The sequence below is a fragment of the Catharus ustulatus genome, chromosome 20, assembly GCF_009819885.2.
Source record: "Catharus ustulatus isolate bCatUst1 chromosome 20, bCatUst1.pri.v2, whole genome shotgun sequence".
Lineage (NCBI taxonomy): Eukaryota > Metazoa > Chordata > Aves > Passeriformes > Turdidae > Catharus > Catharus ustulatus.
Window position 1 is genome coordinate 2039103 of NC_046240.1, and position 57451 is coordinate 2096553.

Consider the following 57451-nt stretch of genomic DNA (forward strand, 5'->3'; position numbering starts at 1 on the left):
TAGGTGGGGTGGGGGGAAGTGTACTGCCTACCAGGGCAGGGCCTGACCTGCCCTTCCCACACACACATCCATCCCAAAATATCTCAGGACATTGATCTTTCCAGTCTCTCACACCTGGTTATAGGAAAGTCCTGGCTAGCCAGGACTGATGATAAATCTTGAAGAGTGGCTGGGCAAATTCTTCCCTTCTTCTCAGTGGCCTCAGGTGAATCCTGTCTGGCCGAACAGACTTGTGAATGTCTAAACTCAGCTGGTCACTGACTAATTCCTCCTGGATTGCAGGGAGTCCATTCTGCTCCCCTACCTGACTAAGAGCTTAAGGGGCTGGTTGCCCTGAGGATAACCATTCTTTCTGTTGATGACTGAGGCAAAGAAGGTATTAAGTACCTCAGCCTAAATCTGACAGCATTTAAATCAGCTCACATGACTGTGTTCTATTCCTAAAACAAGACCTGTCTCTCTCCATCACTACCAGTAAATCCCCTTCCCCTCTCTCCATCAGCGTTGTCCAGGCATGTCTGCCACCCCCAGTGCTCTGGTATACCCGTGGTGTTTCAGACTAAGTGTGCAAGATATTTGTAATGAAATGGAAGTGCTGGACTGAGGATGTATCAGGTAGAGAACATGTGGGAATGCATGCTGACATGATGTGTTTGTGCATACATCACATTATTTTTATAGGTGTTATTGAAAAGAGGAGGTTTCTACCATTTGTAAGTAGGTGTGCTGGTTTCAATTGGAAGGCATTTAAAATCACTTATTCTTCCTAGGGTTACAGGCATTAATTAAGGATAAATTAAGTTGCCAGAAAAAGCAAGGAGCATCTTGCTCACTGGCACTAACCTGCAGATCAGAAGTCTCAGCGGGTATAACCCATCACAGGGTTCACAAGAACAGTTTTCAGGGAATCTCCCACTTATTTGCAATCTGAAGTGTATGCAAAAAGGCACACAGGCACATGCCTCTGTGTGTATGTGTGTGTGTGCACTCTTCCTGATACCCCTAAAGCTGCCTCACATCTGGCAGAGCCATCAACTTAAAAGCCCAGGTAGAAGCCAACTTCTTCCTGCTGCAGTGTCTGGCTGACCACCCTGCTGTGCCTGTCACCCTCCTAACCTCTTATACATCTGCATTTCTGCTTTCAAGGTTAAACGAACAGAACTGCCAGCAGGTTTTAATAATGCTAATTTATCTTTTAACATCCTGTTTTATCTATTGTACAACTGAGGTAGCTGCAGCACAGACATACCAAGCAATCCATCCCAGGTTGTGCAATGAGTCGGTGGGAAAGCCAGCAATAAAATCCATAAGTCCTGAATCCAAGTTCTTTAAGTGCTTTGACTAGTCCAGATTCTCTCCTTAACACCCTTGGAAGATTGTTTATAGGAGATGTATTCATATAGCCACTAAGACATCAAAATTTTCTAATTATATCTAGTCATGTCAAATGACAATTATGCCCTTAGTTCAGTTTGCCAGACAATGCTTTACCAAAGAGGGTTTGCCAAAATATTTTTGACCGAAGAAAGAGTAGGCATCTGTAGCATCTGCAGGCGAGATCGTATAAAACGTCCCTGCACCACGTCTGCCCTGGCTCCACAGAAAGCTCCAAGGTAAGAGGATGGGGTCTGCAGGCTGGCAGGAAGGGGATGGCAGCCTCATGTGCCACCACATTCCTGCTGCCTCCCGTGCTCCTGTCCAGGAGGGGACTCCATTATAAATCTGTTTTCAAGGCACCTGCATGTTTTCACTTTTGATTTCTGTGCAGCAGCAATTTGGGAACTGCCATTTCTGTTTTACAGTTCTGACCAGCTGCCAGCCCACAAGCCCCACAACTGGTGTCACGAGAGGTAAGAAGCTGATTTATTAATTCTTAGGGGCAGAGACAGATCCTTTGGGGTGGGGTGTCAGGAAGGTTCACTGGTTCACCCTATATGCAAACCTGGTGGGATTGCAGTAGAAAGTGGTAAGGATGTCCAAGGCTGTGTTTAAAGCTTCTGGGCACTGATGACAGAACAGAAAATCCCCAAGGGGAAATTCCTCACTTCTGCTTAACCGACCTTACATAAATCAAGATGTGCTGCCTTCCCATCTTTGCTATGGCAGGAGGAGAATGGGACCAGATAAGCACAGCAGGAAAAAATATAAAATCCTGTATTCTGCTTAAGAAAATATTCATTATTAAATCATCTGACCATACAGACCTTCTAACCAGCTTCGCAGAGTGTCAGAATTCTCAGCTTTCTTAGATATCCATTTTCTTATTCCAGATAAAAATATATTTATTACCTGAAGAAGAAAGCTGAATTCTCAGCTTTCTTAGATATCCTTTTTCTTCTTCCAGACAAAAAAATATATTTATTACCTAAGGAATAAAGAGGGAATAAATTTTACTAAAGTAGCTAAAGGATTTTCAAGTGCAGTTGGCTAAATATAGGTACCTAGATGTTTAATAAGTCACTTGAAGAAATACTTTTTTAAAAAACTTTTGAGAACTCATGTATTCCTAGATTTTTTCAGTAAGTTATTTGAGATCTTAGTATAGTCCTGGAAATTGTAATTTCAATGATTGAATTTTATTTAAACCAAGTCAGAACTTTGGGGCTGACATTATTTAGGTATTGTAGTGAAGGAGGACAAATGCATAGAGAAAATTAATAAATTAATTGTGGCATAAAATTAAAAGGTCACAAAGCCTGCACTTTTTTTTTTTGTGTGTGTGGAGAATTTTATTAGCAAAATTTATTAATTACCCTCTACCTTTCCATTACCATTAAATAGGTAAATGTCCCATAGGTGTCCCAAGACTGTAGGTCACCTACACTACAGTTTTTCAGAAGTTTTCTTTCACTGTTAATCCTTTTAACAATTTCTTCTATTTTCATTCCTAATAGTGATGTCTTAGTAAATCTTGTTTAACAAATTTACTCTTTTCTTACAGTATTCTTAATACACCAAATCCACAGTTTTGAAAAGTTCATCAATGAACATTTGAAGATCTAGACTACATCCATGAAATCCTCTTATTTTGACATAAAATTAAGTTTTTTGTTATCCTGTGTTAAAATACCCTGAAGTATGAAGAGACACCAAGGCACAGGATAAAATTTTCCAAATCTTACAGGATAAATAATCAATACCATATTTTTTCTCCTCAGAGTCAACTGCTGAGTCATCCTCAGTAAAGTGCAAACATGGCCTCTGGAGACGCCGAGATGGCTGTTTTTGGGGAGGCAGCTCCTTACCTCCGAAAATCGGAAAAGGAGAGAATTGCAGCCCAGAACAAACCTTTTGATGCCAAATCATCTGTCTTTGTGGTTCATCCCAAAGAATCTTTTGTGAAAGGGACAATCACGAGCAGGGAATCAGGCAAAGTCACTGTCAAGACTGAAGGGGGAGAGGTGAGTCAAAAACAGTTCTGAAGGAAAACATTTGCTTCCCTCACTGGGTTCTTAGCTGGTATATGAGGATCTTTTGTTTCCTTGGCAGACCCTGACCGTGAAAGAAGATCAAATCTTCTCCATGAACCCTCCCAAGTATGACAAAATCGAGGACATGGCCATGATGACCCACCTCCACGAACCCGCTGTGCTGTACAACCTCAAAGAGCGTTACGCAGCCTGGATGATCTACGTAAGTGGCAGCAGCAGCAGCTTCCTCTGGGCAGCCTCAGGAGCTGCTGGGCCAGGCTCAGGGGAAGCCAACGTGCTGTGTCCCTTCCTCACAGACCTACTCGGGTCTCTTCTGCGTCACTGTCAACCCCTACAAGTGGCTGCCGGTGTACAACCCTGAGGTGGTGTTGGCCTACCGAGGCAAGAAGCGCCAGGAGGCCCCTCCACACATCTTCTCCATCTCTGACAACGCCTATCAGTTCATGCTGACTGGTGAGTGTTTGACCACCCTCACAGCAATCTAACCAAAAAAGCCTTGCTGGTCTCACTGGATCATATGACAAGCCAGCTGGAGCCACCAGAGAGCATGACTATGAATTTGTTCGATCTCTGTGGCAAACAATTTCAGGTGAAACTGACCCAGGAGCACATGAACTTACCATAGTGAATTATTTGTACTTTATGGTACAAAATTCTACACTCTCCTACTGCAGAAATAGTACTTGACTCTGTTTTCTGCATTTTTACTGATAAGAAAGAAAAAGTTATTTTTTCCTGTGTTTTGAACTTGGGTAGGTACTTTAGTTTCATTTCTTCTGGAAAACTGTGTGAAGGGCAAGGCAAGTGATACACATCTTGTCTCAGGTCCAGATGCCTCTGCCTGTTCAGTATATACATTTGGGCTTATGCTTAATAGTGCTAGGACATAGACAGCAATTGGGTAGTCTTGGACTTTCTGAAGAATCCCCAACTTTGGTTTGCAGTTTTACTTCTCATTCAGCTCAGCATTATCCAGGTCAGCTGCTAACACATCTTTCATTGTTCCACTTTCGCAGATCGGGAGAACCAGTCCATCCTGATCACGTACGTACACCCCCTGCGCGGGTCCCTGCAGGGCTGCCCGGTGCCAGGGCACCTCCTGCCTGACCATGCACCCTCTGCTTCTCTCTTGGCTTTGGCAGCGGAGAATCCGGGGCCGGGAAGACTGTGAACACAAAGCGTGTCATCCAGTACTTTGCAACAATTGCAGCCAGTGGAGAGAAGAAGAAGGAGGAGAAGTCATCAGGCAAAATGCAGGTGAGTCAGGAAGAATAGACTGAATGCTTGGCATGTCCTTGCCCTGTCAACTAAACACAGTCACTGAATAATTCCCCTGCAGGGAACGCTTGAGGATCAAATCATCAGTGCCAACCCACTGCTGGAGGCCTTTGGAAACGCCAAGACCGTGAGGAACGACAACTCCTCACGCTTTGTAAGTTCTTGCTTTGCATAAAATCTCTCCCCGTCATGGCCTCACAAATGATGCCTGAGCAGTTCTTCATGCAAAGGAGACATCAGCAGAACATATTCAGGCTGACTTGCTGCTGCTTCTGCTTAACAGGGCAAATTCATCAGAATCCACTTTGGGGCCACAGGCAAACTGGCTTCTGCTGACATTGAAACTTGTAAGACATTCTCCTGGACTGCTTCCATCCTTTCCAAAATTCCCACATCCATGTACATTCCCACAAGTGCCTAACTCTTTCAATCTCCCTGGGCAGATCTGCTGGAGAAGTCCAGAGTCACTTTCCAGCTCAAGGCGGAAAGGAGCTACCACATCTTTTATCAGATCATGTCCAACAAGAAGCCGGAGCTAATTGGTAGGAGACATCACTGAGCTTTTGAGAGGAAAATCCCTGAACAATGTTTAACTGATTTACAAGATTAATTAAATTTAACCCATGAACACCTTTGTTTTTAGAAATGCTCCTCATTACCACCAACCCATTTGACTACCCTTTTGTGAGTCAAGGTGAGATCACTGTTCCCAGCATTGATGACAAGGAGGAGTTGATGGCAACAGACGTAAGTAATGCACAGAACTGGTGAAGAGGCACAGGTCATACATCAGGTAACATACAAATATTTCACTTCGCTCATTGTATTATCAGAGTGCCATTGACATCCTGGGCTTCACTGCAGATGAGAAAACAGCCATCTACAAGCTGACAGGGGCTGTCATGCACTATGGGAACCTGAAGTTCAAGCAGAAACCAAGAGAGGAGCAGGCTGAGCCTGAAGGCACGGAAGGTATTAAACTCAATAATTAACCCTCTACGTATGTGGAAGACAGCAAAAGTTGTTCACTGTTCACTGACTTTAGATCCCAAGGAAAACAATTATCCAGGAAAAAGCAGCTGTCCCTTGTCCTCAGTACATGGAGTTCCTGATCTCAGGATCTATATAACTTACACTGTCAACAATTAATACTTTAAACTACTTTGAGTCTTTATATTCTCAAGAAGTCAGGAGTTATGGATGTTCCTTAATCCTACCTTTGCTGGAATATTGCTTGCAATTGTGAAACAGCCCAGTGATTCAGATCTAACATGATAGGAAACCATGTTCCCATGCACATTCACCTATCAGGTGCTCAGGAAAGTCAGCTGTGAGAGGTGTTATTTCATTCCTTTCCTTTGCTGGCACAGGACCTACAACTCCTGTCCTCAGTTCTGTGAGCAATGCCTCCTCTTGTTAGGGCAGGTGGGGAGCACCACTGGTAGCAGGATGAAGCCAAACAAGTTTTATTGAATATCAGAAACAAAAGCTCAGAAAAGGCTGTAGGCTATGGATCTGGAGGAGAACAGACATGTTCTCTCTGTGTTCCACTCTAACTGTTTTGTGGTTGTGGTCACCTGAATGTAGATCAGTACCAGACTGTTGTCACTGCAGCTCCTGAGCTGTGTGTGTACTGCACACATTTGAATAGCAAGCTTCAGTTTTCAGTTTTGTGCCAGGATATTTTTGAAAACTTCATTACTTTCTGCATGCTGAAGTGAAGAATTTAAAACAGAAATTCTTTTAGGAAAGCCCAATATGCATAATGGCAAGTGTGATGTTACAAAGATTCCCTCTACGAGAGTCTATCAAAGGTTTTCAAAGAACAGAAATCTGAACCTTTCAGCCTTTAGGGAATGCCCCAGAATTCAAAGCCTATTGAACATAAATATTTCCTTTTTCCTCTGACTTTTCAGTTGCTGACAAGGCTGCCTACCTGATGGGTTTGAACTCAGCTGACATGCTCAAGGCCCTCTGCTACCCCCGAGTCAAGGTGGGGAATGAATACGTGACCAAGGGCCAAACAGCACAGCAGGTAAGAAACATGTAACCTGTAACCATGTGTAGACTGAATATCCTTTTGATTCTCCTCTGCCCTGTATTGTAACTCCAGATTTTTGGGTTTTTTTTCCTGTAGGTGCACAATGCTGTGGGTGCCCTGGCAAAGGCACTCTATGAGAGAATGTTCCTGTGGATGGTTGTTCGCATCAATGAACAGCTGGATACGAAGCAGCCCAGGCAGTACTTCATTGGTGTCCTGGATATTGCTGGCTTTGAGATCTTTGATGTAAGTAAGATTTGGTAAAAGCTATTTGGAAGTGACAACTGAATGTTCATAATACATTTTTAAAGAAAATATATCATCACATGATTATTCCTATTTGTCTTTTTTAAGTAAAAAATGACCTTTCAAAGAACTTGTACTATTTTAAGATGTTCAAAATCAAAGGTACAAAATGGTCAAATCAAAAAAGTTCATTGTTCATATCATCAGGGACAAGACAGTATAAAAATATGCAATTATGATAGGTTTTTCTCCCTGTAACTTGGTCTCATTTTAAACAGGATATATAATTTATCTTTGGATTTTGTCAACTAAAAATTTTTCCTTGTGGACGATTAATTTGATAATTTTCTCTTTTTCATAATGTCATAAAACAGACTGAAAAAATGCATGAGAAGTCAAGTTAACTGCATTCTTTAATTTCAAATATGAGGTCTTGCAATAATTGCTGCATCTTTAAATATGCATCTTTCTTATTTTATTTTCAGTTTAACAGCTTTGAGCAGCTGTGCATCAACTTCACCAATGAGAAACTGCAACAGTTCTTCAACCATCACATGTTCGTGCTGGAGCAGGAGGAGTACAAGAAGGAGGGGATTGAATGGACATTCATTGATTTTGGGATGGACCTGGCTGCCTGCATTGAGCTCATTGAGAAGGTATCCTTCCTGTTCAAATCAGTTACGTGCATGGAATCACTGTAATTACTTGGTCTCATTTTCCAAAGAGATCTTCTATGTTAATGTTTTTCTTGTGCTGGGTAGCCAAGAGCTGGAGCAGCACTCCAGATGTTTCTTCTCAGAGCTGAGTAGAGGGAAAATATCAACTCCTTTGAGCTGTTAGCAGCACAGTGTAGCTGGGGATGAGATGGTGGTTTTGCTGCAATAATGTACTGTTGGCTCCTGTTCAACTTGTCCAACATATCTGTGTGTGCTCTGAGTTCCACTGAATAAGAAGGTAGTGCTTCGATTTTACAAAGCACATTGGCAACACAAACAAAATTAATTTCTATTTCTTTAATGAGTAATTTTGTGTTAAAAAAATGTAAGTATCAATGTGATCAATCACACTTTCTAGAAGAAAATGGAATTAAATAATAGTGTTTTCTGATTTGTATCTCAGTCTGTGTTCCATTACTGTGCCTAGGTGAAGGTCATTATTGCCCTGAAAATAAATTACCATCAGTCTCCCTTGTGATTTCTCTCAGCCCATGGGCATCTTCTCCATCCTGGAAGAGGAGTGCATGTTCCCCAAGGCAACTGACACCTCTTTCAAGAACAAGCTCTATGACCAGCACCTGGGCAAATCCAGCAACTTCCAGAAGCCAAAACCTACCAAAGGCAAGGTTGAGGCCCACTTCTCCCTGGTGCATTATGCTGGCACAGTGGACTACAACATCACTGGCTGGCTGGAGAAGAACAAGGACCCTCTGAATGAAACTGTCATTGGGCTGTACCAGAAGTCATCTGTGAAGACCCTGGCTTTACTCTTTGCCAACTATGGTGGAGCAGATGCAGGTTGGTTCTTTGAATTCCATGTTTTCGCTGATGTACAGCTTGCAAAAAGGAATCAAAGAAGGCAAAAAAAATTAAAAAATAAAATCTGTTTTATTTATTTTCTACTTAGCCGAGGCGAGTGGTGGTGGTGGTGGCAAGAAAGGTGCCAAGAAGAAGGGTTCTTCCTTCCAGACTGTCTCAGCTCTGTTTCGGGTACAGTAGAGAAGTCACTATTTCTTCCTAAGACGAGGAGTAAACCCACCAATTACTATGGCTAGTCTTGTTTCAGCTTGGTTCTGTTAAAAGATTATTAAGTTCTTGGGCCACATTCTGCTAGGAATAAATCCAATTAATCTACTCATACTTCATGTATGCACAGTTTTTCCATTTGTTTAAGTCTGCGATTCATCTCACCTTATCCTACAAAATAAATGTATAATCTAGACATTGAAAACTCTGCTTGTTGGTTTAGTCCCTTTTGCTTTCAGCAGGCAAAACTCAAAGGTTCTATGTAGTGTGCTCCATTTCACCCAGCCTAAATGCCTACTGCAGAATGCTTCCCAGTACCTCTTAGGGGTACTACTTTATCTGTCTGGGTGCATCCAATGGAAGATGGATATCCTTTCAAATGAAGGCATTCCACTAGAGTCAGTGAAGTGTATTAAAACTGTATGTTTTAGAGTATAGTCTTTCCTACACATTACTCAGAAGAACTTTATACACTAAGTTAATTACAGCAAAGATCTGTGGAAAGTCAGAAAAACTGGTGCAGAGAGCTTGAGTTCAGGGTTCTGCTAATTTTTGTACATTATCTCATTTCAGAGGACTTGCTTCTTACAGCAGAAATTACATTTGCTAATATCAGATTTTCTTAATGACTCTCCAGGAGAATTTAAACAAGCTGATGACCAACCTGAGAAGCACCCACCCCCATTTTGTACGGTGCATCATTCCAAATGAAACTAAAACACCTGGTAAGAGACTTACATATATATTGAAGGTTTTTCAGTACGGTGCAGCTCTTCCCCACTGTATTACAGAACATGGCATGTATTTGTGCTCTGCATTGCCAGGTGCCATGGAGCATGAGCTGGTGCTGCATCAGCTGCGCTGTAACGGTGTGCTGGAAGGGATCAGGATTTGCAGGAAAGGATTTCCCAACAGAGTCCTGTATGCAGATTTTAAACAGAGGTCAGACTTCATCCTCTTACTGGATCACCTTGTCCATTTTAAATAGCTTTTGAAATCCAACCTTCCCCTCCTGAGCCTAAAACCTTCTCTAAAATTTCAGTTTAACAAGTGCTGTTTGTTCTCAACAGTTCTTAAGACTCTTTCTTGCCATGTACCTGCCAGATGGTCTCAACAACAGACCTCTTCATATTCAGAGAATCACTTAGGTTGGAAAAGACCCTTAGCATTCTGGAGTTGAAAGCAAGTCCTTCCATTTTCTTCCTCAGATACAAAGTATTAAATGCCAGTGCTATCCCAGAGGGACAGTTCATTGACAGCAAGAAGGCTTGTGAGAAATTACTTGGATCGATTGATATAGACCATACTCAATACAAATTTGGTCACACTAAGGTAAAAGATCTGTTTACTTCAAGTGCCATGTGGTTTTGGTTTGCATGGCTTGATACTGACACCCAGATGCTCCAGATAGTACATGAAATGATCCAATAGAGTATAAGAAATAGTGTAAAATAAATCAACCAGATTCTTGATTACTCAACCCATGAATAAACTGAAATTCATGGCCATAGGATGATTTAATTAAGGGTTAATCAAGTTCCTAATTTAGGACAAACTTGTAGAATAAAAGAATCAAGAGTGAATACAAATAAAAGAAAAATGTCTGGCTATTATAGTTCCTCAACTGCAAGTAACGAGAAGCTTGGAGTTACAAAAGAGTGTCTGCCACTACATATATTCTTTGTGGTTTTGCTCTTAACTTCCACAGAGTTTGTCATGGGGGACAGGATATCAGGTCACATTAAACAAGTACAGACAAAGCACCTGTTTTCATGTTCTTACCTAAGGTGTTCTTCAAAGCTGGGCTGGTGGGCCTCTTGGAAGAGATGAGGGATGAGAAGCTGGCACAGCTCATCACCCGCACCCAGGCCAGATGCAGGGGCTTCCTGATGAGAGTGGAGTACCAGAGAATGGTGGAGAGGAGGTAGATTTCTTCAAATAAGGTTCACTGTACTTGGCTTATTCTGTCATCATGGTGAAAATATTGAATATTATTTCTACTTATCTTTCAGGGAATCCATCTTCTGCATCCAGTACAACATTCGTGCATTCATGAATGTCAAACACTGGCCATGGATGAAGCTGTTCTTCAAGATCAAGCCTTTGCTGAAGAGTGCAGAGTCTGAGAAGGAAATGGCCAACATGAAACAAGAGTTTGAGAAAACCAAGGAGGAGCTTGCCAAGTCTGAGGCAAAGCGGAAGGAACTGGAGGAGAAAATGGTGAAACTGGTGCAGGAGAAAAATGACCTGCAGCTGCAGGTTCAGTCTGTGAGTACCACCAGTGGGCTTTATCCTAATTCTACTGTGACTACCAGGTTGATATTTACAAGTAGATTTTCAAGCCGAATAGAAATCTGATTTTAGTTCAGTATAATTGCAATTCTTTCAATGGTGCTCTCAATGGTATAACTAGCTTCAGAAAGGACTGTGAGGTATCTGTAGTCAAAATATTACTTGGGAGACACTTTTCTATGATGTATGCTTAGATATTCTTATGATTATGCACTTTGATCCAATGTTTGATATTATGAGATAATATTGGATTCTATATCCTGTACAAATATATAAATACTCATGTCTTCAGGGAGATTGAAAAAGATTTAACTTGGTTTTAGCTTTTAAAACTCGCTGTATCAAAACTAATATAAAATCAATTCTATATTATGTGTCATTCTGTTGGAACATGAATCAAATTTTAAACTACAAAACTGCTATCCAAGACCCTGCACTATGAGGGTTAAGTATTTCAATATTCCCTCAAAAAGGAATATCCCTAAAAATGTCACTTCCTACCAGGAAGCTGATGCTTTGGCTGATGCTGAGGAAAGGTGTGACCAGCTCATCAAAACCAAAATCCAGCTGGAAGCCAAAGTTAAGGAAGTGACTGAAAGGGCTGAGGATGAAGAGGAAATTAATGCTGAGCTGACAGCCAAGAAGAGGAAACTGGAGGATGAATGTTCAGAGCTGAAGAAAGACATTGATGACCTTGAGCTAACACTGGCCAAGGTGGAGAAGGAAAAACATGCCACAGAAAACAAGGTATGAGGTAGAACTTGTCACTTGCACTCTGGAAAAGATTTGTCTTGTTATGAAGATTTTAACACCATTTTCTCTCTGTGCTTGCTCTTTTCTTCTCAAAGGTGAAAAACCTGACTGAGGAGATGGCAGCCCTAGATGAGACCATTGTGAAGCTGACAAAAGAGAAGAAAGCCCTCCAAGAGGCCCATCAGCAGACCCTGGATGATCTGCAGGCAGAGGAGGACAAAGTCAATACTCTGACCAAAGCCAAGATTAAGCTGGAACAGCAAGTGGATGATGTAAGCACACAGACCAAGAGCAGGAACAGGACAGGTATGGAGTCCAACCTGGCTGGCAGAGCACTGATGGTCTTGTTGTGTTTAGCTGGAAGGGTCCCTGGAGCAAGAGAAGAAACTGCGCATGGACCTGGAGAGAGCAAAGAGGAAACTGGAAGGAGACCTGAAGCTGGCCCAGGACAGCATCATGGATTTGGAGAATGATAAGCAGCAGCTGGATGAGAAACTGAAGAAGTAAGTGTGGCTCTGGGGCACCTGAGTGCTGGCCTGCAGCACTTGTCTTTTTTCTTTGAGCTCTAACATGGTTAATTTTGCCCAAAGGAAAGACTTTGAAATCAGCCAGATCCAGAGCAAGATCGAGGATGAGCAACTTCTAGGCATGCAATTTCAGAAGAAGATCAAGGAGTTGCAGGCAAGTGTCTGTTCCTTCCCCAGCCTTGCTCAGGCTCAGCTCAGGCAGGAGGAGGGCACAGGTGTGAAGGGTCCCTGCTGTTCTGCAGGCGCGTATTGAGGAGCTGGAGGAGGAAATTGAGGCAGAGCGAACCTCTCGCGCTAAAGCAGAGAAGCATCGGGCTGACCTGTCCAGGGAGCTGGAGGCAATCAGTGAGCGCCTGGAAGAAGCAGGAGGGGCCACAGCAGCTCAGATTGAGATGAACAAGAAGCGTGAGGCAGAATTCCAGAAGATGCGCCGTGACCTGGAAGAGGCCACACTGCAGCATGAAGCCACGGCTGCCGCCCTGCGCAAGAAGCACGCGGACAGCACAGCTGAGCTGGGGGAGCAGATCGACAACCTGCAACGTGTGAAGCAGAAGCTGGAGAAGGAGAAGAGTGAGATGAAGATGGAGATTGATGACTTGGCCAGCAACATAGAGTCTGTGTCTAAAGCCAAGGTACATAATTATTTGTATTAGGAATTTGATAGCAATGTGATATTTTTCTTTAATCTTACATTATTTAATTTTTAGCAGGTTGTATTATAAATGATTTCTCCAAATCCTATGTTTGGAAATGTGGAAGCATGTACAGTCCCAAGATATGTCAACTGCATCTTCTGGAATTATTTTCCAGCTAAAAGAAGGCAGGATCAAGGTGTTTACTCATTTTCTTATGTGAAATTGTTATCTAGGCAAACCTGGAGAAGATGTGCCGCACTCTGGAAGACCAACTGAGTGAATATAAAACAAAGGAGGAGCAGAATCAGCGCATGATTAGTGATCTTAGTGCTCAAAGGGCTCGTCTGCAGACAGAATCTGGTACTGCCCTTCCATCTGTACTTTGGAAATGAGAGAACCCCATAAATTACTCTCTTGGCTATTAAAATGTTGTCTCAATTGCAAACTTTTTCAGGTGAATATGGTCGCCAGGTGGAGGAAAAAGATGCTTTAATTTCTCAGCTGTCTAGAGGGAAACAGGCTTTCACCCAGCAAATCGAAGAACTGAAGCGGCAACTAGAAGAAGAGATAAAGGTGAAGATACTCATGTTACCCATGAAATAAATATTTGACATAATATTGGTTTTCTTGAAGTTTTCAACACTTCAAAAGGTGACCCAATTAAAATTTCAAACTATCCCCTTAGATCATGCAATCCACACTTGCAGTGAAGAACGCCTGTGTTTTTATCTGGCAGTCAGTTAACCACTTTCTCTTTGGGATGTATATCACTGTAAAAGATCCAGTAAGATAAATTTCCCAGGAAACACCTACTTCTTATTGCCATATTTTTACCGACCACCAGGCCAAGAATGCCCTGGCCCACGCCCTGCAGTCTGCTCGCCATGACTGTGACTTGCTCCGGGAACAATATGAGGAGGAGCAGGAGGCCAAGGGGGAGCTGCAGCGAGCCCTGTCCAAGGCCAACAGTGAAGTGGCCCAGTGGAGAACCAAATACGAGACAGACGCGATTCAGCGCACGGAGGAGCTTGAGGAGGCCAAGTATGTGAGCATTGCGTGGAAGGTTGGCATGCACCAATGAGGGAAATTTAAAGAAATCACTGAGATTTTCAAAGGCAAAAGCCTAATAGAGGGTTGAGCAGTTATATGAAACAGAAAAACACAAGAAAAACAGGCTATGTGACAAAGAGTCCAGGAGAAAGGATGTGTACAGGATTGTGCAAACTGTAGAGGGATAGGAATACTGCAGAGAACCTGTGGCTGCCCTATGCCTGGGAATGTTCAAGGTAAGGCTGGAAAGGGCTTGGATCAACCTGGTCTAGTGGAAGGTGTCACTGCCCAGGGCATGGAATTAGTGGATTTTTTATGTCCCCTCCAACACAAACCATTCTGTGACTCTAGTTCTATGAAGACCTTGGGGAAATGAAACAGGAAAAAAAAAGAGTGGTAGAGATAGGCTTTGCACCATGGGCATTAGGACCAAATACTAAGAAGTGTCTCAGTGCACTGCAGAATATGATAATCAACATCCACCTTAATTTCAAGTTAAGAACTGTGCTTACCTCTTTCCAGAAAGAAGCTGGCCCAACGCCTGCAGGATGCAGAGGAACATGTTGAAGCTGTCAATGCCAAATGTGCCTCGCTGGAAAAGACAAAGCAGAGGCTGCAGAATGAAGTGGAGGACCTGATGATTGACGTGGAGAGATCCAATGCTGCCTGTGCTGCTCTGGATAAGAAGCAGAAGAACTTTGACAAGGTCTTTTGGCCTCCAGCACTCCTGGCCAGAGCATGCCCCCAGGATGGCCACAGCCCTACTCACAGCCCGTTTCTCTGCAGATCCTGGCAGAATGGAAGCAGAAGTATGAGGAAACGCAGGCTGAGCTGGAGGCCTCCCAGAAGGAGTCTCGCTCTCTCAGCACGGAGCTGTTCAAGATGAAGAATGCCTATGAGGAGTCCTTGGACCATCTGGAGACAATGAAGCGGGAGAACAAGAACTTGCAGCGTAAGTCCCTGGCCCTCTGCTCCTCACTGCCCTTTCTCACAAGCTTGTCTCTCTGCCACACTTAACGGCTCTGGGCCTGCAGGGATAAGAACATGCCTGGCCCCTTGATGCACCAGAGCCTTTCTCCATTCAGCTCTGTGCTTGAACATGCTGCTTTTCACCTTTCCTTGCAGAGGAGATTTCTGACCTCACGGAGCAGATTGCTGAGCAAGGAAAGGCGATTCATGAGCTGGAGAAAGTCAAGAAGCAGATTGAGCAGGAGAAATCTGAAATCCAGGCTGCTCTGGAGGAAGCTGAGGTACATGACCATAATCACTGGTGTCTGCACTAAATAAATGAGGAAATAGAGATGAAAAGGCCTGAATTCCCCTGTGCTCTGGTGGGGGAGTCAGAAAGCTGAGATCTCAGAAATATCATTGCCTAAAAAGCAAGAGGTTTATCAATGCTAACAATGTTTGTGTCCACTTGTCCAGGCTTCCCTGGAACATGAAGAGGGGAAGATCCTGCGCCTGCAGCTTGAGCTGAACCAAGTCAAGGCTGAGATTGACAGGAAGATAGCAGAGAAAGATGAGGAGATTGACCAGCTGAAAAGAAACCACCTGCGAGTTGTGGAGTCCTTGCAGAGCAGCTTGGATGCTGAGATCAGGAGCAGGAATGAAGCCCTGAGGCTGAAGAAGAAGATGGAGGGAGACCTGAATGAAATGGAGATCCAGCTGAGCCATGCCAACCGTGTGGCGGCAGAAGCACAAAAGAACCTAAGAAACACCCAGGCAGTGCTCAAGGTCTGTTCAGCAGAGCTACAGAAAAAGAAAATTGAGATCTGTGACATTTTTGTCACTCAAGTGCACGCTGACACCTGGCAATTTATTTTCTCTTTCTCTCCAGGATACCCAGCTGCACTTGGACGATGCTCTCAGGACACAGGATGACCTGAAGGAGCAGGTGGCCATGGTGGAGCGCAGAGCAAACCTGCTGCAGGCTGAAATTGAGGAGCTCCGGGCAGCCCTGGAGCAGACAGAACGGTCAAGGAAAGTGGCTGAGCAGGAGCTTCTGGATGCCACTGAACGTGTGCAGCTGCTCCATACCCAGGTCAGGGCAGGGAACAAAGAGCTGTGTTGACACTGACCAAACACAGAGGGCTGGAATTTACCAGAGGACCAGCAGTATAAGAAAGGCCTCTCTACTGCTGTCCCAAAGGAAAGGCATCCTTTCCCCAAGTCCATGCCTGACATTTTGTAAACAGCCATTTTGACAATAATTCCACAATAAGAAGTAGAAGGTGGAAGGGGAAAGACTTTACTCAGGTAGAAGGTTTATTATGTCCGGTTTTAAAATTCACCTCTTGCCATGTCCTTCCCATTGCACAGAACACCAGCCTGATCAACACCAAGAAGAAGCTGGAAACAGACATTTCCCAGATCCAGAGTGAAATGGAGGATACCATCCAGGAAGCCCGCAACGCTGAGGAGAAGGCCAAGAAGGCCATCACAGATGTGAGTTGGGCACTCCTGGCATTGCTGATGGTGAATGTGCTCTGCCCAAAATATCTCCAGCCCTAAAATGGCTTTGACCCTTTGCTCTGACCAGGCGGCCATGATGGCAGAAGAGCTGAAGAAGGAACAGGACACCAGTGCCCACCTAGAGAGGATGAAGAAGAACCTGGACCAGACAGTGAAGGACCTGCAACTTCGTCTGGAAGAGGCCGAGCAGCTGGCACTGAAGGGAGGGAAGAAGCAGATCCAGAAGCTGGAAGCCAGGGTGTGTAGGGCTGGGGCTGTGCCTGAGTGAGCGTGTCCTTGGAGAGACATTGCCAGGGAAGCTGCAGGGATGGGCTTGTCCTTGCAGGTGCGGGAGCTGGAAGGGGAGGTTGATGCTGAGCAGAAGCGCAGCGCTGAAGCCGTGAAGGGAGTGCGCAAGTACGAGCGGAGGGTGAAGGAACTGACCTACCAGGTAAGGCAGGAGGTCTCCTGCTCTGACAGGATTTCTCACAGTGAGTCACATTCTGCAATACCATCCCCAAGGGGAATTGTTACCCTTGCATGATGGAGGACCATGAATTGAATCTCTATCCTGTTTGCCAACCTCTTTAGTCTGAGGAAGACAGGAAGAATATTCTCAGGCTGCAGGATCTGGTGGACAAGCTGCAAATGAAAGTGAAATCCTACAAGAGACAATCTGAGGAAGCTGTAAGTATCTCTCTGAGTGCTTGGCAAGAATCACTTTCCCAGAGGGTAGTTTGGCCATTCAGGAGACAAATGTAAGAAATTTAGAAGATGCCACTTATGCATAATATTGTTCCTCAAGTTCACTGAAAGGCTCATAAAGCAGATTCACCTTTGAATACAAAAACTATGAGCCCTTAAAAAGACCACTGAGGAGGGCAAATGCACATAGCATTTTTTGCATTACCACAAAGCAATCCTGTAAGGAGTCTTATGATTGATATTGGTAGTACAATATATAAAGAAATTTTGGAAATGCCTTATTTTTAGAGTTTTGTTAGCAGACAGGGAAGGTGTTGGAAGTCCCCTCCCAAACCACTTTGCATTCCACTTTTAGAATAATGCAAGGAACTTTTGACTTCTTCCAGGTATGCAGTAGTCAGGGATGAACTGAGGGAAGTCCTACAGCTCCTGAATATATGATTGTCTGAACACAGCTTATTCACTGTGGAAACAGTCGAGTACACAGTTGGGCTTCTGGTTCAGTTGAGAGGATATGTGAGAAGGACTATGAGCAGATTTCATAAATCTCACTGTGAGACTTTGTACAAACAGTGGTTGGTGGAGTTTAGAGGTTTGTGACTTTGCCCAGGCCAAGGCAAAGGAGGAATGAAAACCCCAAATCTCAAACTTCTCACTACCGACTCCTTCCCCTCCCAGGAGCAGCTGTCCAATGTCAACCTGTCCAAGTTCCGCAAGATCCAGCACGAGCTGGAGGAAGCCGAGGAGCGGGCTGACATTGCAGAGTCACAGGTCAACAAGCTCCGAGCCAAGAGCCGGGAGTTCCATAGGAGGATAGAAGAGGAAGAGTGAGAATGTCCCAGCAAAGTGACCAGAGGCGCTGCACAAAATGTGAACCTCTCGGTCACTTTGTTTCTGCCATGAGTCTTTGTACCCACCTCAGTGTCTAGCGAATAAAGACTGTAGTAGCTTCCTCTGCATACACCCTTTGATCAGTGCGTGGTTTTGTTTTTCTTGGGCAATTGCATTGCAGAAGAAGTTTCCTTACTTTTCCTCTCTGGGACAAAGGGAGAAGCTGGTGCCAGTGCTGGATTGAGGATCTGCAAACTTAGAGGTTGGAGAGACTCCTGAAAATGCAGCCTGTGCTCTCTCCTGTCTCCAGCAGCTCCTTGTCCAGCTCCTGCCTTCGCATCCTCCTAATGTTCCTCCCACTGTCCATGCAGCACAGCTTCTTTCCCACGGGAGAGTCAAGAGAGGGTGATCCTTTTCCTTTTCGTACTCTTGTTTGGGAAGCTGGACCTCACAAACCCTAAACATCAATTTCTGAGTGAGTCATCAGAAGCTGCAGTGCACTGCACTGTGAACGATGGACAGTTTCTTGACAGAGATGATTTTAGGCCCAAAGAGCATGGTTACAAGACACCAACAGTGTCCCTACACTGTGCCATCTCCCTCATCCTAGATTTCCTCAGCTGCTGCCACCAGCTGCTGCCAGTTTCTCTTGAGTAGGCAAACAGTTAAGCTTGCCTGGGGCCAGGTGCTGGAAGGACTCTCAGAACTCTCCCTTAGTGCCCAGCTCTCACACACCACATGGCTCCAACACACCTCTTCACCTCATTGACCCAAATGTCAGCCTCATCACCCCTGGAGCTATCACTGTCAGTCACTCCAGCTGATTCCTGGTTGCAACAGTCTTTGATGCAGAGCAGTGTGGTGTGAATGAGAAACATATTTGCAGCAACTGGGGTGTGAAGTGTAGTTGGCACAGAAAGGAAACAATGTGTGGACAAAAGGAGCAGGGGTGAGTGTAGGCAGTGACGTGTAAAGCTTGTGTTAGTTCACAACTTTCTACCACTGCCCGCTGTAGAAGTGCTGGTATTCAGCAGAAGAGGTTTGTGCTCTATGGAACATTGAACCCAACAGGATCACAATTTTTTCAAGGGAAAGCTTGCCTGTGGAACTCCTTGGGGTTATGGGAAGTAATAAGAATTGACACTGTGTGCTTGGTCTAAGCTTCCAGAAATCACTGCCAGAGGCTTTGCATCCATATGGATGCTCACACCGAGGGAAGTTGAAACCAACCGCTCTGCTATTTTTTTTTGTTACAAACATGACAGCAATATCCAAAGGGCTCTCACCTTACCTGGCTCCCAAATGCAGCATCATCAGCATATGCCCCCTTCCTGGAAAGTCTATCATGATTCCAGTGTCACTGATAAGCATTGATGAGCAGAACCAGTCAGTGCTGTCTGTGGGGAGAAATGGGAGATGATTCTTTAGGAGCAGACCTCAGCTTTCAATCACAGACATTAAGAAAGCCACCCAATGCCCTGCAGAGATGCCAGGCTAGTCCTCCCTTCCCATGACATTGAACAACTTTTCCCAAGGGCTCCAAATCAGACTCCTAATGTTGTTCCTCCCTCCTCCTCCCCTGAAATCTTTCTCCTTGCCTCATAGTGGACACTGTTCTGTCACTACAGCCAGGGTCTCTCGGTGTGAATCTTTGCCTGCCCAAGCCCACCTTGAAGCTGACTGTTCCTCTTGGGAGCAGTCCCACCTGAGGGCATTTCCAAAGCTTCAGGTAGGTCTGGTAGAGTCCAGATGGCACACAAAATCTATGAGTATCTCTGTTAGCTACAATGGCTGATACAAGCATTAACTTCAGAGACTCAGGGACAGGTGCACACCCTCAGGCAGAACCCGCCCTGGGGACAGCTGGGAACTGCTGATGGCACTGAGGGCTGGCCCTGCCCTCCAGAAAACTCACAGCTCCTTCTGCCCTCTCCTGTGCTCCAAGGCCACACCAAACTGCCCCTCAGCCTTCACAAGAGCCATTGCTAGAGGAGGAGATGAGGCTGAAAGGAGTTTTGGAGGAGGCCCCTACCAGGAAGATCAGCCCATCACATGTCTCATTTAATCCTCAATGTCAAAAGCCCAAAATAGTCCCACTCTCCTAAGACTCCTGTGCAGGGTTGTGCCTGTTTGTGGGGATGATTTGCTTCCACGAATAGCGCCTGAAGACATTCCTGGGCGGGTAGGCTGCCTTCTATGTGGCAGTGCAACGTGCTGCCGTGGAGGAGCTGGACACGTGTGCTGTGTCCCAAGGCAGCAGCTGCTATTCTTACCCCAGAGAGACCCTCTGCAGCACAGCTCCATTGCCAGCTGAAAGGTTAAACATCAGAATGGGGCCCAGAGTGCTCTCCCTGCTCATAGCCTGAATCCAGCGTGTTCCCATTTGGAGCCTGTGCAATGGCCCAGTGCCAGCCCTGCTCCATGGCCATTCCCTGCTGGGATGTGCTGTCCATTGGTAACAGTGCAGCTGCCCAGCAGTCAGTCGGGGCTCCTCGGGCTGTATGGGGCTTTGTCTCTCTCATTTTAACCAAGAAATGGAAAAGACAGGCTGAGCTGTAGCTCTGGAAGTGCAGCATTTCACAGGTGCCATCCTGGAGTCCCTGCCTGCGTGAGGATGGAGGTCCAGCAGTGCTGCAGGGGCCATCCATGTCCCTCAGCTCAAGCTGTGCTTTCCCAGCACTCATTTAGGGAAGGTTGTAGGGCCCTACACTGCAGGTCCCTCAAGTGCCCGGGGAGAATCAGGGCTGCAGGAGAATTCCTGGCCGGGCTGGTGGCTCTGGCATGATAGCTGTGGAGACTCAGCCCTGCCTGCACCCTGACTCCCCTGGCCCTCTGAGAGCTCAGGAAAGCCATGTCCCAGCTGGATACAGTCACCGTGGGCGATCAGGCAGAGGACAGTGAGCCCAGGACATCAGCTGGGATGGTGGCTGTGAGGAAAAGCGAGTGACCTTTTGTTCACTGTTAGGGAAGAGTGTGTAGACGGGGGATCGCCCTAGCCATGTCCTTGCAGTTTTGCCGTGCTTGTGAAACTGCAAAGAACAGAAACTGCTATGCCCGCGTGTCTTGCGTTCCCCCCAACTATGTCCTTGCAGTTTTGCCGTGCTTGTGAAACTGCAAAGAACAGAAACTGCTATGCCCGCGTGATAACAAATGCTTGTAGATATTGCAGCGCCAAGGTTACGGAGAGAACACTGAAGAAGAATATCGTGAACCTTCGTCAACGACCACCAAGAAGCAAAAAAAAAAGAGGCGGCCCCCGAGCAACAGGCTGAGCAAGCGCAAAAAGGCACCGGAAGGAGAGTTCGCGGAAGGGGGGCTCGACAGGGAGACGAGAACTTAAAAGGGAAATTCGAGCCGCGAACGGTGGGACAGTTAAGGAGCACTGACTCCCCTGTCACCCAGCGCTGCATCTTTGCTTTCTCTTTTCTGTACTAATAAATTGGCTATATAATTGACTTAAATAGCCCATTGTGCTCATTTATAACAGTGGCTGTGCCTTTCCCCTCAGGCCTTGGCTGTTGCTCTGACAGCACAGGCCGCATCAGCTTTCTCCTCAGCTTGGGCCTTGTCACCTGACACTGCAGGACAGATAAGTTCCTTCAGGGATCCTTGGCAGGAAGCCAACAGCATTATTCCTGGTGAGGGGAGCAGGGAGTGCCGGTCCCACGGCCCCACCAGGCTGCTGTCAGTCACAGGGAGCTGCCGGGGCAGCGCTGACCAGGCCCTCTGCTCCAGGCACCCAGTGCCAGGGGATGGCAGCCTGGAGCCATCGAGGGCCCAGCTCTGGGCTCCCTCCACTGCAGACCAGCAATGAGATCTTGCTTTCTATGTGTTAGCCTTAGTCAGTAGAGGATCATAGGAACATGACCTATGTTCACAGAACACTTTATGAGTTTTAAAAGTGCTTGGAGGAATTAATCAGTTAAAATTCCACCATGAGCTGTTAACTGTTCAGAGACTGCATTCTGCTCAGGGACTCCATAAACATAAATTACTGGAGGTAGAAGAGTTATGTCTAAGTGCCATTCTATACTGATGATCCTTCCTGAGCATCACTTTCAAAGACAGGAACCTGGGCTACATGAACCTTTGATCTCACAAGTACAGCTTATTTTAGATTATGACAGAGTTTCCTGCAGGGATTAATACCATGGTCCTTCTTTATTTCTTTTTCCTTCTCCTTCCTTCCTGCTCTTTTAGTTACTCACTGCTTCAATTACCTCTTCCTGTCTGCCAGGTTGCCCACCCCACTCACCTGCTCTGTAATAAGAGCTCCTCACCTCCTTTGGCAGGGGGGTAGAAAGGGCATCCCGAGCGTCACCTCCTTGGACAGGTTCCACTGCTCAAACCTCTTCCGCTGATGTGTCTGTGGAGACAGGAGGAGTGTGAATTGCATTGCATGAGTAGTGTGCACTTGAAACTGTCCTCCTCTAATCCCAGATTATGGGATATATTTGCCTCTCATGTTCAGTTATTCAGTTTTTTTGCCTCTCATGTTCATCTTAAACTCACTCCAAGATTTCCAAGAATACCACTCTCTGGGAACCTACTTGGAAACAAATTTATAATTGAAGTTCCCCCTAGGACAGTTGCATTCACTTTCTTTGACATGTAGTGGAGGTAAATCACAGCTGCATTAAGATCTACAGAAATTAATTTCTAACTAGAGCAGAAGGGACAGCAAGGCCACCAGAGCCCCTCCACAGCCAGCCCGTGACATTCAGCTTATCTTCACTTAGACAGAGAAATTTTTGTTCACATTTGCCATGGTAAAGGATGGGTGGCCTATTCTTTACCTGCAACTTTAAAGTCATACCAGTTACGGTCCTCAGTAGCTCTTCCTTGGAAATCATGTATTGATTCCAGCAATTGCCTCAGCCTATTTCTTCAGACAGATTTATCAGAAACATTAGATCAATGGCAAATTTCTTAAACAGATATCACATCAAAATTATGGGCTGAACATGTTCTGCTCATAACACTGAGCATGTTTCAACATTGAAAACATGAACCTTAATGGAGTGATACTGGATTGAACACCAACCTTTCAACATGGAAAATGTGCTCTTACCCTCTCCAGGGCTCAGTGTCCAGTCATATCCAAGCAGAAGTATGGGGGTGAGCAGTGCTGCTACAGAGCAGTGCTCTGACATTTCTGTTTGCCCTCTGCTAACATTCCTGAAAGCTCTCATTTTACACAGAGGGCAGCAGGAAAGCTGCTGCAGCAGGGGCTGAGAATTCCCTGTCAGACTGTCCATGACAGGCTGCAGAGAAAACTGACCTATCTAGGCAGGCCCTACCTTAATGGCAGCAGGGCCGACAGCAGCATTTGCAAGCTGAAAACCCTGCAAGGATTTAAGATCCTATTTTTTTGGCAGTGGGGGGAAATAATGAGCAAGTAATTGAGACCCCTTCCTACACCACTGCTCTTTCTAGAAGAGTTGTAAGCATAGTTCTAATCTACATGATTTTTGTATCTGCCACTGTCAGTATTTCAGTCTCTGCTGTTTTGTTCTGATGGTGATGTACTTTTTACCTCAAAATTGGTATATGCTAACACCCGTGATTGTAGAATTCAAATGCTGCCATTTATTTTGGAGAGATAGTATTCCACTATGTATGAATTACATAGTCTGTCAAGAAAGAACATTAGACCAGAAAGTGATATTCTAGCAGCTAAATGTTTTTAAGGCAGAATCAAGGCACTGGACAAAATATTTTTTAATCCTTTTCCTAGAATATAAAGACACTGATACTAAATACTCATTTCCTAATAGAAGTAAATTTAAGCAATCAATACTGAAACCACAACCTTTTTTTTTGAATGATTGCTGCAAATCCTAGCCGATAACTAAGGGGAAGACTTGTCAATGACTGCCATTCAGTATTCTGGACATAATGCCAACAGTTTAGCAGACACAGGAAAAATAAGAGATGAAAGTGGTGTCTCAGTATCCTAAAGATAAATAGCTTGCAGAAGTAAAAGCAGAAAAAGAAATCAAAACAATTGCTTCTCCTGCTGCCTGTACTCTCCAAAATGTGATGGTGTCATGAGGTCTCCATTTGCGTTGGAAAAGACCTCTCAAATCAGTATGTTTAGCCATTACTCCAGCACTGCCAAGTCTACCACTAAACCATGTCCCCACACATCTTTTAAATCTCTCCAGGGATGAGGAGTCCACCACTGCTCTGGGCAGGCTGTTCCAGGCCTTGACAACCTTTTCAGAGAAGATATTTTCCCAATATCCAATCTAAACCTCTCCTGGTTCAACTTGAGGCCATTTCCTCTGGTCCTGTTCCCTGGGAGCAGAGCCCAAGCCCCCCAGCTGTCCCCTCCTGTCAAGGACTTGTGCAGAGCCACAGGTTCCCCCTGAGCCTCCTTTTCTCCAGGTTGAGCCCCCTTCCCGCCTCCCTCAGCTGCTCCTGGTGCTCCAGACTCTTCCCCATCTCTGTTCCCTGCCTTGGACATGCTCCAGCCCCTCAATGTCATTCATGTTTATGTGGTGTCTAAATCTGACCCCAGGACTGGAGGTACAACTCAGAGATTTTTGCAAGATACCTGTCTGAGTGTTCATATGACCAGGAGTTTTAAATCCATAGAAGGAAATTTTTCAAGTGAGTTTGCCTGTGAAGATGAATATGACTTCTTGAACTTTTCTTGTTGGTTCACACACGTTCTAACTGGGTATACATTTCTTGTTCCTCTTTGGGCAGAAAAGAATATCAGTGGGGGGTCTTGAGACTCTATTGAAGTGGAGGTCAGCAATTTACATCTATGTTTCATTTTCTGTTACTCCAACTGGACAGGAGGTCCTGGTCAGCTTGGTCCATGGAGGAAGGAGTACAGGACCTAAGAAGAAAGCCTGAAGGTGGTTGGTTCTGTGACAAGGACATGAAGATACTGGCCCTGGACTTTCCTTCTAACTAGACAGGTTACAAGGCTGCTGCTCCAAGCAGCAGAATATAGAGTGAGGTTTCCATGGAGCCACAATCTCAAGAGTTTTGACAGTACTCAACATTCACAGTTCACCTGTGTTCATGAATTCTCTTTTCCTCAGAGCTCCCCAGCTCACACTCACTGAACACAAGGGAGGGGAAATCACATTGTAGGGACTTACAGAAAGTGGGATAGGATCTGTTTTCAGCATGCTTGGATGTCATCATACCAGCATTTTGCTGACACCTTATGCCTGTGCAGGACCATCTTTATACAGGGATTTCTCTCATTCTGCCTCTTCTGAGTTAGCTCAGACCTGCAAGGGAGCCTACAGGCTGAGCTCATAGTTCAGTACAGGGTGGAGGATGGGTTGAATGCCAAAAAGAGACAGAAAATCTGCAGAACCAGTTGAGCAAGTCTCTGGGAAAAGAATTACAATTGCAAATTGCCTGTCTGAAGGTGCTGGTGAAGAGCAAGCCAGGGCTTTTCACTCTCCAGAAGGAGGTGGACTTCCCTAAACATGATGTCACTCCACTCCCTGGAGGAGGACTGAGCAAAGACAACCACCTGCCCTCTCCACTGCACCCCAAGCTCTGCCTGATTGCGAAGAGAATTCTTTTATCAGGAAGGAGACACTAGGATAATTATATTTCATTCTGTAACGCAATTGGTTAAGTTACAAGAGAAAATTAGCAATCATCCTAAAGAAAATGAAATGGAGAGTGTTTTGATAATTTCACTAACGAAGGGGAATGCAATAAAATTTTCCAAGGAGGAAGCACATGGTAAAGAGTCCCGGTGTCTTACCCAGAAAGCAGCTTGTTGTGAGAAATTTGGAGTCATTGGAGGGGGAGAACACATCTCTATCTCCATTCCAAACTATTCTAAAATTTCCAGGAAGTGTGGGATGCAGTAGGCTTCCAACAATGCATGAGAAACAGCTGATGCCCTGTTGGGTTTCTCCTGTGTTATTGTTACTTACTGTAAAATTTAAGGATTGAGACCAAGAAAAAAACTATTGGTGCTGCCCACAAAAAGTGAGTTGAGGGAGGGGTGCTGAATTCATTTGTCCAGTAAAGCCATCAGCCTTGCTGCACTGTAGTTCTCTTGGTTTCCCCATAATCCCTCTTAGTGCCACAGGATATCATTCATCACCTGGCAGTCCTGTGATATAGTAATTGATTCTTTCACTGTGTTTGGAAGCTTCACAAGTTCATCTATGAGTTCCTTGTGATTTTTGGATATCTGTATTGGAGGAGTGAGAGGGAAAGAAATCTGCCATGACACTACTAGCCTGATGACAAGGGTCTGAAATCAGCTTCACCATGGGAAGAACACTTAAGATGAGAAATGACAGAGGAATAGCTACAAATACGGGAATTTTACAAAGAAGAAGGGGAATGTGATCAGAATTACGGAGGTAATGTAGGACAGTGTGGATCACAGGAGCATAGTCATGGGAGAGTATGAGTCTGTGTAGAATACACAGGCGAAATGAGAAGGATTTATGCTTTATGTCAAAGTGCTCCTTGCTTGTGCAATGCTCCACTGTGGGGCTGCAGACATCCTGTCAGAGACGAGAGGAAAATAAGGGATGTATGTTGCGGTAGGGTCTGTTAGGGACCACCTGAACAAGACAAAGTAGTGAAGGGATTTCTACAACTAGGTGAAACTCAAGTCTCCTCAGTCTAAGGTGAAACTTCTCCTTAGAGAAGTTTTCAGCCATGTGGAAGTTTTCATCTGTTGTGAGGGCAACAGCACCAGACAAACTCTGCCAGAAATTCTTAGGCAGTGCTGATGCCAATATCCCAATGTAAATACTGGACAGGCAACACTGCGTATTGGAAGCAGGGATGAACTTGTGATAAATATGATCCCAGATGGCACCTCAGGCTGCAGCAAACACATGATGACTGGATGAAGGATCCAGTGGAAAGCTGGGAAGATAAGCAACAGAATTAGCACTCTACAGTTTGTAAGATTGGAATTCACTTCATTTAAGGAACTGCTAGTTAGCACACACTTTGCAGCAGTTGTGACAGAGAAAAGACTGCTCAGGAGAGATGTGCTTTATAAACACAATCAGATTGAATTTTGGGGCTATTTTAACCCTTCATAGGATGCTACATTACATGCATTGTCATAGATCCATTCTCAAAGACCTTTATTTTCAGCTATGTCCACAGCTGTATTTGAAACAGATAAGTCAACACTGCTTTTCTTTCACACCCTAATTAGTGATTTCTACAAGATGACAATGAGTACTAGAACCAAAAATAATATCTGTCCATACTGTAAAGAGCAGTTTTAGTCTCCTATGGATGTTACATGAGTTGCTTGAGCAGTGTGGTAGCTTCCTCGTATTAGCAGTTGTATTTCTGTCCTGAACGGACAGCTGCTGAGAAATTAGGAGATTCTTGGTGAAGAGCCTGAAGCAGGAAACTTGAGGAACCTGAATTCCCTGAACAGAATGAGCATGGAGAAATTTTAACAGAGGACTTCAGTGCTGGACATGGCAGGAGCTAGAAGGAATTCAGCTTCCCAGTTTTCATCTCTCCTGACTGCAGTAGGTTTAGTATGCATCTGCTATTCATCCAAAGAAGGCAAACAAGGCTATGGTCAGTATACGTTCCTCAGAACTAGATGACTCATCTTTCTCCAAGGATTTGTGAACAGCAGCTGAAAATACAGAGAAATTTTGCAGGAGGTCCCAATTCCTATATGAAGTATTATTTTGTGGAGGGCGCATTATTAATCAGATATAAAATGCTCTCTACATTACTGCATTGCCCCAAACAAGAATTCAAAATTTCCACAGTAGTTCTCTGGTAATGAGCAGGTCTTCTTCCTAATCCATATAAAAAGGTTGGCCTTTTGAGATATTTCACTGTCCTCACAACACATTCAGTGAGCTCAAGGATGGGCTCTGGGTTTGGCTTCCAATCTGGGGCCCTAAATGTGTCAGAGGAGTCTTGGAAGGTACTCCTACAGCACAGGAAATAATCTGATGTTGAATATTGCACTGGATCACGGGCATTGTTTTAGTAACCACTTCACTGTGATATTCCTTGAGCAATTTCAATGATTGAAATGCAAATGATCAGGAGAAAAATATCTTTAGATCTAGAGGATCTGAAAAAGTCTAAATGATTAAGATCAAGTGTGGATGTGGCACCTGGGGACAAGGCTTAGGGGTGGACTTGCAGTCCTGGGATGCCAGTTGGACTGGTCTTTTCCAGACTAAAAAATTCAGTGTTTCTATGATACTGTGATTATACCCTTTCCTAAAACTGGACCAGTAAGTCTCCTGGACTACCAGCAAATCTCTTTATCCCTCACCATGAGCATTACACACCCTGCTGCCTCTAATGCCCTGGTACAGAAGGTGCTGTGTTTCTGGGACTGGGAATGTGTAAATACACTTATTTTGATGGCATAGCAGTGCAAGGATGAGGTTTTATCAGAATGAATAGTAGCTGGAATTGTACGCCAAGGTTTGCATGATTGGCACAAGCATGGTATGCTGGTTTTTGGGGAGTTGGAGGTAGGGAGGGGATAGGGGAACCTCTGGAACTTCAGGTTTGATAGAGAGAACTTGTTATTTATGCAGACAATCAAAGGTGCAAGTACACATCAATTTCAAGTGACAGATGTAAGACTGTCAAAAGTGAGAAAGCAAAGTTTCTTGAGAAATTATTTTTAAAATTAAATACACACAAACTCATATATTATCTGTGCATGCACAAGCATATATTTTATTTTGATGTGATAGTGCATCTCCCCTTCCTACTCAGGTCTGCTCTACACTCTCAGGAGTTCCCATAAAGCCTTGATGAGTGTCCCTTGACTCTACCAAGAGCACTTGCATGGCTAAGGTGTGAGCAGCAGTGCTGTATCAGGAACTCCTGTTGCCTGGCTAAGGTGAAGGATGAGAAAGGAAATAATCAGTCACTTGCTGAAAGCCTTGGAACTTTCTCTACCTAAATTGCAGCCAAGTAGAATGGTACCATTGTTGCTGGAGTTTTGGTAACTCTAGTACCATTGCTACTGGAATTTTGGAAGCACCAGTAATTACTGACCTGGATTGTGTCCAGGATGGAAATGTATGGATGATTAAAACCAAACATCTTGCAGCCCTATAAACAGCAGGCCTTTGTGAGGCACTTTGAGCTCTCCTGGACTGCAGCAGGCTGCAACCAGCATCTCCCGCAGAGCGGGGTCACGAACTCTCAAGTTTGTGAAAAATGGAGGACTGATTTTCAAAAAATTCAACAAAAGTTGAATCACCAGACCAATATCCTCCACTCTCTGAGGCTCACCTAGCACCCACTGAAAAATTCCAAGACATTTGAAGTGAATATTTCACTGACTCAGAGGGAACTTTTAACAGGTGAAACCCTTGAACATTTACATACACACCTTTGTGTCTGCGTGATGCATGTGTGAGTTCATTTAAGCACTCTAGAGCAAGTATAGTTTAAATGTTGCTATCTGGGTTCTATAATTAAGTCACTGTTGAAATTATAGTAAATCCTTTTGAATAATTTTGTGAATGTCAAATTAGTCAATGATTAAGTCCTGCTAAAACCCTTTAGACACCAACTGTTGACCAGGTCTGGTATTATGATTGGATACAACTGCACCTAGACTCTGTCAGGAGTTTAGAAACCAAGGGGCCCTCTGTGAACCTCATAACTCAACAGGAGGATTTTTCTTATGCTTTTTACCCTTATCATTCGCATCCCCAGTTGTCGGGGAAATCATTCTAAAGGAATTCTTAGTCAATTTTTCTTGATCTTTGTAGCAAGTAATAGAGCAAACCTCACCATCAAACTTCATTGTGCTTTTGCAAATTTATATTGAACCCTCTTTCACTAATGTCTTTGATGGTGATACTTTAAGCAACCCTAACTCATTTGCAACATTTGATTCCTTAACAGTCAGCTCAGGAATCTATTCAAGAGCTCCATATCAAAGTAGGGATCAGGCTCCCAACTCACTGTATTTCAAATCATTTCAGCTATTGAGAGTGTCTTATACAGAAAACTCAGCTGTAATAGATTTCTACTTCCTGCTTTTTAGAAAATACCACCAAAAAATGGCTCCCAACATTATCTGCTAGTTTTTGACATATTTTCCCTGTTCCTCCCAATGCATATGTTCCTAAAGCATCACAGACGTTGTCATCACCATTACATGACTGAAAAGTTGTGGTATAAACATACCAAGGAAACTACTATGGGTCAAGGAGCAAATCACTGAGAAAGGCAGCAATAGAACCATGCAAGTTCTCTAAGTGCCTTGAGTAGTCTAGATTCTCTCCTTAACACTCTTGACAAATTATTTATAGATGTATTCACGTAGTCAGTAAGATATAAAAATGTTCTAATTATATCATTCAAATCAAGTGACAATTATGCCCTTAGTTTGACAGACAATGCTTGGCCAAAAAAGGTTTGCCAGAAATGTTTTGACCGAAGAAAGAGGGACCATCTGCATCATCTGCAGATGAGACACTATAAAATCTGCCAGAGACAAGGCTAGCCTGTCTCCGCAGAAGGCTTCTAGGTAAGTGCATGCATTTCATGAGCATGGAGAAAGAGGACAATATCCTTGCAATATCCTGTTTAATTTCTTCTGTCTCTAACAACCTTTTCCATGAGGGAGTGCTCATGTGAACAAAAACTTTCAGTGTGATTTTGATGCATGTCTGTATTTTCAATCTACAGTATTTTATGGAATTCTGTTCAGCCATAAGAAACAACTGCCATTCCTATTTTACAGGGTTGGCCATATTCCAGGATACAAGCTGTTATCCAAAGGTAATACACTGAATAATCCATTCCTAATCTATATTCTAGGACAGGGCTTTTAAAAAGCGGCACGAATTCTCTTCATAAATCCTCTTATATTAAACCTGAATTTGCTTAGGCTTGATAGTTGGAAATAGGAAAGATCTAAAAAATGCAGTAATTTTTCATTTTTAATAGAAAAAGTAACCCTGGCAGTAAGAAAGTAATCTCTTAAAGACTCACTGCTCATAATTAAGGACCAGATCAGAGACTGATTTTTCTATGACTGTAGATTCTTTTATGTGAAAAAATCAAACCTTGTCAGAATTCAGGGTGTCTTACTAAACTGTACTCAATATTCAAATGTTCTATTTACTGTTACAAGATCTACACATTGTAGAAGTCTAAGTCTTACTCATAGGTTCAGACTAGGGTACTTTTAAATTCAAATCACAATGGATTTAATTGGTTTCTTCCTATGAGCTTATTTTAGAGACTCAATAGGAATTTATTTGCTAAAGAGCAAGAAGCTTTCTCATTGGTATAGATTGTATTATTCTTCCTGATGACCAATAACTTTTTTTTCTCCACAAGACACCTCTGCTGACGAGCTTACATTACAGTGCAAACATGGCCTCTGGAGACGCCGAGATGGCCGTTTTTGGGGAGGCAGCTCCTTACCTCCGAAAATCGGAAAAGGAGAGAATTGCAGCCCAGAACAAACCTTTTGATGCCAAATCATCTGTCTTTGTGGCTCATCCCAAAGAATCCTTTGTGAAAGGGACAATTCAGAGTAGGGAATCAGGCAAAGTCACTGTCAAGACTGAAGGGGGAGAGGTGAGTCAAAAACAAGGCTGAAGGAAAACATTTGATCCCCACTTTGAGCTTCTAGGTGGTACATGTGGATCTGTTGTTTCCTTGGCAGACCCTGACTGTGAAGGAAGACCAAGTCTTCTCCATGAACCCTCCCAAGTATGACAAAATCGAGGACATGGCCATGATGACCCACCTCCACGAACCCGCTGTGCTGTACAACCTCAAAGAGCGTTACGCAGCCTGGATGATCTATGTAAGTGGCAGCAGCAGCAGCTTCCTCTGGGCAGCCTCAGGAGCTGCTGGGCCAGGCTCAGGGGAAGCCAACGTGCTGTGTCCCTTCCTCACAGACCTACTCGGGTCTCTTCTGCGTCACTGTCAACCCCTACAAGTGGCTGCCGGTGTACAACCCCGAGGTGGTGTTGGCCTACCGAGGCAAGAAGCGCCAGGAGGCCCCTCCACACATCTTCTCCATCTCTGACAATGCCTATCAGTCCATGCTGACTGGTGAGTGCTTGATTTACTTTGAGCAGTTCTTGAAATCATCTATCTCTAGAGGGAAATGGATGTAGGGTATTCTCTGGAAATATGGTGCCACACTTAAAAAAATGGTGTGTGTGAAAGTAATAGAAGATTAATGTGATTAACTCTAATGGTCTGTGAGAACTGAGTGTCAATACTCCCATTAGAATCACTAAAGACCTGAACATTACCTAGAGGGTGCCAATTCACTGGAAAGAAATCACCTGTTCTGTAGTGTAGACCTTATGCCTATAATGGAATCTTATATAAATGGATGGTTTTATGTATCTTAATCACTAAGTTGGTCTCAGACAGACAGTACAGGGTACAGTTAAATCACACATACCCTATAAATGATGTGCATAATATCAATTGAAATATTCAAGCATCAGTGTTGACAAATGAAACAGAGATCTCTACTTTAAACAGGTATGTAAGCCTCACCTGAGACACTTATTATGCAAGTAGATTTCATTATGTAGATCATGGCCATTACATGGAGCCTTTAGTGATCTGTGGAACTCCTGGACTGATCTGTAGCTGCATCTATAAATGAATTGCACTGTATAATGAAAAGTATATACAGTAACTTCATGATTATAAGCTGCACCTGATTATAGGCTGCACTTCTGGGTGTTGGCAACTTTTCATTCTTTGTCCATATATTAAACTGCACTGGATTATAAACCACACTTTCATTCACAGCGAGGATCTGCGTGCAACTTTCACAAAGTTGTCGATTAGTAACAGAATCGTGGGATCGCGGGGTTTACTGGCTCAGCTTGGGGCTGTGCAGGCTCAGCTTGCCGCAGCCCCACCGCCAGGGCCAGGGAGTGGCCCCGCTGCCCCACTGCTGGGGCCGGAGAGTGCCGCAGCTGCCCTGCTGCCAGAGCCAGAGGGGCTCCAGCTCAGCTCAGGGTTGCTTCGAGCTCGCACTTCCAGGTTGGCAAATTTCTGAACTTCAACCATATATTGGCCGCACCTGATCACAAGCCGCACTTCCAGGTTCGGACCAAAATTTTAGTCAAAATGGTGCGGCTTATAATCATGAAATTACTGTACGTATAACATATCAAAGAAAAAAAATACAACTTTTAGCATTTAAATTGAGCAACTTCAGAAATATTTCATTCTGCTTTTTCCACTTCCTTTCATCTCATTTTCTCTTCCTTATATATACATTGAAATAAAAGGTGTGCAGGATTTTAGAATATCTTCTCTTGTTCTTTTTTTAGACACTGGGAAATGCAATCAGAATACAAAAATAAAAAATGAATGTTGTTGATGTATAATTGCAAGAATGCAAAATTTCAGTATATATAGGGATTAAAAAAACAGAGGTGAAAAAGGGTGAAATAGGTTGGTCAGATGTTTCTGTAATAAATGATGCCTCCAAATTTCCATAAGATAATGCAAGAAACTTCTAGATTCAGAAAAATTTACATATAATAAAATTACAACCTCAATATTTTGATTACCTCTACTTGCCTATTTAGACAGAAATAAGGAGCTTGATGAAAAGACAATGTCAGGAAAGGCACAAGACTTCTGAAGTTTCTCTAAAGTGACTTCTTTACAGAACCTTTTGCTAATACCTGAAGTACTGCTGATAGCATCAAAAGTACCCAGTAGAATTCTCTGGGCAGTTCATGCTATTTTGTCTTCCTGGATCCTCTGGAAGCTTCAGTTCTTATTTTTTTTCTAATTCTTGAATTTCTTATTTCTCTTTTGTTTTCTCTTTCTTACCTCTGTCTCTTCACAGATCGGGAGAACCAGTCCATCCTGATCACGTACGTACACCCCCTGTGCGGGTCCCTGCAGGGCTGCCCGGTGCCAGGGCACCTCCTGCCTGACCATGCACCCTCTGCTTCTCTCTTGGCTTTGGCAGCGGAGAATCCGGGGCCGGGAAGACTGTGAACACAAAGCGTGTCATCCAGTACTTTGCAACAATTGCAGCCAGTGGAGAGAAGAAGAAGGAAGACCATGCATCAGGCAAAATGCAGGTAAATTAGTAGACACAAGTTGGGATCAATGTTGTCCTTTGTTTCTGATATGATTTTTGGAAAGGATAATTAGCCATAATTATCTCCCTGCAGGGAACGCTTGAGGATCAAATCATCAGCGCCAACCCATTGCTGGAGGCCTTTGGAAATGCCAAGACCGTGAGGAACGACAACTCCTCACGCTTTGTGAGTTGTTACTTGCAACAACTCTCAACACCAGTTTGAATATTATTGATGTCCAGACTGGTAAAATAAGTCTCAATTGACTTTCCTGCTGCTTTCAGGGTAAATTTATCAGAATCCATTTTGGTGCCACAGGCAAACTGGCTTCTGCTGACATTGAAACTTGTAAGACACCCTTCTGGCCTGCTCCCCTTCCCTCCAGCCTTTTCCACTTCTTGTTCTTGACTGTGTCCTACCATCCTTGCCAGATCTGCTGGAGAAGTCCAGAGTCACTTTCCAGCTCAAGGCGGAAAGGAGCTACCACATCTTTTATCAGATCATGTCCAACAAGAAGCCGGAGCTAATTGGTAGGAAAGATCACTCACTTTTTTTGAAGGAAAATCACTGAGCAATAATTTATTTTGTTATCTGGAAAATAAAGTAAGCTTGTTTTTCTCCTTCTGTTGCTTTTAGACATGCTCCTCATTACCACCAACCCTTATGATTTCCATTTTGTGAGTCAAGGTGAGATCACAGTCCCCAGCATTGATGATCAGGAGGAGCTGATGGCCACAGATGTGAGTAACTTTACCAAATGATCATCTGTGGATTTGAGCCCTGGTATATGTACATTTGTGTTTCTGTTGCCAGAGTGCAATTGACATCCTGGGCTTCAGTGCTGATGAGAAAACCGCCATCTACAAGCTGACAGGGGCTGTCATGCACTATGGGAACTTGAAGTTCAAGCAGAAACAGCGTGAAGAGCAGGCAGAGCCTGATGGCACTGAAGGTATCAGCAGATTCAGCAAGCTTTCCAAAAGAGATAGCCTTAATTACAAAAGGACTTAAGCAGATTTCATGCTTTAAATGTGTTAACTAAGAATAAGAGTAGGTGCTCCATGACTAGAGGCCAGTTGAGGCATTCATCTCATGTAATGATACCTGTACTTTCTCCTCTGTGACTACTATATAATAGATGCAGTGTACACTGACAGGAAGCCAGGAGACTTGCATGTCAAATGCTGTAACATTGCTAATCATACTTAAGTTGAAATATACCTTGCAACCTTTGTTATAGTATGGAGCAGTGAAATGGTTCAGTCTAATGAGACACAAGGCTGTGCTCTTCTTCACCCTCACCTACTGGAGAGAACTCTGATGTAAGATGTGTACTTCATTAGTCTCTGTCACACCAGGAAGGACAGTCCATACCTCCATCTTTCTGAGTGATAAATCCTCCTGCTATACAACTAGAAAGTTTGAAGTTCTGCACTGACACCTAAAAGACGATAAAGGCAATGAGTTCTCTTGAAGAATGTTTGCAGAAACTGAAGTTCAGAAAGAGTTATAGACTGAGTCCTGAACTCAAAAGGAAAATTAGCTTTGTAGCTTTGACAAATACTGTTGTCCAACCTTGTGGAGAACACTATGGAGAACAGTCAGTCAAGCACCGACCTCTAGGAATTTTTTAATATCTACTCTTCTGTCTTTTCTGGTGTTCAGTTGCTGACAAGGCTGCCTACCTGATGGGTCTGAACTCAGCAGACCTGCTCAAGGCCCTCTGCTACCCCCGAGTCAAGGTGGGGAATGAATACGTGACCAAGGGCCAAACTGTGCAACAGGTAGAAAAAACAGGGTAATGTGGAGCATGCTGTGATGGTTCCCATAGATTTTCCTCTGCTGTGTAGAGTAACCTCCAAAGCTTTCTCTATGCTTTAGGTGAATAATTCAGTGGGTGCCCTGGCAAAGGCTGTCTATGAGAAAATGTTCCTGTGGATGGTTGTTCGCATCAACCAACAGCTGGACACGAAGCAGCCCAGGCAATACTTCATTGGTGTCCTGGACATTGCTGGCTTTGAGATCTTTGATGTAAGAAGCACATCTTTCCTAGCATTTTTGTAGAATTATAATTGAGAATTTTGAAATATATTTAATAGAAGTGAGTATCTCTTTACACTTATTCATAGGGCTTTTGGAAACATGTTTCTAATCCTGAAAAATAATAGAATAGAAAACTAATCTTCTAATTGCTCTAAATTAGAAACCTCTCTTTTCGAAATACAAGAGATATCCTACAGAGACAGCAAAGGAAAACTACACAGGAAGAGAAACTTGTTTTTAAAATATAAGACATAATGAATTAGGATTGCACAAATTGCACCTTGGTAATATTGCTGATTCTTGAAAGCATTGTATGCCTTTTTATGTCTGGCAGTACAACAGCTTTGAGCAGCTGTGCATCAACTTCACCAATGAGAAACTGCAACAGTTCTTCAACCACCACATGTTCGTGCTGGAGCAAGAGGAGTACAAAAAGGAGGGGATTGAATGGACATTCATTGATTTTGGGATGGACCTGGCTGCCTGCATTGAGCTCATTGAGAAGGTATCCTTCCTGTTCAAGTCTAATATAAATTGGGTGTTCTATGTTTGCCAAGAGAAACAATTAAGAAGCATGTGAGAATATTTTGGCTTCTTCAAACATATACTGTGTGGGAGTGGCAACAGGGTAGATGTGTTTTTGGAGATCATTACTCAGATATCAGGACTTTTGGTGACTTCATTGCCAAATTACAAAAGACGGTCTTTAAGTACTTACCAGTAATTAAGTTTTATGGAGAGGATAGTATTTCACACTGTCATATCTATAATAACTTTATCAGTAAAAGCATTTCCATAATTTTGAATGAAACAGTAATACTGGAAAAAGTTGAGCCTAAGTCGATTTTCTCTGACTTAAAGTCAGTATGGGAACAGCTTCCTTTTCCGACTTCAGCAATTTTCCAATCAAGAGATGTCTCCTTTCTAATCTGTTTCTCCCTCTCGTCTGTTGTAATTTCTTCCAGCCCATGGGCATCTTCTCCATCCTGGAAGAGGAGTGCATGTTCCCCAAGGCAACTGACACCTCTTTCAAGAACAAGCTCTATGACCAGCACCTGGGCAAGTCCAACAACTTCCAGAAGCCCAAGCCTGCCAAAGGCAAGGCTGAGGCCCACTTCTCCCTGGTGCACTATGCTGGCACAGTGGACTACAACATCTCTGGCTGGCTGGAGAAGAACAAGGACCCTCTGAATGAAACTGTCATTGGGCTGTATCAGAAATCATCTGTGAAGACCCTGGCTTTACTCTTTGCCAACTATGGTGGAGCAGATGCCGGTCAGTAGTTTTGTGGAAACTACATTTTTAATGTGGGACAACTGCCACGGAATTAAAGCTATAAACACTAAACATTTAAAGTTGCTTCATGTTAATTTTAAAGTAATTTGGTTTTTTTTTTTTTTCCTTTATTCAATTCACAGAGGCTGGTGGTGGCAAGAAAGGAGGCAAGAAGAAGGGTTCTTCCTTCCAGACTGTTTCAGCTCTATTCCGGGTATAGTATTGCATCTGTTATCTCTGAAATGTGAAGAAAGGGGTGAGCTAATATTAAATTTGAAAGAGCTATTTTAAATTACTGTAAAGGGGGTAAATTTCTTTTGAAATTCCACATCAGGTTTTCCAGGGTAAATTTTAAATTGCACATATGTCCAGAAATGAGTACTTAGTCTTCAAAATTATGGAAATCCACTAATTTGTGGTGGTTTTCTTATTATTGTTTTTATTAGCAGATATCATTCAGATCTTCTTATTTTTTTTGTCTTTGGGTAAGACTAGAATGGTAATATTAGTATTCCTGCATTTCTGTTGAGGAATTGAAAATAATTTCCAAGGAAATAGTTATCCCATTGGAATAAGGACTAGAATGGTAATACTATTATTCCTGCATTTTTGTTGGGGAACTGAAAATAATTTGCAAGGAGATATTTATCTCATTGGAAGAAATCCCTATTTTTTAAAACTTAAGTAGATTGACTTCTGAAAGCAGAATGTGAAAAATCTAAGTCATTTACTCTTTGTGAATTTATGAAATGATATAGTAGTTTGAACCAATAGCAGCACTGTAGTATTTCAGTCTAAAAATGGTGCTCAATAACTTCAAATAGAGGAAACATTTTTGTTTCTGTAGCTTTATCAAAATGCTCCAAAACCCAGCTTGAGAAGTTGTAAAATCATAACCTGGGCTTTGTGCACCGAACACTCAATACCAGGAAACTCACACTGGTAACTGGTTCCTCTAGGAAAATCTGAACAAGCTGATGACCAATCTGCGGAGCACTCACCCCCATTTTGTGCGGTGCATCATCCCAAATGAGACTAAAACACCTGGTAAGGTGCTCAAGCAGAAAGATCCTTGCTCTGATACACCCATTCCCCTCTGCACTGCAATCTGTGCCATTCATTTGTGCATTGACAGGTGCCATGGAGCATGAGCTGGTGCTGCACCAGCTGCGCTGTAACGGCGTGCTGGAAGGGATCAGGATTTGCAGGAAAGGCTTCCCCAGCAGAGTCCTCTATGCTGATTTCAAACAGAGGTGAGAGCACTGCACTTGTCAGCATCATTAAAAGCAATGTTGGTTCACTCATGGGTCCATTTTAGTTGTGTTTAAATTTTAAAAAGAGTTGGTAGGGTTTAGTGGCTACTATGTGTTGCTTGGAAAAAAATAGCCTTATCTTCCTCTAATTCCACAGATACAAGGTGCTTAATGCCAGTGCCATCCCCGAGGGACAGTTCATCGATAGCAAGAAGGCTTCTGAGAAGCTCCTTGGGTCAATTGATGTGGACCACACCCAGTACAAATTTGGACACACCAAGGTACAAATGCTCCCATTCCCTGTGTCCCTGGGCTTTGCTCTACCTGACAGTGATGTGCTGCAACATTCTCTCTCTCAAGGTGTTCTTCAAAGCTGGGCTGCTGGGACTCCTGGAGGAGATGAGGGATGAGAAGCTGGCACAGCTCATCACTCGCACCCAAGCCAGGTGCAGGGGCTTCCTGATGAGAGTGGAGTACCAGAGAATGGTGGAACGGAGGTACACCTTCCTATTCTTCAGTTAGTCACTCAGCGTGGGGGAAATTGTTAACACTCATCAGACTGAGAATATTCATTGTACTTTTTAATTCTGCCTCAGGGAATCCATCTTCTGTATCCAGTACAACATTCGTGCATTCATGAATGTCAAACACTGGCCATGGATGAAGCTGTTCTTCAAGATCAAGCCCTTGCTGAAGAGTGCAGAGTCGGAGAAGGAAATGGCCAACATGAAACAAGAGTTTGAGAAAACCAAGGAGGAGCTTGCCAAGTCTGAGGCAAAGCGGAAGGAACTGGAGGAGAAAATGGTGAAACTGGTGCAGGAGAAAAATGACCTGCAGCTCCAAGTGCAGGCTGTGAGTTTATCTCCTGTAGTTTATCACTCAGAAAACGAGACTATACATTCAGACTTTTCTTTACAAACAGAAGATCAGATTATAGATGACCAAAAGTCATAAATTTCAGGAATTATCCATCATATATTTGTGAAGGTGAGGAAATAAATTCTGGCAGTGATGTGGTAAGCACTCTCACAGCCAGTGCTAAGATACAGAGAGTTTCAAGTGGAAGTCAGTGCTCTTGTCTTCAGAGGAAGGAGACAAATGTAGATCCTTGACATTAGGTAGAAAAATGAATTAATTTTGCGGCAAAATGCAAACCACACTTGAAAGTGGTACTTGTGAAAGCAAGTGTGGGAAAAGCCATCCTCCCTTTGCTTGGTAACTAGCAGTTAAGATCCTCCTGTTGCTGGAGCTGAAGGTCAGCTTCAGCTGCCGCTCAGTGATAAAAGAGGAAGAGCAGAGAAAGTTCAAAACATTAGAACACAAAAAATTCTGTCTCCTCACCAGGAAGCAGATAGCTTGGCTGATGCTGAGGAAAGGTGTGACCAGCTCATCAAAACCAAAATCCAGTTGGAAGCCAAAATTAAGGAGGTGACTGAAAGGGCTGAGGATGAAGAGGAAATTAATGCTGAACTGACAGCCAAGAAGAGAAAACTGGAGGATGAATGTTCAGAGCTGAAGAAAGACATTGATGACCTTGAGCTAACACTGGCCAAGGTGGAGAAGGAAAAACATGCCACAGAAAACAAGGTATGAGGCAGAACCTGTCACTTGCACTCTGGAAAAGATTTGTCTTGTTATGAAGATTTTAAGCATTAACCATTTTCTCTCTGTGCTTGCTCTTTTCTTCTCAAAGGTGAAAAACCTGACTGAGGAGATGGCAGCTCTGGACGAGACCATTGTGAAGCTGACAAAAGAGAAGAAAGCCCTCCAAGAGGCCCATCAGCAAACCCTGGATGACCTGCAGGCAGAGGAGGACAAAGTCAATACTCTGACCAAAGCCAAAAGCAAGCTGGAACAGCAAGTGGATGATGTAAGCACACAGAGCAGGAACAGGACAGGTATGGTGTCTAACCTGGCTGGTAGAGCACTGATGGTCTTGTTGTGTTTAGCTGGAAGGGTCCCTGGAGCAAGAGAAGAAACTGCGCGTGGACCTGGAGAGAGTTAAGAGGAAACTGGAAGGAGACCTGAAGTTGGCCCAGGACAGCATCATGGATTTGGAGAATGATAAGCAGCAGCTGGATGAGAAACTGAAGAAGTAAGTGTGTCTCTGGGGCACCTGAGTGCTGGCCTGCAGCACTTGTCTTTTTTCTTTGAGCTCTAACATGGTTAATTTTGCCCAAAGGAAAGACTTTGAAATCAGTCAGATCCAGAGCAACATTGAGGATGAACAAGCCTTGGGCGTGCAACTGCAGAAGAAGATCAAGGAGTTGCAGGCAAGTGTCTGTTCCTTCCCCAGCCTTGCTCAGGCTCAGCTCAGGCAGGAGGAGGGCACAGGTGTGAAGGGTCCCTGCTGTTCTACAGGCCCGTATTGAGGAGCTGGAGGAGGAAATTGAGGCAGAGCGAACCTCTCGTGCTAAAGCAGAGAAGCATCGGGCTGACCTGTCCAGGGAGCTGGAGGAGATCAGTGAGCGCCTGGAAGAAGCAGGAGGGGCCACAGCAGCTCAGATCGAGATGAACAAGAAGCGTGAGGCAGAATTCCAGAAGATGCGCCGTGACCTGGAAGAGGCCACGCTGCAGCACGAAGCCACGGCTGCTGCCCTGCGCAAGAAGCACGCGGACAGCACAGCTGAGCTGGGGGAGCAGATCGACAACCTGCAACGTGTGAAGCAGAAGCTGGAGAAGGAGAAGAGTGAGCTGAAGATGGAGATTGATGACTTGGCCAGCAACATGGAGTCTGTCTCTAAAGCCAAGGTACAGTGTTACTGTCATGTTACTGCCCTATTATACATGCCTTAATACATGCTTTTGATTCTGATTGTATTTTGCTATCCCATCCAGTTGCATTGTTTTTCACCTTGAGAACAGAATGCTAGAACTTACTGGTAGTCCTCTTTGTTTACATGCCTTTGATGCACAGACCAACCTGGAGAAGATGTGCCGCACACTGGAAGACCAACTGAGTGAGATTAAGACCAAGGAAGAGGAGCATCAGCGCATGATCAATGACCTCAATGCTCAAAGAGCTCGTCTGCAGACAGAGTCAGGTAGTGCACCCCTATACCCTCTGGAATGGAGCAACTTATGACCAATGATAATGAGAAATAGATTGATGCTTTACTCGATCTATTCTCTGTAAACTGGTATACTGTTCTTAAAAGTAATATTGATTTAATATTGATTTTAAATGATAATCTCTCTGAAAACTTTCTTAGGTGAATATTCACGCCAGGTGGAAGAAAAAGATGGTTTGATATCTCAGTTATCCAGAAGCAAACAGGCATTCACTCAACAGATTGAGGAACTAAAGAGACATTTAGAGGAAGAAATAAAGGTAAGGTTACCTCCTGTAGGGGATGGATTTTGGTTTGGGAATCTGTTTTCTTTAAGGATATTTCCTACTCTCACATAAAATCAGAATGTTAGCTGTATCATCTTAATTTTTGAGTTATCAAGCAAGCTGAGAAATTTTACCTTCTCCTCTGGTGTGGAAATCTGAGGAATACATCCCCACCAATGTAGATACTGAGACAGGGAAAAACAATTTAATGAGATTTATGATGACACATATTTTACTATCTCATTAATTTTCCCAATCCAATTGTCGCCACAGGCCAAGAATGCCCTGGCCCATGCCCTGCAGTCTGCTCGCCACGACTGTGACTTACTCAGGGAACAATATGAGGAGGAGCAGGAGGCCAAGGGGGAGCTGCAGCGAGCCCTGTCCAAGGCCAACAGTGAAGTGGCCCAGTGGAGAACCAAATACGAGACAGACGCGATTCAGCGCACGGAGGAGCTCGAGGAGGCCAAGTATGTAGGGACAGGCAAAGAAGAAAAGTAAGACTGAAAATGTCAAAGGTGACAGTGCAAGAGAAACATCACAATATTATGAGGAATAAATAATGGATTTGGGGAAGAGCAATAGAAAACGAAAAACTTTATCCTGTAATGTATTTAGTGATATAGTGAAGGTGAAGCCTAAGAACAGCATAAATGTAGCACTTAACACAGAGTGACTGCAAGATGCAACATGATTAGGCATACTAGAGTAAAAAGCAGACATTGGCACCCAGTACAAATGTGAACTGACATGATGTTTCCTAGGAAGAAGCTGGCCCAACGTCTGCAGGATGCAGAGGAACAGGTTGAGGCTGTCAATGCCAAATGTGCCTCGCTGGAAAAGACAAAGCAGAGGCTGCAGAATGAAGTGGAGGACCTGATGATTGATGTGGAGAGATCCAATGCTGCCTGCGCTGCTCTGGATAAGAAGCAGAAGAACTTTGACAAGGTCTTTTGGCCTCCAGCACTCCTGGCCAGAGCATGCCCCCGGGATGGCCACAGCCCTACTCACAGCCCGTTTCTCTGCAGATCCTGGCAGAATGGAAGCAGAAGTATGAGGAAACACAAGCTGAGCTGGAGGCCTCCCAGAAGGAGTCTCGCTCTCTCAGCACGGAGCTGTTCAAGATGAAGAATGCCTATGAGGAGTCCTTGGACCATCTGGAGACAATGAAGCGGGAGAACAAGAACTTGCAGCGTAAGTCCCTGGCCCTCTGCTCCTCACTGCCCTTTCTCACAAGCTCGTCTCTCTGCCACACTTAACGGCTCTGGGCCTGCAGGGATAAGAACATGCCTGGCCCCTTGATGCACCAGAGCCTTTCTCCATTCAGCTCTGTGCCTGACCATGCTGCTTTTCACCTTTCCTTGCAGAGGAGATTTCTGACCTCACAGAGCAGATTGCTGAGGGAGGAAAGGCGATTCATGAGCTGGAGAAAGTCAAGAAGCAGATTGAGCAGGAGAAATCTGAAATCCAGGCTGCTCTGGAGGAAGCTGAGGTACATGACCATAATCACTGGTGTCTGCACTAAATAAATGAGGAAATAGGGCTAAGGAGGCCTGAATTCCCTTCTGTTCTGGTGGGGGAGTGCAGACAGTTGAGATCTCGGGAATATCATTGCCTAAAAAGCAAGTAAGAGGTTTATCAATGCTAACAATGTTTGTGTCCACTTTTCCAGGCCTCCCTGGAACACGAAGAGGGGAAGATCCTGCGCCTGCAGCTTGAGCTCAACCAAGTCAAGGCTGAGATTGACAGGAAGATAGCAGAGAAAGATGAGGAGATTGACCAGCTGAAGAGAAACCATCAGCGAGTGGTGGAGTCCTTGCAGAGCAGCTTGGATGCTGAGATCAGGAGCAGGAATGAAGCCCTGAGGCTGAAGAAGAAGATGGAGGGAGACCTGAATGAAATGGAGATCCAGCTGGGCCATGCCAACCGCCAGGCTGCAGAGGCACAAAAGAACCTAAGAAACACCCAGGCAGTGCTCAAGGTCTGTTCAGCGGAGCTACAGAAAAAAGAAAAATGAGATCGCTGACATTTTTGCTACTCTAGTGCATGCTGACATGTGGCAATTTATTTTCTCTTTCTCTCCAGGATACCCAGCTGCACTTGGATGATGCTCTCAGGACAAAGGATGACCTGAAGGAGCAGGTGGCCATGGTGGAGCGCAGAGCAAACCTGCTGCAGGCTGAAATTGAGGAGCTCCGGGCAGCCCTGGAGCAGACAGAGCGGTCAAGGAAAGTGGCTGAGCAGGAGCTTCTGGATGCCGCTGAACGTGTGCAGCTGCTCCATACCCAGGTCAGGGCAGGGAACAAAGAGCTGTGTTGACACTGACCAAACACAGAGGGCTGGAATTTACCAGAGGAACAGCAGTATAAGAAAGGCCTCTCTACTTCTGTCCCAAAGGAAAGGCATCCTTTCCCCAAGTCCATGCCTGACATTTTGTAAACAGCCATTTTAACAATAATTCCACAATAAGAAGTGGAAGCTGGAAAGGGAAAGACTTTGCTCAGGTAGAAGGTTTATTATGGCAGATTTTAAAATTCACCTCTTGCCATGTACTTCCCATTGCATAGAATACCAGCTTGATCAATACCAAGAAGAAGCTGGAAACAGACATTTCCCAGATCCAGAGTGAAATGGAGGATACCATCCAGGAAGCCCGCAACGCTGAGGAGAAGGCCAAGAAGGCCATCACAGATGTGAGTTGGGCGCTCCTGGCATTGCTGACGGTGAATGCAGTGTGCCCAAAATATCTCCAGCCCTAAAATGGCTTTGACCCTTTGCTCTGACCAGGCGGCCATGATGGCAGAAGAGCTGAAGAAGGAGCAGGACACCAGTGCCCACCTGGAGAGGATGAAGAAGAACCTGGACCAGACAGTGAAGGACCTGCAGCACCGTCTGGATGAGGCCGAGCAGCTGGCATTGAAGGGAGGGAAGAAGCAGATCCAGAAGCTGGAAGCCAGGGTGTGTAGGGCTGGGGCTGTGCCTGAGTGAGCGTGTCCTTGGAGAGACATTGCCAGGGAAGCTGCAGGGATGGGCTTGTCCTTGCAGGTGCGGGAGCTGGAAGGGGAGGTTGATGCTGAGCAGAAGCGCAGCGCTGAAGCCGTGAAGGGAGTGCGCAAGTATGAGCGGAGGGTGAAGGAACTGACCTACCAGGTAAGGCAGGAGGTCTCCTGCTCCGACAGGGTTTTCTCACAGTGAGTCACATTCTGCACACACCATCCCCAAGGGGAACTGTTACCCTTGCATGATAGAGAACCATGAATTGACTCTCTATCCTGTTTGCCAACCTCTTTAGTCTGAGGAAGACAGGAAGAATGTCCTCAGACTGCAGGATCTGGTGGACAAGCTGCAAATGAAAGTGAAATCCTACAAGAGACAATCTGAGGAAGCTGTAAGTATCTCTCTGAGTGCTTGGCAAGAATCACTTTCCCAGAGGGTAATTTGGCCATTCAGGAGACAAATATAAGAAAGCTGGAAAATGCCACTCACCAATAATTGAGTTCTTCAAATTCTTTTAAAAGATCAGAAATGAGACTTGCCAATGAGTCTGAGTCTCAGTCAACTTAGGATAAGCACATAGCATTTTCTGCATTAGGACCACAAGGCAACCTTTAAGTAGTCTTATGATTAATATTGGTAGTACGATGCATTAAGAAATTTTGAAAAATATTTAATTTTAGAATTTTGATAGAAGACAGGGAAGGAGTTGGAAGTCCTGTCCCATACCACTCTGTGCTTTGCTTTCCCAATTGTACAAAGAATGTTTGCCTTTTTCTAGGCATGTAGCAGTTAGGGATGCCCTGAGGGAAGTCCTACAGCTTCTGAATTTAAGATTTTCTGAGCATGGCTTCTTCAATTTGGAAACAGTGCAGCATAGAGTAGGGCTTCTGGTTCAGTTAAGGCAATTTATGAGAGGAGCCCTCTTATAATCATTGTCTCTTATAAATTCCTAACCCCACTTAAGGGTCTTCAGGTGTAATTGAACATTTGATTTTACAGCTAAAAAAATCAAATTTCCAGCTGCCCATTTTGCTGCCTTCCCATATTCCAAAGCAGAATAATTTCCAAATCCCATTATGCATCTTCTACAATGGATCTTCCTCAAACGATGATAAGCTACATGTGACAGTGACATGTGAGCAGTGGTAGAAATGGGATGGAGACTTGTGCCTTCCCCCAAGGGAAAAGCTGCTTCTCAACAAAGCCCAAGTGCAAGAGGAACTAAACCCTGCCGAGGGCTCCTCACCATTGACTCCCTTTCCGTACACAGGAGGAGCTGTCCAATGTCAACCTGTCCAAGTTCCGCAAGATCCAGCACGAGCTGGAGGAAGCCGAGGAGCGGGCTGACATTGCAGAGTCACAGGTCAACAAGCTCCGAGCCAAGAGCCGGGAGTTCCATAGGAGGATAGAAGAGGAAGAGTGAGAATGTCCCAGCAAAGTGACCGGAGGCGCTGCACAAAATGTGAACCTCTCGGTCACTTTGTTTCTGCCATGAGTCTTTGTACCCACCTCAGTGTCTAGCGAATAAAGACTGTAGTAGCTTCCTCTGCATACACCCTTTGATCAGTGCATGGTTTTGTTTTTCTTGGGCAATTGCATTGCAGAAGAAGTTTCCTTAATTTTCCTCTCTGGGACAAAGGGAGAAGCTGGTGCCAGTGCTGGATTGAGGATCTGCAAACTTAGAGGCTGGAGAGACTCCTGAAAATGCAGCCTGTGCTCTCTCCTGTCTCCAGCAGCTCCTTGTCCAGCTCCTGCCTTCGCATCCTCCTAATGTTCCTCCCACTGTCCATGCAGCACAGCTTCTTTCCCACGGGAGAGTCAAGAGAGGGTGATCCTTTTCCTTTTCGTACTCTTGTTTGGGAAGCTGGCCCTCACAAACCCTAAACATCAATTTCTGAGTGAGTCATCAGAAGCTGCAGTGCACTGCACTGTGAAGGATGGACAATTCCTTGACAGAGATGATTTCAGGCTCAAAGAGCATGGTTACAAGACACCAACAGTGTCCCTACACTGTGCCATCTCCCTCATCTTAGATTTCCTCAGCTGCTGCCACCAATTGCTGCCAGTTTCTCTTGAGTGGGCAAACAGTTAAGCTTGCCTGGGGCCAGGTGCTGGAAGGACTCTTAGGACTCTCCCTTAGTGCCCAGCTCTCACACACCACATAGCTCCAAAACACTTCTTGGCCTCATCAACAGAGAGAACACTCAGCTTTGGAGGATTTTCCCAGAAACCTCAAAGGCCATGGGGCTCTGTCTATACACTGAGTCAAACAGTTTAGTGGTAGCTGGGGACTCTGAACTTAATTTGGAAATAATTTCTGCAATATCAGCTCATGAAATTGCACTGCTATAGCTCTGTCCCTTTCTTTAAATGTCATAGCCAATAACCCCATCTCCATGTTGCAGAACTCCTCGATGTAGTGAGAAGTCAATGAGCCCTACTGTCACATGAGACACCTGGAAACTTTCTTTGTCCAAAAGCAGTGTCCCAAAAACAGTGCGAAGTGACAGGCAAATCATTGAAGAAGCAACTCTCCCATTTGTAGATGTGACTGCACTTGTTCTGACCAACTACAGCCTTCTTTAAACTCCTTTACAAAGTCAACTGCTTCTTCCTCCAGCTTTCTGCCTGTTTCTCTTGCATACACTCTCTGGTATCTCTCTCACTGTCAGGGGTGTGGTTGAGAATAAAGCAGGTAGCCCCATACCCAGAGTTCAGGGGCAGATGCACACCCTCAGGCATGACCTGCCCAGCTGGGCATTGCTGATGGCACTGAGGACTGGCCCTGCCCTCCAGAAAACTCACAGCTCCTTCTGCCCTCTCCTGTGCTCCAAGGCCACACGAAACTGCCCCTTAGCCTTCACAAGAGCCATTGCTGGAGGAGGAGATGAGGCTGAAAGGAGTTTTGGAGGAGGTCCCAACCAGGAAGATCAGCCCATCACGTGTCTCCTTTCATCCTCAATGTCAAAAGCCCAAAATAATCCCACTCTCCTAAGACTCCTGTGCAGGGTCGTGCCTGTTTGTGGGGATGATTTGCTTCCACGAATAGCGCCTGAAGACATTCCTGGGCGGGTAGGCTGCCTTCTATGTGGCAGTGCAACGTGCTGCCGTGGAGGAGCTGGACACGTGTGCTGTGTCCCAAGGCAGCAGCTGCTATTCTTACCCCAGAGAGACCCTCTGCAGCACAGCTCCATTGCCAGCTGAAAGGTTAAACATCAGAATGGGGCCCAGAGTGCTCTCCCTGCTCATAGCCTGAATCCAGCGTGTTCCCATTTGGAGCCTGTGCAATGGCCCAGTGCCAGCCCTGCTCCATGGCCATTCCCTGCTGGGATGTGCTGTCCATTGGTAACAGCGCAGCTGCCCAGCAGTCAGTCGGGGCTCCTCGGGCTGTATGGGGCTTTGTCTTTCTCATTTTAACCAAGAAATGGAAAAGACAGGCTGAGCTGTAGCTCTGGAAGTGCAGCATTTCACAGGTGCCATCCTGGAGTCCCTGCCTGCATGAGGATGGAGGTCCAGCAGTGCTGCAGGGGCCATCCATGTCCCTCAGCTCAAGCTGTGCTTTCCCAGCACTCATTTAGGGAAGGTTGTAGGGCCCTACACCGCAGGTCCCTCAAGTGCCCGGGGAGAATCAGGGCTGCAGGAGAATTCCTGGCCGGGCTGGTGGCTCTGACATGATAGCTGTGGAGACTCAGCCCTGCCTGCACCCTGACTCCCCTGGCCCTCTGAGAGCTCAGGAAAGCCATGTCCCAGCTGGGTACAGTCACCGTGGGCGATCAGGCAGAGGACAGTGAGCCCAGGACATCAGCTGGGATGGTGGCTGTGCCTTTCCCCTCAGGCCTTGGCTGTTGCTCTGACAGCACAGGCCGCATCAGCTTTCTCCTCAGCTTGGGCCTTGTCACCTGACACTGCAGGACAGATAAGTTCCTTCAGGGATCCTTGGCAGGAAGCCGATAGCATTATTCCTGGTGAGGGGAGCAGGGGGTGCCGGTCCCATGGCCCCACCAGGCTGCTGTCAGTCACAGGGAGCTGCCGGGGCAGCGCTGACCAGGCCCTCTGCTCCAGGCACCCAGTGCCAGGGGATGGCAGCCTGGAGCCATCGAGGGCCCAGCTCTGGGCTCCCTCCACTGCAGACCAGCAACGAGATCTCCCTGAAACCTGGGTGCTTCAAACTGGCTGAAACAACCTGGTCCATCTCGCTGAAAAGTGGGTTCTTTAAAACTGCTGGAATTGCTTGGCCTACCTGTTAGGAGCTAATCACATCAGAGGGGTTAAAATCCAGCCGGGTGGGTCAGCCAGTTTCATGTGTTCCCCCCTGGGACACAACAAAAACAGGTGGGATGGGCCAAAGAATACCTGGAAATATTTGGGTCATCAATGTTGGAAGAAGAGGCCCTGGGTTGACAGAAGCAGCCACTGTTCAGTGCACTTGGTCTCTTCTGCACTGGGTGCTCTGCCCAGAAAGGGAACCACGCAGGTGTTTGGGAGTGTGTGACTACCGAAAGGACAAGACACCATGTCAGTGGCCCTGCCACCTCCACTGCACACCCTGTGGAGCAGTCTGAGGAGGGCGACTGCAACAGTTCACTTGGCAAATGTGATCTTCATAGTGCAGGCACCAGGAGAGGCCTAGCTGCCACACATAAGGACTTCCTGGACTCTTAGGCCAGCAGGAGTGACAGAAAAATCTCTTGGCAGCCTAAAATGCAGACAAGCTATTCCCGTGGTCTACCTGTATGGAACCTCAAAATACACAAATAATCAAGATATTGCTCCCTGTAAAGCAGATTTGAACATGGCACCGTGAACCCAACCAAAGCCCACCTGACCTTCCTTCACTGTTCAATAAAAATGAACAGTAGAGCTACATTGGAAAGAAGTAATCCTCCTTCTCATCTTCTTTGTCTTCCTCTCCTGCCCTGAAATTTCCTCCTCCAGAGGGGACATATTCCCCTAGGACATGTCAGCAGGACCAGCTTCCCAGGAGACAGGGCTGCTCTGAGAGGTAGGGTCAGTTTCTAGCACACACTGCAAACCCAGGCTGTCTCTGCCTCAGCTGGCAGAGCACCATGATAGATCAGTGGTGTTGAACAGCATGTGCTGGGGAACTACCACCTGGACTGCAATGGATTTTCAGGGTAAAGGATGGAAGTACCAAGAGGTGAATGCCCATCTGAGATGAGAGCACATTCGTACCTGTAATGCAAATGAAACTGTGGGGTAACAGGGATTTGCTTCAATATCATTTTACCCGTTTCACACTAAGTATTCACAAGGACATGCTCAAAGACTCCCCGTGCAATCACTGCTGATTCTACCATGTCACAATGTGCAGAAACCAGGTGAGGAAGGGCATAGGAGACACCCACCCCCAAAGATGCTGTTTCTGTCCCAAAGGGGATGGTTCCATCTGGGAGTTTCTGTGCAACTGAGGCTGCAGGCACAGAAGTGCCCTCCAGCTCCAGTACTCTCCAGTCACCTCCTTCCTCTTGCTGACAGGGATGAGGTCTTTCCTCTCCCGCCCTGACGTGTCAGTGAGTTGCCCACAGCTGTAGGAGGGAGGGACTTTGGAACAGGTACTTGCCCTATTTAGGTGAGCTGTGCTTCATGTCTTTGGTTTGGTGGATCCCTTGTCCAAGGAGGAATTCGTGGCCAGAATATGACTTTTCCATCATGATAGAGCTATTGAGATGGACATAGGCTGTCCCAGCATGAGTCTGCCAGACACCTGGGTCTTCAGGGGAAAAAAAGACTCTGGCCTAAAATACCCAGAGCTAAATGACAGGTAAAGAATACATGAGCATCCTATGCTGTGATTTCTATAGCCTTTTAAAGCAGGGGTTTTCAGTGCCACACTTGAAAACCACACCACGTATCTGCCACAGGAACTGCACTTTTGACCACACTGTGACTACCACAGCTACCTGCCCTGATTACCACACATGGTTGTCTCATTGCAGACTTTGTGAAGGTCCTGAGAGATTTTGGGACAGGGACATCCAAGCACTTTGGCAGGGTGAAATGGCATCAGAATTAAAAGTAACACTAAGAAACTGGAGAATTTGTCTCAAATTTTCACAAGTAAATGCAATAAAGAGAAATAAAGTACTTCTGTGAAGATGTGTCAAGAAGGTTTACGGCTCTTGAATTAAGAAGTAAAGGAAGTGGAAGTTATAATCTGTCAAAAGTTAACATGGGGGGGGAAAGAGTTTGATATTTCTGAAGGTTTCTAGGGAATTTTTTCATTTGTATTTGTGTTTGTGTGTTATTGTGGCAGACCTAGAATGTTTCTGTAGTAGGAAAGAGTTCACTGGAAAGAGTTCACTGGGTTGGGTTGGTTGGTAAGTAAGTGAATAAGAAAAATAGCATTTTTATTTTGGAGAATATATTTTGAACAATATAAAATTATTGAAAGATCAACCATAAATTATAAATATCTTGAAAAAATAATACGCTGTACTTGGGAAAATTATCATAGTCCTTAGGATTCTAAATTCATATCACACTGAATGTTTTATTTTGCAGGCATTTTTTAGGATTCTTACAACTTGCTGTAATTTTCAGTCTAAACTAATAATTTCAAACCAGGTGTGCTCTGCCTAAAGTCACCCTTAGATAGATTATTGTAGTTCTACATGTTCTTGTGGGAATTACAGCTTTATTGAAGGTCCATATCGCATTATTAGACACATGTAGAACACCCATGAGAAATCAAAGTTTTACTATTCTTAATAAGCATCCTCTCAAAACTGAAAGCAAATTTTGAGAACCCTCTTCTTCTAATATAAATAATGAATATGGTAATTACCAATACAAAACATCTGGTATCAATACTGAAAACTTTTTCTGCACTTGAAAATGCCTTGTACAATTTGGTTTCAATGTTCTGATATCCTTCTTGTTTTATGAAGAAAGGTGGTAAACATTTTTTATATAATTGCAACATTCATTTAGAGGGAAGAAAGGCTTGTTGTGTAAATCTAAGCAAACCTATTTCCATAGTGTAGCCTCTCTCTGCTTCTCTTGCAAATGCAGTCAGTTAATCAAGCTAATTTTATTTCATATTGCTGTTCTCATTTCTTCTTCTTCCCATGCCATTGTCCAGCTCCTTTTGCCTTCTCCTTCCGTTGCCATCAGAGCCTGTCCACCTCACTCACCTGTTTGGTAACTGAAGATTCTCAGCTACTTTGGTATGTGAGGGAAAGGGCATCCTGAATGTCACCTTCTCATCCAGAACCTGCTACTCATGTTTCTTTCTCTGACATATGCTGTGAAGATGGGAGGAATTTGAGTAACCAAAGAAATCTCACGCGCAAAGAAAACAGTTTATCATTAAGTCGAAAAATTCTGTGAGTCCACTGTCACTAACGTCTAGCTGGTTTTGCCCTTCTGCTTCACTTTTCTTTGCAAGACTTACTTTTCCTAAGTGGGTAGACACTTAGGTCTCACCAAGCAAAATAAAGACATTCCCAGGTTTAAAATATACTGTTGAAACTTCAGAAGTCACAGGTTTTCCCTGCTGTGAGGTCAAATAATAACTGTATCAAGCATTGCAGAAATTAGGAAGGAGCGAGATCAAAACATCACAAATCCATCTCCGTCCATTCACAGCTACCCTGAGATACAAGGATGTTCTAAGCAGTGCAGGCAAAAAGGTCAGCTCTCTCATGTTCTGTTCTTGCAATGGCCAAGCCAGTAACTGGCCCAGAGTACCTCACCAAGTTAGTTAATCTCTTCTTTGTTAGGCTCATCACTGTTTTTTTGCTAGACATAATCCCCAACTGTTTTTCTATCCATTCATTTTAGCATTGTTCATCTGGAATGATAACTCAAGTCTCTGAAGGACTCATCTTACCCAGGTAAAAAATTACCCAGATTAAATATGCCAAAATCACAGAAAGTACTCAACATATTTCATTTAATTCAACACAACACCCATCTTTCAATAGAATAAGAATTTTAATATGAAATTCATTCTTACCATCTCCAGGATCCAGTGTTCAAGCCACATCTTAGCAAAAGTGTCACAGCAAGACGCCTGCACCAGAGAATTAATGTTCTGGCATTCCTCCTTGTCTCATGCCAGCATTCCTGAGAAGTCTTATTTTACCCAGGGATCTTCAGTATGAGGCTACACATTCCTTATCAGTCATTAAGGATCCACAGGCAAAAAGGTCCCTCCTGGCATGTTTTATAAATATTAACAGCATAGCTGAGAATAGCATTTGCAAGCTGCAAATCCCATTGCATTTGCAAACTGCCAATCCCATTGGAAATTTTCCTTCTATCTTAATGTAAAACTAACATGAAGCGGTAAAAAATGCTCAACATCTTCTATTCTTAACAAGAAACTTGGGCTTATCTTTGCATTTTGGATCAAGTCAGTATATGAGATGTCTTTTCTTGCATGTTGATAATTTCATTCCTACAGCTAAAGACTACTCATTAGAAGATAATCTATTCTAGTAACCCTGTCTGTTTTCCAAATCTATGTGATAATAACCAATTTTGGGAACAATAAGTATGTAAATGTGTTCCAGATGTAATATTTGGAGTATTTTTTTTCTTGGTTTCAGTTTACTGAAACTAAGTTATTTCTAAAACAAGAAGGGAGAGAATGAATTAAAAGGATTTCATCACAATTCTTGATTTTCATCTCCAAAGTATGAAGTCCCTCTTCAGATTTTTGCTCTTTGAGACTGAAAAAGAAATGTTGAAAAGTGCTAGCAATAAAAGAACACTCCATTCTAAAATGAATGATGTAGTGAGTTTATCTCCTGGATTCCTGTAGGAGTGACAGCAGAGCTCAAGCCCTTTCCATTCCAATGAAAGCTTTGCTGCATCAACTTCTCATTTACAATGCACCCACATTACTGCATCTTCTGTCTCCACTGCCTATCCCTCCTCTCTTTAGATCCCCTATCCTGCATTACCCCTTCTCAGTTTCCCCAATGATAAGTGCTCTCATTCTTCTCACCCTTACCCACCTGACCTCAACACATCCTTTGTGTCCCTTGCAAGTATGTGTGAGCCACTGCCCAGGCACAGGGTAGGACAGGCTCACACACACTGCTTCTCTGTCTCTGGGCTTAGTTTACATGGGCCATGATCTGCCAGAGAACCAGCACATCCATGCAGATCCTGCTCATTCCTGGTCCCTCCCATGGCCCTGAGCACCTCCCAGTTCCCAAACAGGGCATTAGAGACCCCAATCACCAGAGAAGGAGCTGCAGTGAGCTGTCCCCAGGCACAAAGGAGATACCTCTCTCTGTCTAGGCTCCTGAGCTGCTCTACAGGTCCTTGACCCAGAGCAGGTTTCCTACTGGAGCAGAAGCTGAGCAGCTCTGAGCTCTGTCCAACCTCCCAGGGCTCACTAACAGGAGCTTTTTTTTTTTTTTTTCTGTGAGCTTCATGTTATTAGGGAAATAAGTAAGTTACTCAGAGCCATGCTTTAATCTTAATTTAGTGGTGGTAGTAATTATTTATCATGACCCAATTTCACTCTGCAATACCTCTTGTTATCCCCCCTGAATCTCTGCTGCAGCTTTCTCATGCCAAGCCACGCCACCCCATGCCATGCCGTTCTGTAAACAGTAAAATCTCATAAGGCCTAGATCAGAGGACGCATTCATCATATGAGTATAATTAATAAGTATATTTATAAGTACATTAAGTATATTAATAAGTATAATTATAATTGGAATATACTGATGCTTATTGACTTGAATGAATTATCCCCAAAGATACAGTCAGTTGGAAATAAATGTCATTGCAGCCAATCTTCAGGAAAAGTTTCTGAATTCAAAACTCCTGAGTCACAGTCTCAGTGAGGTATGAGGCTGCCTAAAATGCACAGGTTTCTTTATGAATCTATAAATGAGTACTTATTCATCTACTGCCCACTGAGTAAATGTCCTACTGGATTTTTAAAAAAATTCTTAAGACATGTCTGAAATTTCAGTACTGGGAAACTAGTGAAAAAGCAGAAACTCATGACATGGCAAGAGATAGTTGATGAGCATATAAAAATTATAAATTGAACATAAATTCACTCCTGCATAATAATGAAAGAGGAAATGGGACCTCACTGTTTATTTTCTCCTATAGTGGACCTTGCTGGCTGCTACAGGGCAATCTGTCTATAATAAGATTAAACCTAGACAAGATGAAAAAGCCTTCCTTGCCAAATGTGAGAAGCCAGCAGTGCTCATTTTCAATCAGTCTTTTCAAGCTGCAAAACAGAATGGATGAGAAATATGTGAAGATCTGATCACTCTTTCCCTAGGTTTATTTTTGGCAATAGGTTCTAACACCAGAATAAGGACCATGGGGCTTTGTCCACTGAAGAAACTCATTAATAAAAGTATTGAAAAATGGATAAAAGTAATGAAGAAAATATCGTTCTTCCAGGCTGTGAAAAGTCTTCCACACTGGAATGTTATAAACTCTAGTCACCAGTTTACAAAGGAAATCTAAAAATGGTGGGATTTTGCCAGGCCATTGGCTGGAAATCTGTGTATGTGCATACTTCTATTTGTTGCTAAGTATTCTCTCTCTCTGTGCCTGCTAACAGAGTCTGAGATAGAAGAAGTCATATCCTAAGGGCTGGCAGACAGTGAGGCAGCTGCTTGATGTCTTTCTCAAGATGGTTCTATTTTCAGCATGCTTTAGTCTCTTCTTCATGGCAAATGTCAGCACTGTGATACCTTGCCCACCCCACATTGCTGAGCAGGACATTCTGTATGCAGGGTTTGTGCTCCCTCTCCTCTCTTCTGTTTTTGAGTGTGCTGTGCTTTGCTCTCAGCTGCAGCCCTGTAGTGACAGCAGCAGAACTGGGAGACAGGGGTGGGCAGGATCTATTTAATTTTTCTTTTAATGTTAAGACATTGCTGCTGCATTCAGTACACCCTTTCTTAAGGACTAGCAGCCAAACAGCTGCCTGGCCATGTGCCTTGGTCTTGCTTGTTGCAAGGGTGAGTCCACATCCTGCACAGCACAACAGAAAAATACCCCAAAAGTGCTCTGCTGAGTAGACTGGCTTTGTCATTTGCCACTGGGAAAGTAAAGATTTGCAGTTTCAAATGTGAGGGGAGAGAACCCCCAGCTGTCACCCTTGGAGAAGCATCAGACATCCCTCACTCTTCTTTCATTGTCTCAAGTAAGAGTTGTTACATACTTCCTCTGTCTGAACTTTATAAATCGTAACTTTCATATTTTTGCTCAAAGCAAAACACTTCCTTATTTTTACAGACACGGAGATGCTGTGATTTTTAGCTGTTACACTCAGAAGGCACATTTTGTTCTTATATGGTGCATGTAAAAACCACAATAATTTGCAACAATTCTTCATTATTAGGGATGTGCAGAATGTCTTTTGTATCTCATGTTTCAAGAAAACTTAATTTAATATCTTTTAAAGATAATATACCCTCATATTTAACATAGTATCTTTATATCCATCTGTATGTATTTCAATATTTTGCAAATCACCTCAAGTGCTCTACTTGTGAACTGTATTTCAAGAGTTGATATATTGTCCATGAGGGAATGTGAGCTACAATAGGTTTCTGCTTTTCTCTTTTCAGTAAAATCAACTTGGATTTAGTTACAATGGGTTGCAGGTTTTTTGCCAGATGGCACAGAAAATCCTTAGCAACTAACCTTTTAACAAAGAAACCAGTTTTAAAAAATACTTTTTCTTTCAGAAAGAACAAAAGCTACTAGTTCATAATCTGAAAACTAAATACTATTTCCTTCAGTATACGTGAAACTGATTGTCTGACCCCTGGCCTCTCTCACTAAATGGTACTCCTGCACTTTGTTTTTTGGTGGGATAGTTTCATGCATTTTACCATTTGGTATGCAGGGTTTTGACAAGTTTTTAGAAGACAAAGTCTCTCTAGTTTCATATATAGGCTCTAGAGTTGGCTCCATCATAGACTTCTCCTAATGGCAGTACAGACCACAGCCTTTGGAATGTAAGAGATTTAGATCATGACTAAGAAGTCGAGTTATAATATGAATGAATTTTTAAAGTAAAAATTATTAAAACAAATAATTTGGTTTACAAATTTAGTTAAAATATCCAAGGAAAGTTTTCTTAATGATAACTATGTTCAGAAAAATACCAACATTGGCTTTTGTAGCTTTTCTGTATTCTATGTTTGTTGTAACACTAGATTAAAAGGTTTGCAATCAAGACTTTTGGTCATTAATGGCATTTATCACACACACACACACACACACACACATACACACACACACACACATCAAATTCCAATCCTTGTCTCCAATGATCAGTTTTTTCTTTGTCTGTCTTGCATTTCATTTGCTGACAAGGTAGCCTACCGGATGGGTCTGTACTCAGCAGAACTGTTTTGACCCTATGTTATCCTTGAGTCAAAGTTGGAAATGAATTTGTGACCAAACCTGTGTCACAAATTCCCTGATCATCTTAAGGGAATTAGGACAAACTCCTCTAACAAGGGGATGTGGCTGAT

The 57451-nt window shown here is 44.2% G+C and overlaps 2 protein-coding genes across 3 annotated transcripts; both read left to right on the forward strand.

The window, feature by feature from the left end:
* Positions 1 to 3194: 3194 nt before the first annotated feature.
* Positions 3195 to 17982, forward strand: LOC117005183 (myosin heavy chain, skeletal muscle, adult-like). Of its 2 annotated transcripts, none has more exons than XM_033076591.1 (38): positions 3195 to 3401; positions 3490 to 3633; positions 3728 to 3884; positions 4448 to 4475; positions 4574 to 4688; positions 4771 to 4863; positions 4993 to 5056; positions 5153 to 5251; positions 5353 to 5456; positions 5543 to 5681; positions 6626 to 6744; positions 6847 to 6996; positions 7482 to 7652; positions 8201 to 8510; positions 8620 to 8702; positions 9376 to 9463; positions 9563 to 9680; positions 9947 to 10070; positions 10526 to 10662; positions 10751 to 11006; positions 11535 to 11777; positions 11879 to 12055; positions 12141 to 12286; positions 12374 to 12464; positions 12553 to 12942; positions 13179 to 13305; positions 13400 to 13518; positions 13790 to 13986; positions 14518 to 14701; positions 14782 to 14947; positions 15121 to 15245; positions 15421 to 15729; positions 15833 to 16036; positions 16315 to 16440; positions 16535 to 16705; positions 16793 to 16897; positions 17038 to 17133; positions 17830 to 17982. In XM_033076591.1, the coding sequence occupies exons 1-38, from the start codon at positions 3195 to 3197 to the stop codon at positions 17980 to 17982; spliced, it is 5835 nt and encodes a 1944-aa protein (XP_032932482.1). The 2 variants fall into 2 exon arrangements, with proteins under 2 accessions (XP_032932482.1, XP_032932484.1); XM_033076593.1 differs by having other exon boundaries at positions 8201 to 8495.
* A 13359-nt stretch (positions 17983 to 31341) lies between these two features.
* LOC117005187 (myosin heavy chain, skeletal muscle, adult-like) lies at positions 31342 to 46377 on the forward strand. Its single transcript, XM_033076610.1, has 38 exons — positions 31342 to 31548; positions 31637 to 31780; positions 31875 to 32031; positions 33809 to 33836; positions 33935 to 34049; positions 34143 to 34235; positions 34334 to 34397; positions 34481 to 34579; positions 34686 to 34789; positions 34863 to 35001; positions 35715 to 35833; positions 35931 to 36080; positions 36427 to 36597; positions 37058 to 37367; positions 37511 to 37581; positions 38327 to 38414; positions 38503 to 38620; positions 38778 to 38901; positions 38981 to 39117; positions 39217 to 39472; positions 39965 to 40207; positions 40314 to 40490; positions 40570 to 40715; positions 40803 to 40893; positions 40982 to 41371; positions 41538 to 41664; positions 41833 to 41951; positions 42231 to 42427; positions 42722 to 42905; positions 42986 to 43151; positions 43325 to 43449; positions 43630 to 43938; positions 44043 to 44246; positions 44525 to 44650; positions 44745 to 44915; positions 45003 to 45107; positions 45250 to 45345; positions 46225 to 46377. Exons 1-38 carry the CDS (start codon positions 31342 to 31344, stop codon positions 46375 to 46377), a joined length of 5823 nt encoding a protein of 1940 aa, XP_032932501.1.
* The last annotated feature ends 11074 nt before the right edge of the window (positions 46378 to 57451 follow it).

Bases quoted from the DNA above. Each gene is read 5' to 3' on its own strand.
- LOC117005183 (XM_033076591.1), top strand. From the start codon at position 3,195: ATGGCCTCTGGAGACGCCGAGATGGCTGTTTTTGGGGAGGCAGCTCCT. The intron at 14,948-15,120 runs GTAAGTCCCTGG...CTTTCCTTGCAG, and splicing joins GGAGAACAAGAACTTGCAGC to AGGAGATTTCTGACCTCACG. The intron at 16,898-17,037 runs GTAAGGCAGGAG...CAACCTCTTTAG, and splicing joins TGAAGGAACTGACCTACCAG to TCTGAGGAAGACAGGAAGAA.
- LOC117005187 (XM_033076610.1), top strand. From the start codon at position 31,342: ATGGCCTCTGGAGACGCCGAGATGGCCGTTTTTGGGGAGGCAGCTCCT. The intron at 41,665-41,832 runs GTAGTGCACCCC...AAACTTTCTTAG, and splicing joins TCGTCTGCAGACAGAGTCAG to GTGAATATTCACGCCAGGTG. The intron at 45,108-45,249 runs GTAAGGCAGGAG...CAACCTCTTTAG, and splicing joins TGAAGGAACTGACCTACCAG to TCTGAGGAAGACAGGAAGAA.